Here is a 72,089-nt window from a genome sequence, read left to right on the forward strand (position 1 = left end):
TCCACTTCAGACAACGAATCAGAAATTCTGGGGTAAGGCACTCTAAGTTTTAATAAACCCTCCAGATGATTCCATGCATAGTAAAGTTTGAGAATCACTGTGTTGGAAGTTAAAGGTTTTAGACTGAAATTGCTCATGCAGCTATGAGGATAGCACAAGCTTACAAAGATGGCTAACTTTGTATCTAACTCTGGGAAGAGGCTGTGAAATCTGGGAAGGCACAGGTATGGTGTTCAAGGTGTAGATAAACTGAATAATGAAACATTTCCCAATCTGCCGGAGATGGTTTCACTCTGACACTGTAGAAGGGCAACAGGATCAGGTGTGCCACATAGGCCTGAGGTACCACAAGTTCTTGACTCAGTCAATGAGTAAAAAATGTTTTATGTGGAGAAAAAAGTGAAAGAAAAAAAAGTCAGCAGGGTATTTAATTTTGTAATTGAATTCATTTCTTTTGTTGATTTTGCTCTAAGTTGATATTATTTCCTCTATATTTTAGAAAATTAAACTATAAAATAAGCATGTTCATAGTAGAAAAATTAGAAATAAAAATTTTAATATTTTTATTAGAATAAGAAGAGTAAATTAAAATTACCTATAGTCATACTTAATGCCAAAATAATGTATGAGTGTTTCTAATTTCCTAAACCCTCACTAACACTGGTTATTACATATTTTGAAAACAAATTTAATAAATGAAAAATGGTATCTAATAATTTTCACTGGCATTATTTTCAACATTGAAATACTGTTTATAAAAGCAATGTGTGCCCATTAAAAAAATGAAATCATTCAGAGGAATATGACATTAAAATGTAAATTAGCTAAAATTTTGCTTTAAAAACCTTGCAATAGTTTTTAATTTTTTAATTATGTATTTTATTTCATTTTCAGTCCCATTCAGGTATAATTGACAAATAAAAATTGTATATATTTGTGGTATACAGTGTAATATTTTGATGTACTATACATTGGAAACAATTACCAAAATCAAGCTAATTAACATATCCATCACCTAACATGGTTGCCTTAGTTGTGAGAACATTTAAGATTTACTGTTAGTAAATTTCAAGTATACAATACAGTATTATTATGTATTGCTATACATTAAGTCTCCAGAATTAATTCATTCTGCATAACTGAAACTTGGAACCCCTTGACCAACATCTTTCTATTTCTTCAACACCCCATTCCTTGCAACCATTTTATTTCCAGCTTCTATAAGTTTGACTTTTTTAGATTTCACACATAAGTGAGATTATACAGTGTTTATCTTTCTGTGCCTGGCTTATTTCACTTAGCAGAAGGTCCTGTTAACTTAAATAACAAAGAGAGAGAGGCTCTCTAGAGAAAAGATGTTTATTTGGGAAGGAAGCATTGCAATGGGAACTTGCCATAGTTAGTCAATGTATTAGTCCATTTTCACACTGCTACAAAGAACTACCAGAGACTGGGTAATTTATGAAGAAAAGAGGTTTAATTGACTCATAATTCTGCAGGCTGTACAGAAAGCATGACTGGGAGGCCTCAGGAAACTTACAATCATGGTGGGAGGCAAAGGGGAAGCAAACACCTTCTTCACATGGTGGCAGGAGAGAGAGACCTAAGGGGGAAGTGCCACACACTTTTAAACCATCAGATCCTATGAGAACTCACTATCACAAGAACAGCAAAGGGGAAATCTGCCCCCCATGACCCAATTACCTCCCACCAGGCCCCTCCTCCAATCCAACATGAGATTTCTGCAGGGACACAAATCCAAACCGTATCAGTAAACTGTCTGCATATTCAGAGAGATAAAGGAATAAAAAGGTTTTTAATGGAAAAAATGAAGAGAATTACATTATTGTTTTGAAATACTTATCCTTGGCTACAAAGATCAATAATAAGGATGACGCCAATTTGAGGTTGGACAGGCAGTTGCTTGGCAGATGTACTTGCAGAAGTATTTTTGTGTGTGAGGTTTCAATGTCTGTTGTGCAAGGTTGTGGTTTTTGTAATCATTTTTGTTATTAGGCATGTAAGTATAATATCCCTCCCTTCATGGCCTTCCCTGGCTCTATTTGTCAGGGTTTTCTTAATGTTAGTGATTCAATTTTGTTTCTGACAACTTTCACAGTCCTCCAGGTTCACCCATGTTGTCAAAAAATGACAGAATATCCTTCTTTATTAAGGTTTATTAATATTACACTCTTTGTCTTCGTGTGTGTGTGTATTATACACCCCACAGTTTCTTCATTCATCCATTAATGGATATTTAGATTGAGTAAATATTGTGGCTATTGTGAATAATGCTGCAGTTAACATAGGAATGTAGATATCTCTTTGAGATACTGATTTTATTTCCTTTGAATATATATACCCAGAAGTGTGATTGCTGGATCTTACAGTAGTTCTATTTTTAATTTTTGAGGAATCTTCATACTGTTTTCCATAATGACTAATATACTAATTTACATTTCCACCAACAGCATACAATGGTTCCCTTTTCATCATATTCTTACCAACCTTTGCTCCCTTTTGTCTTTCTGTAATAGCCATTATAACCAATGTGAGGTGATATCTCATTGTAGTTTGAATTGCATATCTCTGATGATAAGTAATGTTGAGCTTTTTTTTTTTTTTTTTAAATAGAGATGGGGTTTTACCATGTTGGCCAGGCTGTCTTGAACTCCTGACCTCAAGCGATCCTCCTGCCTCAGCCTGTCAAAGTGCTGGGATTACAGATGTGAACCACCATGCCCGGCTGATGTTGAGAATTTTTTTTTTTTTATTATACTTTAAGTTCTAGGGTACATGTGCAGAATGTGCAGGTTTGTTACATATGTATACGTGTGCCATGTTGGTGTGCTGCACCCATTAACTCGTCATTTACATTAGGTCTATCTCCTAATGCTATCCCTCCCCATCTCCTCCCTCCCCCCACCCCCCACCCCCCACCCAACGACAGGCCCCCGTGTGTGATGTTCCCCTTCCTGTGTCCAAGTGTTCTCATTGTTCAGTTCCCACCTATGAGTGAGAACATGCGATGTTTGGTTTTCTGTCCTTGTGATAGTTTGCTGAGAATGATGGTTTCCAGCTTCATCCATGTCCCTACAAAGGACATGAACTCATCCTTTTTTATGGCTGCATAGTATTCCAGGAAACAACAGGCGCTGGAGATGACGTGGAGAAATAGGATCACTTTTACACTGTTGGTGGGACTGTAAACTAGTTCAACCATTGTGGAAGACAGTGTGGCAATTCCTCAAGGATCTAGAACTAGAAATACCATTTGTCCCAGCCATCCCATTACTGGGTATATACCCAAAGGATGTTGAGCATTTTTAAATAAACCTGTTGGCTATTTGCATTTCTTCTTTGAGAAATGTCAGTTCAGGTCCTTTACCCATTTTTAAATTGGGTTATTTGGGTTTTTTTTTTTGCCAATGAATTCAGTTCCTTATATACTTTAGATATTAACCACTTATCAGATGTATGGTTTGCAGATATTTTCTTCCATTCCATAAGTTGTCTTTTCACTCTGTTGATTGTTTTCATTGTTGTACAAAAGCTTTTTCGTTTGATGCAATCACATTTTTCTATTTTTGCTTTGTTGCTAGTGCTATTGGATGTAGCCAAAAAGTGATTGCTCAGACCAATGCCAAGAAGCTTTTTTCCTGTTTTCTTCTTATAGTTTTTCTGTTTTAGGTCTTAGGTTTAAGTTCTTAATTCATTTTGACTTAGTTTTGTATATGGTTTAAGATAAAAGTCCATTTCATTCTTCTACATGTGGATATCTAGTTTTGCCAACAACATTTATTGAAGAGGCTGTTCTTTCACCATTATGTATTCTATCAATTTGGTGTATATAGACTATTGAATGCATGGATGCTTCTTTAGATAAGTAGACTAATTATTTTGTAGTGTGCTTTATTTTAGCCAATAACTTTTTGATCAGACAGACCTGAATTTGAGTAGTGGTGCCATTCATTGGCTGGCTACATTTGGAAAAGTTATGTAAATCATCTAATCCTCTGTAAAATGCACCATAAAGTGTTTAGCACTGTGTATGGTTTGTAATAAGAATTTGACAAATATTATCCACTGAACACTTACAATTACCTATTATTGCCCAGAGAACATCTTTGAACAATAGCTCAGTTTTTTTTAGTATATATTCCAAGCAGTAGAACATCTATATATATTTGCTGAATGTTGTTTCTATTATACACTCAAAGATATAGCACAGCATTTTAACATTTTGATACTTGTTGATAGATTTTTTTTGTTAAGAGATTAACATTAATTTATATCCTAATAATGTATACATATTTTGCCACCTTGGTACCAATATTGGATGTTTTTCCATGTTTTACATCTTTGGCAATCAAGTAGTTAAAAATGATTTATCATTGTTATTTTAATTTGCATTCTTAAAATGTTTGTATTTCTTCTTTTCTAAATGTCTGTTTAGATCTCTATTCATTTGATAATCCTTTATTAGTGTGAGAGCTGTTTAAATGGACAATGTTAAAAAACATATATGCATACATTATATACATATATATATATCCCAAGTTTTATATATATCCATTTCATATATATATATATATGAGACATGGGATAGTCCCATATGTATATATATACACACACATATAGATAGTCACATAATAACATAAAAGTTAGAAAGAATGCATGTCAAAAAATACAAAGGCAAAAGACAAACTGGTGACATAGGAGATATATATATATATAAATGTGTGTGCCAAATAAATTGAACTATTTTTAAGTGTTTTCTTTAGGGTTTGGTATTCTGTTTTCTGTAACTTTTTACTATAGAGATACATTTATGGTAATGTTTTGATAAATAATGTTTTTATTTATGAGAAGAGTCTAATTTTCTAGAATTTTAAGTTTAGCCTGAGGAAGAAACTTGGTTTTTATTTATTTACTACCAGAAGGACATACAAAGCAGTGAAGCTGATGCTTTCAAATTATGAGGTCCTCAAATTCCTACTGGAGCTCTGAGGTGGGTTGCATGACAGATTTAACTTGGCAAATCTCACAGAAGCTTATAAGCAACCAGTATGTCTTTCAGAATTCAGGACCTACCATTTCCTGATTTCAAGAACAAATCTAAGAGTATTTAGAAAACTCTTTACTGTAAGGAAACATGGATTTGTTTCCTTACAGGATCTGGCTGCCTCCAGGTGAAATACTATAGTTATATTAAATGGGGCTGTGATGCTGAAATAGTGCAGTCAAAGAAAGATGCCTTGATCTTCACCACCAATTGCAGGGCAAGAGATTAAAAGTGAAATACACCGCTGCATGTCTGATTAAGAGTGAGATGACATTTATCTACGCCACAGGTTTTATCTGTCATCTTTCATTGACCAAGTGATGATGCTGCAAATGAAAATTTTGGGGGCTCTTTTGTAGAAACATTCTTTGAACAGTATGATTGTACTTGCTTTAACTTTGGTGGTTTCTTACTATTACTTTGTTCGTAAAGGTATTTGACAGGATGGTCTTAGTTATTTACAGTTACCTTAGCACCATCTCGTTAAACTTTTTCTTTCACTGCTGTTCAAACCTTTTTTCAGGAATGTCTTTTGATATAGAATTCTGGAGGACAATCTTATCTATTTACTAAATGATTCAATAAAAAATAATATATAATTTCCTGAATTCCTACTAAAATTTGAACACCTGCTGCTTACCATTTGACATTTTCTCCAACATGAGCATTATTAAGTTTCTGTTAAGTGTTTTCATGTGATCCACAGATAGCCTTGAATGCTGATAAATTGCTTGTATGTGCACTGAAAACTTGCAAGAAAAGCAAATCAAAGTAAACAGTATTTCTCTTGTCAATTGAGATGCACGAAAATCCTTGACAATAGTTTCAGTGTACAAGGAAACAAAAATAACCAAAATCATGGCTAAGCAAAATCTACTAATAAGAACACTGAATTTAGTACTGATAAAAATTATCACTTGTAATACTCATAGCTTACAAGTTATTAAAGCCAAACCATTATCTTTTATTATCTACTCAAAACTTTTGTTATCTATTCAATATACTGCATTAGAGTTTGTGGTAAGAGTGGATATATTTTATAGTTTCATAAATTCTTCTGGTTCTATTTGTCAATATTTACTTTTTTGACATATAATATTTTTATTAACCTAATGCAATTAGCTTTCAATAGGGTTCCTAAATTATAATCTGTGCTGCAATAAAAAGTAAGAGTTTATTGTTCTTTTCTATGCTCTCTATTAAGCTTATTCAACATTTTGGTATATGGCATCTACATATTCCTTGAAAAAAACAACTTCATGCACACCATTGCTAGTGAATATAATCTTGTGATTTATAACAACCTTTTTGTGCTTGATATATAATTTGCCATTGTAGGTTATTTATTTACATTTGTGAAACAGCCAACATTATCTCTCATAATTTACTAAGTGGAAATTATAAACTTGTACAGAAGGAAAAACTTACCTCTTTAACAATGACTACAATGAATTAGATCTGTGAGTCAGCCAACTATGGTCAACAGCCAAATCTAGCCCAATGCCTGTTTTTGTAAAGTTGTATGGGAACACAGCTGCACTCATTTATTTATGTATTGTCTATGGTTGTTCTTACACTGCTTTGGAAGAACTGGGTAGCTGTGATAAAGTAAAAACATATTTACTCTCTGGACCTGCAGGGAAAAGTTTACCAAGTCCCTGAGTTGGATGACTTTTTAGAGTAAAAAAAATTAACAATCATATTTTTATCATGGAACTATTTCTTCAAACAAAAATATTAGGAATTTACCCAAATATATAAAACAAAATTATTTTAAAAATGGATATCAGAAGCAACCACTTAAGATCTTATCAAGTTGAACACCATAAACTCCTTATCACCTCTAAAAAGCTCAAATGGATTCTCATGGGAGTGTTAGAGTTCAGTGGCCAGAGTCAGCAGGGAGGAGATTTTCACCATAACTACCCAAGGCAAGTCTGGTGTCTTCCTTGAACCTCCAGATTGACTTCGACATCTGGAAAGACCATTTATCTCACCTTAATTATCAATAAAAAATACACAAACTTTTTAGACCTCAGGCAACTTACTGACTGTAAGCAGGTTATGCTGATTAATTTTGGCCAAAAATTGTGGGTGCAGATCAACCACCATAAATCTAAAATAATAATTTGTGGTATTATCTATATGTTAGGTCTCATTATTCAATCATGTAACTGAATAATTTGCAATTAATTCATATTCAGAGATTTTCCATGGATGTTCTTTGGTTAAAATTTGATAGAGCATTTAGAGCTGAGTCTAATGGACCTGGTTGGGTCTTTAACTGGGATAGGTTTGTCACCAGGGTCATGAGCTTCAAGATAAATATGACACTTCTTTTTTGGAGCATCAAATTTTCTTGAAAAAAAGTAAATAATTAAATGTATTATAAAATCGTATACTTAGTAAATGTAATTAATTAATATAAAAGTATGTGTATGTGCATATATGTATATGTATGTGTGCATATAAATATATAATAGAGAGAGAGAAAAAGAGAAAATAACTGTGGAAAAATATTAACAAGTGCTATATCTAGGTCATGGATTCTCATCTGGGATAATATCACCTTTAAGAGGGTGAAAATTTGTTCTTAGGAAGCCAAAAACTTACTCTTTTATGTATTAAATGTAAGTACACATAGAGTGCACAGATATATAGTATATCTGCAGTACTAAAACTTGTGTGGGGGTTTGCAGTTAGGAAAAAGCATCTAAAAAGGCTTCTTAGGAGGGTGTTATTTTCAAGTAAAGGCTGAGAAACACTGATCTGAGTGAAGGGTATGGTCATTTTTATTGTACTATTCTGGCAGGTTTTCTGAAGGTTTAAAAGGAGTCTCTGATAATGATGAAACTATATTTTCATTCTCTTTCTTCACTGGATAGTACTGAATAGTACCAAATAATCTAGGTATTACCAACTATATGTAAACATTTAGAAGTGGTTTTATTATAAGCAAAAAGAGTGAAACTTATTTTTGGCCAAACTGGTTGCTAGTTGCTTTGATAGCCCAGAGAGAAGGAAAATGACATGAGAGCAAGAACAAGCAACTGGGGATGGAGCCTGATGCAGGGATCCTAGTGCAGTCTGAGCCTCACACACTGGCTGTGGAGTAAAGGAGTGGAAAGAGATGGCCTCTACTATTTTTTTCTGAAATCAAAGTTTCCATCTTTCAAATCAGATGTTTTGAACTTTTGATTACACACTACAAAATGGATTCCTTCAGATTAGCTCAATTCATGCTGCAATTGTACCCAAACATTTTGCCTGCATATATACTACTGTGTTGAAGGTTCTTTTCTTCTTATGGTGATTCCTGGCTGATATGATTGTATTTTAAATTCTATATTTATGAATGCGTGTGTTGTGATTTTAAAGTCATTCATCATTCACCTTAAAGTATATTGCTTAAAATTAAATTTTCAATTGGTAATAATATTTGGTGATGAAAAAATACTTTGAAGTATAAGCTTAAAGAAAAACAACAACTCGTAATGGGAGGAAGTTCACAGCAACTGGAACTCAGCAAGAGTGAAACAGACCTAGCATTTTTCCTAAAGTCCTCATAATGAGCTTAAGAATGGTACATATGTTAGCATTGAGGCAACCATAACTACAGAATAAAAATGTTAGATAAAGAAAAGTGTAATATATTTAAAAATTTAGATATGGGATTATCATCTTAGAAAGACAGGTGAGCCTAAGTCTTAGATTTCTCATTCATAAAAATGATAAAAACAAAATCAAAAGCTGCTTTGGAGGCAAATGTGTGGGTCTGTTACTTTTGCAGTGACATTTACAAATCATGAAAATTTTGAAGGAAAATCTAAAAAGAGAAACATCTTGGCTAGAAAGAAAATCATTAAAAATGCAAATAGTAAAATAAAAGTATTTTAACAATTCTTATGGTCAGTTTCAGCTTCACCTTGTAAAGTGACACTCCTGTAATAAAAAATTACTGTGTGATAGAAATGGCTGGATCTATTCTGGATCAAAATCAGAAAGCCGAAGTAAAAAATATTCCACTATGAAGCACCACCTTTTCTAATGTGTTCAAAAGGCATGCTTTCAGCACTGATTGAGAGACTGAGGCTCACTTGGTTGAATAAAAGAATGGATAATAATAGTTTGACTTATTTTTTAAATGTAGCTTTGCTTGCTATATTTATAACAATGTTTCTGAAGAGAGGTTACTTTGCAAAGTATTTTATGGATAAATAAATTTTCAGTAAAAGAATTTTGATAAAAGCTGTCCAGACATGTGCACAGATAGACCATGTTTAGAAAAGGAAAAAACACAGTAGAAACTTTGAATACACTGATAGCCACCTCATTGTTTATCAAGTATGCCCCACCTCAAACACTCTGCCTCCTGGTCTTTTCATTTTGAACCAGGGTTGGGAGTGGGTGGGAAGGACAAAAATTATATATTTTGAAAAAAATTGTTATTTGAATACTTAACTTTGTGGCAACTTTATACAGAAGGAAGTGGAGGGCTTGCTTTCCATATTGTGGAAGGAACTTGTCAAAATTTAAGTTTTATTTTTTCTCAGTGAAAAAGAAATATTAAGACAAAGTCTAAAGAAGGAGTGGCTAAAATAAATGAATCTACCCCGGTGTTTATTTAATTTAATGTGGCTGAAAACAACCAACAATTGTGAAGAAAGGCTGTTTTTCTGCAATAATGAAAGAGACTAGAGAGTTAGATGCAGACAGTTAATTATGGAAGCTATGAATTATTTGAGATCACAGAGCTGCAGTGAGAATTAATAGAGTTAATGAACATAAAATTAGATGGCCAGCACAAAGTAGCCATTCAAAAAAGGTAGTTTGTTTTATATGATTATTCATCTTCAGCAAAAATATCATTGCATGAGTGTTTTTATTTTTTTATTTTTTATTTTTTTGCTGAGGTAAAGAACATCCAGTGGACCTGAGTGACCCAGCTCCTTAGTAGATACAGATGTCAAAATTTCCACTGCTGGTAGCAAAAAGTTGTGTACTGTGCAGCCAGTGGTGTGCTGGTGATAGCTTCTTCTGGCTTGCAGGAATCAATTGTAAAGTTTTCCAGAAATTTTGCAAGCTAGCTGACGTGACCTTAAACGCCTAAAGTAGGCTATGTTTGGAGTATTTATACCATAGAAATTGGCAAACGTCATGTCAGGACATTTTTCTTTTAGAGACCTGGTTGTTATACATTTACGAGTTCTCCACTACCTAAAATATCTTTGGTAAATTCTGGACTTTTCTTCTTTGTGATTGACTTGACGTTTAGCAGTGAAAAAAAAAACTGTTATTACTTCTAGTCTCATATTTGTAAATGTATTTTTAAAATATAGTCACATCAAGTTGGAGAAAAATTGGATGCTAAAGCCGACATGCGGTGCCTTGTTCAACAATTTAGCCTGCTTTCTGAAATTGATACACATGACTTTGTAGAACTATTGGGAAAGCATGCTTGTTCTCTTTGTACACTAGACTTTCTTTGAACAAAATGCTTTAGAAGAACAGGTATACATTGAATAAGGAAAGCACCTAAAATTCAAATTTGTAAGAATTGTGCATGAAATCAGTCTTGTTTTCACATACGCACACACAAATAAGCCTTCTTTTGGGGGTCAATGTTAGTTTCATATTGCTGCTATAACAAACTATTATTAACTCAGTGGCTTAAAACAATAAATGTATTATCCTATAGTATGAAGTTAAAAAGTGCAATATCAGTCTCATTGGGCTAAATTCAGATGTTGGTAGGTCTACATTCCCTCTGGGGGCTCTTGAGGACAATTCATTTTCTTGCCTTTTTCAGCTTTTAGAGGTCACATACATTCCTTGGCTTGTGGACCCTTCCTCCATATTGAAAGCCAGTTGTGTAGTGCTTTCAAATATCTGTCTCTGACCTTTGCTTCTATCCTCCTCATATATCCTTCTCTGACCAACTCTCCTGCCTTGCTCTTTCCCTTTAAAAGGGCATTTGGAATTACACTGTGCCCACCCCGATAATCCAGGATAACCTCCCCATCTCAAGAACCTTAATTTAATTCCAGCAATAAAGTTTCTTTCACCATGTAAGGTGACAGGTTCACAGGTTCTGGATAATGGATGTTGATATAGCTAGTGAGTCAATTAAACCTCTTTCCTTTATAAATTACCTAGTCTCAGGCATTTCTTTATAGCAGTGTGAGAATGGACTAACACACTAATACAGTAAATTGGTACGAAGGTAGTGTAGTACTACTATAAAGTTACTTGAAAATATGAAATTGACTTTGGAACTGGGTAAGAGGTAGTGGTTGGAACAGTTTGGAGGGCTCAGAAGACAGAAAGATGTGGGAAAGTTTGGAACTTCCCAGAGACTTGCTGAATGGTTTTGACTAAAATGCAAATAATGATGTGGACAACGAAGTCCAGGCCGAGGTGGTCTCAGATGGAAATAGGGAACTGGAGCAAAGGTCACTCTTACTATACTTTAGCAAAGAGACTGGCGACATTTTGCCCCTGCCCTAGAGATCTGTGGAAATTTGAATTTGAGAGAGCTGATTTAGGCTATCTGGGGGAAAAAATTTCTAAGCAGCAAAGCATTTAAGATGTGACTTGGGTGCTCTTAAAAGCATTCAGCTTTATATATTCACAAAGAGATGGCTTGGAATTTGAACTTATGTTTAAAAGAGAAGCAGAGCATAAAAGTTTGGAAAATTTGCAGCCTAAAAATTCGGTAGGAAAGAAAAACCCATTTTCTGAAGAGAAATTCAAACTGGCTGCAGAAATTTGCATAAGTAATGAGGAGCCAAATGTTAATCAGAAAGACAATGGGAAAATGTCTACAAGGCACGTCGAAGGGCTTCAGAGCAGCCCTTCGCATCATAGGAATCGAGGCCTAGGAAGAAAAAGTGGTTTGAGGGCCAGGCCCAGGGCCCTGCTGCTGCTCTGTGCCACCTCCAGACTTGGTGTCTGGTGTCCCAGCTGTGGCTAAAAGGGGCCAATGTACAGCTCAGGTCATTGCTTCAGAGGATACAAGCTCCAAGCCTTGGTGGCTTACACATGATGTTGTTGGGCCTGTGAGTGCACAGAAGTCAAGAATTGAGGTTTGAGAACTTTTGCCCAGATTTCAGAGGATGATGTATGGAAAGGCCTGCATGTCCAGGCAGAAGTTTGCTGCAGGGGCAGAGCCCTCATGGAGAACTTCTGCTAGGGCAGTGCAGAAGGGAAATGTGGGGTTGGAGCCTACACACAGAGTCCTAACTGGGGCACTGCCTAGTGGAGATATGAGAAGAGGGCCACATCCTCCAGACCCCAGAATGGTAGATCTACCAACAGCTTGCACCTTGTGCCTGGAAAAGCTGCAGACCCTCAATGCCAGCCCGTGAAAGCAGCCAGGAGGTAGGCTGTATCCTGTAAAACCACAGGGGCAGAGCTCTCTAAAACCATGGGAACATACCTCTTGCATCAGTGTGACTGCATTACTTATAATGCAGTCAAAGGAGATCATTTTGGAGCTTTAAGATTTAATGATTGCCCTGTTGAATTTTGGAGTTGCATGGGGCCTGTAGTCCCTTTATTTTGGCCAATTTCTCCCATTTGGAATAGTATTATTTATCCAATGTCTGTACTCCCATTGTATCTTGGAAGTACCTACCTTGCTTTTGATTTTACAGGCTCATAGGCAAAAGAGAATTGCCTTGCCTCAGATAAGACTTTGCACTTGGACTTTTGAGTGACTGATGGAATAAGTTAAGACTTTGGGGGACTCTTGGGATTGTGCTTTGAAATGTGAAGATATTAGATTTGGGAGGGGCCGGGGTGGAATAATATGGTTAGGCTTTGTGTCTCTACCCAAATCTCATCTTGAATTGTAATTCCCATAATTCCCACATTTCTAGGGAGAGACCTGGTGGGAGATCATTGGATCATGGGGAAGTTTTCCTATGCTGTTCTTGTGATAGTGAGTGAGTTCTCATGAGATCTGATGGCTTTATAAGGGGCTCTTCCCCCTTAGCTACTCACTCTTCTCCTTTCTGCCACCTTGTGAAGAAGGCGCTTTGCTTCCCTTCTACCTTCCACCAAGATTGTAAGTTGAGGCCTCTCAAGCCATGCACAACTGTGAGTCAATTAAACCTCTTTCCTTTATAAATTACCCAGTCTCAGGTATTTCTTTATAGCAGTGTGATGACATCTGTATTAGTCCATTCTCACACTTGTATAAAGAAAGAATTGAGACTGGGTAATTTATAAGAAAAGTGGTTTAATTTGCTCACGATTCTGTAGGCTGTACAGGAAGCATAGTGGCACCTGCTTCTGGGAGGCTTCAGGAAATTTCCAACCATAGTGGAAGGCACATGAGGGACAGGCATGTCATGTAGTGAAACCAGGAGCAAGAGAGAGTGAGGGGGGAGAGGTGCTACACACTTTTAAATGACCAGATTTCATGAGAAAACAAACTCACATTGTGAAGACAGTACGAAGGGGGGTGGTGCTAAACCACTTATGAGAAATCCATCTCCATGAGCCAATCACTTTCCACCAGGCCCCACATCAAACATTGGGGATTACATTTCAATATGAGATTTGGACGGGGACATATGTCCAAAGTATATTAACTTCTTTGGGCAGACATTATTCTCCCTAACACAGTCCACCTCCTGGCCCCCAAAGATTCATGTCTGTCCCATATACAGAGTACATTTATGCCAACCAAGTACCTAAAAGTTTAAACTCATTTGCAGTTCAAGTCCAAGATTTTATTTAAACTTCATCAGCTCAAAAGTTTAAAATCTCTTTTACCATCATCATCTCCACTGGGTATGGGTTAGGCTTTGGATATAATCCCTCCTAGGTCAAAATAGATCTCCCTTATGAATGTGTGAGACTAGAAAATATGTTATCTGCTCTCAGAATACATTAGTGGAACAATTATAGCTTACCAGTTATGCACATTCCTATTCAAAAAAGAAGAAAGTAGAGAAAAAAAAGAAATTACCCGTCCTGAGGAATTTTGAGTTATTGGTCCTGAGGAAGCTTTAAAAATTTCATTAGATTTCAAAGCCAGGGAATATTTCTCATAACTTAGAACTCTTTCCTTAGTGTCATCTTTCCTTTTTCATGACAGGTAGCACATATTTGCAGCTGAGTAGTTTTATTACCCTGACTATAGCATTAAGGAATCAGAGTCCCCTTTCATATCATACTTTTCAATCCCTCTGGGGCCAAGCTGGCAGTGTTTCTGCTAGTATAAGGTTCTCAAGAACCTTGTGTGTCTCCTGCATATGTCACAGGAGAACTCACTTCATTAGAAAAGAGGCTCCTTCAGAGATCTTTCCTGTCTAATTCCATCTATATTCCTAGCTTCTTCTGATGTGACTGAAAAGATCCGAGAGTCACATGCCTAATTTCTTCAAAGAGTCCTCTGTGTGACTGAATACTCTGACCTTTTGATGTTTCTGAAGTACCAGAAAAAGCTTGACTTTCTCTCCAATGCATGCTTTTCTGACAGTGAATCTCCTAATTTTAACATATGTTGCTAATAAATGTTAAAGATAGGTTAACAATTTCTCAAATAATCAAGTCCTGGTTTTCACTCAACAATTTTTCCCAACAGTTATTCCTTCAATTTGTCTCTTTCCTCTCACCTGTTACTATACACAGCAAGAAAACAAAACAAAACAAAACAAACAAACAAAAAAAACCAGCCTCACTTTGCTTGAGAAGATCCTCAGCTAAATATCCAAGTTCACCATTTAAAAGCTTTGCTTCCCACATAACTACAGGAGACAGTTCAGCTAAGTTTTCTCCTATTACAGCAAGAATACCCTTTCCTCCAATGGCCAAGAACATTTTCTTCAGAGACCTCACTGGCAGCATTTTTGCCACCCATATTTCTACTGACAGCTTAAGACAATTTAGTACTCTCTTAAGACCATACATATTTTCCCTGTGGTGCTCCTCACTTCTGAGTCCTCATTAGCAGGGCTGTTAATCTTTGTTTCCATGAATGGTCTGTTAAAGGCAATCAAGATTTTTTAAACTATGCTTCTCAAATTCTTCCAGCTTCGATCCTATTCTACAGTTTCAAGACCACTTCATTGTTTTTAGATATTTGTTACATCAGCATCCCCACCTCCAGGCCCAAAATCTATATCAATCAGGGTTCAGACAGAGAAATAGAACCAACAGAAGACTAATATTAGAAAATGTATGTCAAAGATTTGGCTCATGTGGTTGTGGAGGCTGGCTAGACACATCTTAAATCTGCAGGACAGGCAGTCAAGAAGAGCATGCTAGCAAGCTTGGACATTAGTTGAAGATACTATCCATAAGCAGAATTTTTTCTTCTTCAGGGGAAGCCTCATTTCTGTTCACCAGGCCTTTCGATGATTTAATCAGGCCCTCCAGGATTATCTAGGATAATCTTCCTTACTTAAATCCAACTGAATATGAGTTTTCATACATCTACAAAATACCCTCAAAGCAAAATCTAAATTAGTACTTAAAGGAATATTTGTGGACTGTAGCCTGGTCAAGTTGACACATAAAGTTGACCATCATGGAGCGTCAGAAGAAATATCTCTCTGGTGAGTATTGAAAAAAGTCCAGTTTCTCTTGAATAACTAAGTGGATTTTATCTCATACCTGATTAATTTTTTTCTATCCTTTTTATTAGTAATTTTAGATCTAAATCTTTGACCCAATCTAATAACTACTCTGTACACCAAAGACTGTTACTTTACTATTTTCTCTTTGATCTAATTTTTGAATTCATTTTTAGTTTTATATTATATGTACTTGTCTTCTAATTTTTATGGAAATCATGCCAGAGTAATAAACATAATAGTAGTGACCATGTGTTGTCTCTTTGATCCCCTGGCTTTGACATTCTGTTTCTAATAAAACTGTGGATCGTTGCTTCTTTTATAACTCTAACAAACTTTTTTTTTTTTTTTTTTTTTTTGAGATGGAGTCTTACTCTGCTGCCCAGGCAGGAGTGCAGTGGTATGATCTCGGCTGATTGCAACCTCTGCCTCTCAGTTTCAAATGATTCTTCTGCCTCAGCCTCAGAGTAGCTGGGATTACAGGCACGTGCCACCATGCCAGGCTAATTTTTGTAGTAGAGACAGGGTTTCACCATGTTGGCCAGGCTGGTCTTGAACTTCTGACCTCAAGTGATCTGCCTTCCTTGGCTTCCCAAAGTGATGGGATTAGAGGCATGAACTGCCAGCCTAACAACTTTTAAAATAGATTTTTGCTACAAATGTAACAATATATGTTACAGGTGTGTTTTTGTGTGCCTTTTATGTTATCTCAATTTATCAGCACCTTATGAGAAGGTAGTGGCTAAACATTTGGAGGATTTAGTTTTCTCCTTTAGGATTGGTCCGTGTAGTAAATAAATGTTTCCTAAACCTAAAAATATGCTTAAAGCTTTCAAAACCTTTGAGGAGGTTTTAAAAATAACTAAGGTGTATGTTGAGTTTTAATGGTTTCCCTATAAGAGTATTACTATAAGCTACAACTTAACCTCAAAACTTTTATAAATGACACTTGACGTTAACTCAACTCCCTGAGTTAGCCTAGGATGGCAATGAGAGCACAAGGACAGGGCTGCTCTCCTTTGGGCTCTGTCACCCCACACCTCACACCATATGTCTAAGTTCTGTCTGTATATTTTAAGCTTCTTGTGGGAAGAATATAAGCTCTTTGCTTCTCTCCCTATCTAGGAGAAGTTTTTCACCAAATTCTTTTAAATCTTTTTCCTAGACAGGGAATTTTTCACTCTTATTAGTGGGCATAAAAGACTATTAAAATGGTATAGCAATATCTTTTGTTCCGTTTTTATTTCTATGTAGCTAGATTGAGAAAGCAGATCATGGACTTTTTCTTGAATGAGAAAACTCTATCCATCTATCCATACATCTATTCCTTAAAATTTAGTAAGAATGTATCCTGTGCTAGGCTCCGTTTCAGTTTCTGAGTATATATTGGTGAACAGATTAGGTTGTATTAGGTTTGGTCCTGGCTTGCATGGAAGTTTCATTTTAATGAGGAGACACAATAAAACATAAGCAAATGATTGATTATAACAATATTGATCATGGTAACTCTTATGTAGAAACTAAAACATAGTGTCTTAGGGTTCTTCAGAGAAACAGAACCAATGAAGTAAACACACACACACACACACACACACGAGGAGGTTTATTATAGGTATTGGTTCACATGGTTATGAAGGCGAGTGATCCTGGTCAAAGTCCAAAGGCCTGAGAAGTAAGAGCATCCAAAGACAAAAGAAGATGCATGACTCAGCCCAAACAGTGTGAGCAAATTCTGCCTTTCCTCTGCCTTTTGTTTCATATGGGCACTCAATGGATTGGATGGTGCCCACCCACATTGGCAAGGGAGGTCTTCTTTCCTCAGTCTATCTATTCAAATGCCAATCTGTTTCAGGCACCCCCTCACAGACAAACCGAGCAATAATAGTTTACAAAGTATCTGGATATCACTTAGGCTAGTCAAGTTGACACATAAAATTAACCACTACACAAAATAATGTGCCAGTGAGCTAGAATGGAGAAACAGTTTACGTAGAGTGGTCAGGAGAGACCTCTATGAGGATGTGACATTCAAGCTAAGTTTTGAATGACATGAAGGAGCCATATCTGAGGGCGGAGTTGCAGGCAGAGACCAGTGTAAAGGTCCGTAGGTAGGGATGAGATGGCTGTTATACCAGTATGGTTGAAGACAGAGGAGATAGAGAGATAGTCAGAGCTGAAACACATAACCCTTGGTAGGGACTTTGTCAGTAAGGAGACAAAGTCCTTCCTGACCTTGTCTTGTTTTTATGAAGGTGATATAAGTCACTGGAGGGTATTAAGTAGGAGAATGACATGTTTGTGTTTGAATTTTGAAATTTTGTCTCTGCTTGCTATACAGAGAATAGATTGTGTGTGTGTAGGATGTGAGAGCTGGGGGTGGTAAAAAATGGAAGCTGGAAATTCATTTTTGGTGTCATTGTAGACATCCTGGGAAGAGTAGAGGGAGCCTTGGACCAGCATGGCATCAATGGAATGGAAAAAAGCAAGTGGATCTGGGTTATTGCTATTTTTTTTTGAGCTAGAACTGCAAATCTTGTGGGAGAGTCACAAACTAAGGGGGAGAACCAGGGTGAGACTGAAATCTAGGACTCTTACTAAGTGTTTGGCTTGATTAATTGGGTAGAGCCACATACTGAAATTTTTAAAAACTAGGAAAAGATTAGATGTGGTATGTGGTGTGTGTGTGTGTGTGTGTGTGTTTTTGTGTATGTGTGTCTGTGTGTGTATCAATACTTTCCTTTTGAGCATGATATGCTTGAGAAATGTATAAAGCATTTAACAAGAAATATCAAGTAGGCATATATATAAATATATGAGTCAAGAGCTCAGTGGCAAGGCTAGGGCTGCAGATGTCAGATACGTAGTTAGAAATAAATGGCATAGAGGTGGTATACAAAGCCATGGGATTAGATGGAATCACTTTTGGAGAAAGCATGAGTAGAACATGCTCACAGATTCTAACCATTTTCTGACCAGAGAGTGGCGAGATTTGAATTTAGGGTTTAAGCTGAGACAATGATGAAAATTCCCTTAGGTGCTAAAAAGAAGTTCCTTAAGCTACATATTCTACAACATTTTAGAAGAGTTTTAATGACACAATTATTGTATCATTAAAAGACATGTAGCCATGAATTCCATTCTCTCTGTGCATACATGTTTCCTCTATGCACAGAGAGAATGAAATTCCTGGCTAGTTGTGTTGCAGGGCAACAGTTCTCAACAAAGCCATGACCACTGCCAATGTCAAAGGATCCTACGGTCCCCAACCTTATAAACTACTACTTTCTAGTGGATGATAACTTTGTGAAAACAAATCACTGCAGAGAATAAAGAAAAAAAGGTAGTAAACCTTTGCCAGCAACATAGATGAAACACTTACTAACTTTAACAGTATTTTATTTTATAGACCAATTCTCTATACACTTAAAAACAAAACAAACTAATGTTTTGATTTAATTTAGTGAGTTGAAAGCCAAAAAATCTAGGCAACAGTTAAATTCACTTTATAAAGTTCTAGAAGTTTACTAGTAAGTAGCTGAAACACTTTTTATGTAAAATTATAAATGTGCCTGTCATTCATTTATAAGTATCTGAAAAAATATCTATGATTTTTGCTTAGGGAATCACTGGTCTAGGGCGGGACACTGGGTGCCCGGCTGTACATTATCTATGCTCACACAGATGATGCTTCTTTATCATTATGAAGAAGATATTTCTATGTTTTTTTGTAATGTCCACCCTCTGGCGAAGTGTTACCTTGTAATGAGAATTTATTCTTTTGGCTTCATAAATTTTTTGCAAGATAGCAGAAGTTTATAGGTTCTATGTTATACACATGATGATGCAAATTTGTTTTAATGCTGTGTTCAAATGAAAAGACTTTGGTTGGTTTTGGTGTAGTACTTGAGAGTTTTGTAGATTACACTTACATAGCCCATGAATCCCATGTCTCTGAAAACTTCATTTTTGGCTGGGTAGCCTGTTGTCAAAGACCTTCATTCCTCCTGTTGATGTGGGACCCACAGAAGGATTTACTGTTCTGTGAAGGAACTTGGATGGTGGCTTCACTTCCTATCTGAGCTCTGCCTAGGCCACTCTGAAATTGGACCCACTTTTACCCTTCCCTGTGGAAAGGTTTTAAGGGATTAAGTATGTTAAGGTTTAGGGCAGGTAGCATTGCAACTTGCTTTTTACAAAAATATCTGGTGAGTATGTCTTCTTTATAGAGTTTCTATTTTATACGAAAGAAAAATAAATTGTTGTTAGTTTCATTTTTGTAACTAGGAAATTAGGCTTCAAATAGATTAAACCTTTTACCAACCACAGGCTGAAGTTCTTAAACAAAATCCTACAAGAGAAAAAATGCAAGATTAGGTAAGGGAAAATACAGAGACCAAGGTCACAAACACATGAACGTTCTTATGTTTTCAATAATCATTAAAATTAATCAGACAGTGCAGTAAACAAAATAAGCATTGTATCCACTATAAACATACTAAGTCAGAAATTGAAACTATCTAATTTTCAGTTCCCAGAAATTTACAGGATTTCCTTCCTATGTGATTTTAGTAAGATCCTTATATGTGAGTTTTTGAATGTTGCAGAAAATATGTATAGCAAGAGGCATTTATGTGTGTGTGTGTGTATTGCCCCATTCAATTCTTCTATCCATTTCTGAATTTATAATTCAGTTAATTTCAGCCTCTTGAGTTCTTTCATGATCCCAGAGACCAATTATTTAGATGCTGAAGATGGAAACAAGAAGAGTTAACTTTATTTGGCATAGCTAGTTGGGGATATTCTAAATCCTCTAATGAAAACATGGTCTTAATTCTGTTTGTGGTCATTTGGGGCTAAACTATCTAATCTTCCACCTCTTTTCTGCACAGGACTCAGATCACTCACTCCAGAGAGTGGATGCCTCAAAACTTTGCAGGCATCCAGGGACAAAACTCTTTAGCTCTTTCTTCCCCTTTACCCAACTTTTTTCCTTCCAGTTCCCAGCTCAAAATGTTTCCAATTATCTCCAAAAGAAGATTGCAATTTTGGGTCCTAGAATAAAAATTCATAAGCTTGAGGAAAATTTATATATGGAAATAATTCCATCCAGATCAACAACTCACAGTTGAAGAGAGAGATAAAAGGCTTTGGAGTTGGAAAGACCTGAGTCAGAGGAATGACTATGCCGCTCACTGTGTGGCCTGGGGAAATTATTGAATTTTCAGTCCTCCAATTTCTTTGAATAATAATACCTTTTCCATATAGGAGGTACTAAATGAGTTAACACATAAAGAATACTTAACACACTCCCTGACATATTAGTGCTTGAAGTCTTGAAGACTTCTCTGCTAGTAAAATTTAAGTACTATCACCTTTAGTTAATCCAGTTATTAATATAAACTGATCACCGTGGAAAGTGGCCAGTTATCATAACAAGGGTCTGTGAGTGAGTGTTCAGCTGAAGAATTAAAAAAAATTAATTAATTAATATTAATAAAGATTCATATACAGGGGTAGATGCAATTTAAGAAAAAGAAAACTGAAATGGCAAACCAAGGGGGGCAAAATAGCATCTCTTCTAAGTTGTCAAGATTGTCACATTTTGGGGGACTCATACAGGCACCTGGTTAAAACAAATATTTAAGGACCAGTGAATAAATGGATTTAGAAGTGGTCATTGTTGGGGTTTAATGATGTAAAATAACTACGCCCTTTTTCCTCTCTGAGTCCTCAAACTATAGAAAGAGATCAATACTACTAGTAAAGCTGAATTTCCTAACACTACACGCACCCAAAGCCAAATTGGGTTTCCAGTTTCTTCTCCGTGGTGGAATACTTTACCCAGTCCCAGACCTGGTTGCAGACCACCCACAGGTCTTACTGGCACTGGGGATATTCTACAACTCTGCTAACCATAGGAGTGGTGGAAATGAATGGGAGAACAAATGCTTCTTACAGGCCTGCAGAGGGACTTAGGCATGGAGACAGACAGAGAGCGAGAAAGGCTGGGAGAGAATAAATTCCAGAAGGCAGAGCCCTGTATAGGTAGTAACCAGGGAGCTCCAGGTTTCATGGCTGGGAAGCGCAAGGGAGCAGCAATGGCAGACAGAGAGGGATGATTCTGTCATGGACAAAGCTAACTGGGAAGAATTGTTTGTAGTCGCTATGTCTTATTTTATTGACTGCTTCCAAGATTGTCTTTGAGTTGCTTGACATAATTAATTTATGAGAATGCTTTTCAGGGGATAATTCTCTAAGATCTGGGGATGAAGAGAACATACTTCATTCCATTTTGATTGGGGTGGAATTTGAGATGGTCAGAATATGGGGTAGTACATGGGAAATGCATTTTATTTAAGTGAATGGAGAAGTGCCAGAGAGATACGTACCTAGAAAGGGCTTCTATGACAAGCCATTCCTTTTTGCTGACTGCAACTACCAGTGGGGCTTTTATATTTTCTATAATTTTCCTTTTGGGGATTATCAAATTATAACTGGAGGAATAAAACTTTCCTACTCTCCCCAACACAAGGTGGGGTGGAGAGTGCCATGTTGTGTAAGAATTTAATGAAGAGTTGGCAAGTGGTAATTTTCAAACTTTGTCCAAATCTTTGCTCAGCAGAGAAAGGCCCAGAGCTGAGCTGGTTGTTTGGACTAGAAAAAATGAGCTAAACTTCCTTGCATAAGAAAGTGGAAATTATTATTTTCGCCTAAGAGGAAGTTGGCAGAAAACAGAATGGAGACAAGTGGAGCCAAGAGATAGGTGCATGACTGAAGAGTGCAGCAGAATGATCAAAGGATTTAAGAGCAGGGAAATCCAATCAGTTGTTTGTTTTGGTTGGGAAGGGAATAGAAATGATTAGAATTTGTGGCCCTGTAAGGGAAATGCAGTTGTCCTTAAGAAGTTTGCACCCCTCTGTGAACACCTCGTCTCCCTAAATCTTTCATAAAAACCTTTACACAATCACAACATTGCACTTAGTATCTGAGTCTTGTGCTCCTGGAAAGCAGCAAGAGTTAAATTTCAGCTGGGCATGGATGGTGACATATGTCTGTAATCCCAGCACATTGGGAGGCCAAGGCAGGAGGATCGCTTGAGTCTAGGAGTTTGAGACTAGCCTGAGCAACATGGTGAAAACTGGTGTCTACCAAAAAATAAAATAAAATAAAATAAAATAAAAAAGTAAAAAAATTAGCTGGGTGTAGTGGCAAGTGCCTGTAGTCTGAGCTACTCAGGGACTCGGGTGGGAGGATCACCTGAGCCCAGGGAGGTCAAGGATGCAGTCATCTGTGATTGAGCCACTGCACTCCAGTCTGGATGACAGAGTAAGATGCAGTCTTAAAAAAAAAAAAAAAAAGAAATAAAAAGAAATTTCCCCACTCTTTTATGTCCTGGGAAATAGCTAATCACAGAAGAAAACTGCTCTTGAACATTCTGAGATAAGCCCCTCTGCATCCTTCCTTGTGATTCCCATATGACGATGATTCCCTTGTTTTTTTGCTCCCATAAAACCCCAGGCTCTCTTCCTTTTCTTTGAGATGCTTCTCATTAATGAATATTCTCATCCATATTATATTAATATTCTCATTAATATTCAAGAAATGGCAATAGCTTGAGTAAAATCATCTCCTTAATTGTTCAGTCCAGTGAATTTTTGTCTTTCACAGTTTTGATGTCATGACTTGTATAGAATTGGCCCTCAGATGGATTCTCATTTACTGCACCCAGATGATGAGTCTTTTCACAGCTCCTGTGCTTTGTTACTGACTAGCTATCCAGGGACCCAGTGGTGAGTCCAACTGCTGGTCCTGTGCTCCGGACTCTTGTATACCTCTTGAACAATGAGGATTTGATTTTGATTTTTCTTGAGTTCTTGCTTTATTTCTGGTGCCAGCTTCATTTGGTTTAATGTTCTGACCATTTGGTGATCTCTGTAAGTGGATTAATGGTTTATAGAGATCTTATTTCTGTTAGGGGAAAGACAAAAGAAAATCTGGTTGGTTAGCCTTTTCTATGTGTCTATTTGCCTATTTTGAGGTCAAATCAATTAAGAATTTGGACCAGCTAAGAAAAGAACAGCCTTTCTGTTTTGTGGGCTTTGTATTTCTGTGTTTATTGCTTGACCTACTGCTGAAATTTTAGAATGGAAATTGTAAGTGTTCTCTCTTTCTGCAGCTATATGTTTATATGTATGTGATTTAGAAAGGCCCTTTACATTCCATTGTGTTAATGTGTAAGATTTTTCTATCTCTGCATGGTATTATCAAATTAGACTATAAAATTTATTAAGGGAGCTTTATTCTGATTGACTTAGAGTACTTATATAAATTGAATATTCCTAAAATTCCCAGAAATTAAGACTAATAAAATATTTTCAATGTGAAAAAAAGACTTAAAAAATAGGAACTAACTTAGAAATGTTTTAATAATTCAAGTTTAAGTAATTTTGGTAAATCTTTGTCAAACAAGACTAATGATGTTAGCTTAATTGAAAAGAGATATATCTTCTCTGAGTTATCAGAATTAAATATAATACAATCGTGCATTTTTATTTGACGTTGGAATGTTTCCCTGAACTAATAAAAATTCACTGATAGAATAAGCTAACATTATTTTGACTTCATGTTTAAGATTATTAAAAATGTAAATCTGTGTTCAACCAAATTTAATTATTATTTTGACTACCTTTATTTCAGCAGTAATTGTAATACGTCAGTTTCAATATAATTTCCTAGATCTTTAGGTAACTTAAACTCTTGAATTTATTCAAGTTGAGTTAATTAATGTATATTCATTAGATGCCCACATCCTAAGTAAGATAGAACACTGAAGGATTAATTACAAAACATAATTTTAAGTGTAAATGCTTTTTTGCCTCTTATTTTATGTGCTATAGAGAGGCTACATATCTGTGAGTCTGCCAACAATGTGTTCATTTTTGCCGTGTTGAGAAGTTGTACTGTAAGGGATGTGAGTGGCTATAGAGAGTTGTGAAGTGTTTATTAATGAGCTCGGTTACTCTGCTGCAAAATGCTGGTGTGTGAGAGACAGTTTATATTATCTACCTCACAATTTTCTCTGTGAAATAGCCATGACTGTGGTTAAAAGTTATAATCACTATAGGTGAATGAGACTCTACTAACAGCAATAGTGGTAAAGAGGAACAACTTTGTATGCAAGGTAATCAGGATGTATTAAGGAAAAAAGAGAAGTTTTGTCCTAAAATAACATAACTGATGTTCAGAATCAGGAAGAGGAAAGTGTAGGAAAAAACCTGAATATATAAGTTGAAGAAGGTTCACAGAAAGGGAATTTTGTTTTGGGTCAAAGCTGGTTATGATTTGATTTTTTAAAAATAAGATTGTCAAAAAAAACTATAGCTGAAATTATTGATTCAAAACTGTAATTTTTGCATTACCAAGCTATCGTTTTGAAAAACAAAGTTGTAATTTGGTTTTCTCTTTGTTAAAATGACAGTATTTCCTTGGATTCCTTGAATTGTTGGTCTGCTCTTAATAAGAAGTTGTAGATGGTTATTCTTTACCTTCTGAATAGTCTTCCTGGGTAACAGAGATTCTCTCTGCTTTACCAGAATAACCTGCTGTGGTTTATGTTGACTTTATTTTGTCCTTGATTATTTAAGAAAATGAAGACTTCTCATGTCACACTTCTTTACAATCATGTCACCTTTTATGTTCACTTTAAAATATTTCATTTTTACTTTGAAATGAGTTACAAAGTATTGTCTCTCAGGTATTCATGATCTTCTTTCTAAGTCTTTAAATCTCATGACAACTTTCGATTTTTGCCTTCTCAAAATTGAATGCTATCTTTTGCAATTAAAACTGCTCTTAAAATTTCTCAGAGGGATCATGGAAAGTAAGAAAAGATTTATTCTTTCATCTTGAAAAAAGAGAGGTGATAAAAATAATTTGGATTTTTTTTGGTGTGTTACTATAGATGAGTTGCATGGGAAGCATTGTCAAATCAGAAGAGATGTTTAGCTTTCTCTAGGTTAAGTATACAGGCATTAAATGTTATTAATACAGATATTTCAGAAATCATATGCTGTATTGCAGGGTCTTAGAGATTAGTTGATTTCCTTGTAGTTCATGATATGTTTGATTAATCAGAATCCAAATACTGTTTTGCCCAATATCAGACAACAGCAGTATAGAATATGATATTTTCATACCATAATTTTCGTTATTTGGAAAGTATTAACTTGGTCTAAATTTACTTTTTAATTTGAATTCAGTATCTCCTATGCCGCTGATTTTTAACTGGGCATTTACCTTAATTCACTTACCTATGGAGTTTTATTAATATATAGATATTTAAGGCCTACTCCAGATTTAGAGAATCTCCTTTCTTCATATTCTTAATATATTCTAACTATGTGCTTGGTATATTCATAGTAAATTATGTCTCAGGGTTAATATATGTTATATTATAGTGCTTTTCTTTGTAAATATTAACCTATTTTTGTAAATTAGATGCAATGTCCACTGTTTGAAAATGAGGATAATTATTATGTGTGTAGATGTATTGTCTAAAACGTTTTGGATTGACTTTATCTAGTTTTGCATGCCATAGAAATAACCAAATTTCCTTGTTAGTTATATTATTTTTATAATGAACTTTTATCAGATCTTTCTCTTTGAAAATTACCAGTAATATATTAACCATAGCTATTTTAAATTTTTTGTCATTTACGCATATATTTTTTGTTGGTTTTACTCTAATGTTTCCCTGAAAGCATTTGCTATCAGCTACAGGCCAGAGCTTTTTATTTTCAACACGGAAAGACTGTTTCAGAGGCCCATGGAAAAGGTCTATGCCAGGTACTTTGGGGCATGGGCTTCTGATGACATTGTTTAAATGACTTTGATATCATAAAAGTGGAATTAATCAGGATTTTCAGAATTCTAGTAAAGAATCTGATGGGTTTATGGGGCTACTAGCCAGAGATTAAGCAGAAAAACAATCAATTACATATGACTAGATGAACTGATGAGGGATGTTTGTTGGTTTTGCTTGGAATACTGTTAATGTTTTAATGTTCTACTTTCAGGCTTTATAAATAATCTTTCTCTTTTCTTCAAGTTATCTATAACTTATAACTATTTAGTAGACTGTTCTAGTCTGTTCTCATGCTGCTAATAAAGACATACCAGAGACTAGGTATTACAAAGAAAAGGAGTTTTAATGGACTCATAGTTGCAGGTGACTGGGGAGGCCTCACAATCATGGCAGAAGGTGAAGGAGGAGCAAAGGCATGTCTTACCTGGCAACAGGCAAGAGAGCATGTGCAGAAGAACTCCCCTGTAAAATACTATCAGATCTCATGAGACTTAGTCACTATCACAAGAACAGCGTGGCCCTATGATTCAATTACCTCCTACTGGGTCCCTCCCATAACAGGTGGGGATTTGGGGAGCTACAATTCAAGATGAGATTTCAGTGGGGACACAGCCAAACCATATCATAGACCATGCTTTTGTAAATAGAAATAAAACATTTGTAAATGATATCCTTTTATCTCTGCCAGATGAATGTTCTTATTTTCAGAGAGACATAAGCATTTGCGTAGGCTCAGTAAGAATCTGTAATTTCTATTATGAGAACATAATTTAAATAATTAGTTATGCAACCAAGGCCTTGCCTAGAGTGTCAGATTTGATAATGATGCTTATTTAATTAGATATGACCCGATTCTTTAAAATAAGTCAGCTTGACTCAATGGCACCAATTTTCACAGATCGCCCTTGGAAAAATTGTACTGGTAGCTGCTTATGAGGCTCCCAGTGGTACAGGTGAGCAAGAAAATCACTTCCTGTTTGGCACAATGAGCAGTAAAAAATGAATTCAGCAAGTCCAGGTTGTCCATATGCTGAAGACTCTATAGAAAGATGTGACCCTTTTCCTAGCTCCTGAGAGATAACCCTTGTGCCATGGAGTGAATGTTTGCATCTCACAAAATTCATATGTTGAAACCCTGATCTCGTTATGGTGGTATTTGAAGAGATGGCCTTTGGGAGATAATTAGGTCATGAGGGTGGAGCCCTTATGATGAGATTAGTGCCTTTATAAGAAGAAACATTGTTGAGAGATTCCTTCCTTTCTCTTTGCTCTCTGCAATGTGATGAAACACAAAGAAGACAGCTGTCTGCTCACCAAGAAGAGGACCCTCATCAGACACTGGATCTACTGGCATCTTGATCTTGGATTTTCTAGCCTCTTTAACTGTGAGAAATAAAATGTTTCAGCCATCCAGTCTATATTAATTTTGTTATAGCAGCCCAATTGACTAAGACACCTTGGAATATCCTGGCTGATAATAATGTCTTTGTTTACTTGAGGGTCTTGGGCCATGCCAGATAGTCCCTACCATCAATGTAACTTACGGTGGGGGGCATGTGGTATTAGCTTTACCCTGGAGGGGCCAGAGCTAAGGTTAGTCATTGAGACAGTCAGTCATGCCTATGTGACCGACTCTTGATAGCAACCCTGGACACCAAGGCTGAAGTGAACTTCCTTGGTTGGGAATACTCCTGCCTGTGGTCCATAACACACATCATTTCTGGGAGAGATAAGCACTGTACATACGATGCCACTGGGAGGGGACAACGGGAAGCTTGCACCTGTTGTCTCCTGGAGTCTGCCCTGTGTGCCTCTTCTCTTCGTGGTTTTTAGTCTGCATCTTTTCAGGGTAATACACCATAACTGTGAGAATAATGGCATTTGTGAGTTCTATGAATCCTTTTAGTGAATATAATTCTCTTATGGGTGTAAGTATTACAGGTGAAATCTAGTGGTAACTTGACTTAGCTTCCTAGCTTTCTAGCTTCAAGAGGCTTTTTAAAGTCCAATCTGAGATTCTGTGTAAAAATATCTGGTGAAACAAATTTAGAAAGGCCCATGTAGTAAATTACCATTCTTGATGCACCTATGTAAATAGTTATGCCAAATGTAAAGAAACAGTTCTTATTTTATGATTAAGAATATTTTTATTTGAGGTTATTTTACATCGGAAGAGAAATGGTTATAGAGAGAAAAGTTATATTTCAACGGAAAACTATGCATTCCCTATAGTTTGCACTTCTGAGTTATCAAATTGTAGTCCTGTTTTTTTTGTCTTTGAGCTCTTTTGAACCTCTTTTAAAATTGTGGGTAAATGATGGGTATGTAAACTCTGTCTTTTTCTGGTAGAGTTTTAATTGACTTCTTCCCTATCTGTGGCAAAACCAGTTTTGGCACCTACCTGTAAATTGAACTGGACATTGTTAGCTTGCCCAAATTGTCAATCATTCTTATATTTTTAATTCTTCCAGTTTCCTTCAAATATGGCTATAATTCATCAAACTTTTCAAATTTTTCTTCTTTCTATATGGCTTGGCATCAAGAACTAAAACATATGTTTTAAGAGTTGTAAACATATGTTTTAAGATACTCTAGGTTGCCTGGTAGCTGACCCTTTCCCCCAGGATCTGAAAAATCTCCATAAGCTGAACTCTGGCAATTTAATATACACCTGAGTACCTCAGCAGACCATGCATGGGCCATAATTCTCACTTGACAAGCTACTGTCTGGATAACTTTGGATGTCTGGAAAAATGCTCTGGTCATACATGCATGTGGGAGGTTGTTAATACTATGCATAACACCAGACAACTCCTATTCCTATGACTAGAGCTTCATGAAACTCTTTTCCATGTTTTAAGCATTCCTTTTTTAAAGATGACTGATCCCCAGACTCTAAAACAACTGACCTTTGTCGTCACCTCTTAACAAATTGTTCAATCTACTTTAGAGGAAAAAAAATCAACAAGAGTTCTCCAGAGACTATTTCTTAGATCTTGTTCTGTCCCACTAAGGAGGTTTATGATCACTGTTAGGTTGTTCACCAACAAATAACACTTGTCTTTATGAAAGGAAGAATTGACAATGCTAAACTTTATCTGAGTCCCGTGCTCCTGGGAAGAAGTGATGATTAAGAAGCCCACCATCATTTTGTGTTTCTGAAATGTCTAATCACAGAGGACCACCTAATGCTTGCATGTTCCAAGATAAGATCAACCACTATCTTTTCTCATGAGTCCCATAAGAGTTGTGGATGACTTCCTTGTTTTTGACCTCTGTAAACCCTCAGGTCTCCTGCCTTTCACTTGAGATGTTCCTCTATAATGAATGTTTTCCCAATTGCAATAGCCTAAATAAAATAATCTCCACAATTGCCAATTGCATTTTGTTTATCACAACAATTACAGACCTTGGAAGTGTGTGTGTGTGTGTGTGTGTGTGTATGTATGTTGTGTAAATCAAAGAAAAGAACTAATTTTCACTTTTTAAGAAAAATTAATGAGATAAGAGAAGAGTTGCAAAATGCAGAGTGCATATTAATCAATGTAAAGGAGTCAGTGCAAAGTGACTATGAGCATTAAGCCCCTCGGAAATTCTCTTTGAATATCTGGGAGGGCCTCATAGTAGTGCTTCTTAAACTTTAATGTATGAACAACTCTTATAGGAGCTTCTTAAAATGAGATTCAGATTCAGTAGAGCTAGTGTAAGTTCCGTATTTTTGCTTTTCTCGCAGACCATGTTGATGCTGCTGTCCATGGTGCTCACTTTGAGTAGCAAATCTTAGCAGGACATGGAATGGAAGTTTGAGCTAATCTTTTCTGGAGCTCAGGGATGACCCTGGCTGACATTGAGTTATACAATCCACGCAGTGATGTCAGTGTATGTTTTATCACTCTGCATATTTCAGAGAAACTTGAATCTATACCATATAGTCCACTCTCATGACAGTGTTAGGAGGAATAGCTGACTTGCAACTTTGTTCCCAGGAGGTAAAATTAATAACCACAACAAAAGGTGGTGACTCCTTTCAAGGCTATCTCACAATAGGTAAAATCAGTCAATAAGAGAACTGAGATTTTTCAAGCAATCCGTTTGATACAATATATCATAAATTTATATCTCATAAGTCATAATATGTTGTAAATGCAGTTTTAACAGCTGCAGCCTTTACAGACTTTTAAAAGCATAGTGATTAACACTGCATTTCTTTTTAACAAAACAAAAGCAAATGTTTACTTTAGTTCTCCTATTGCTTTAAAAACAGGTATGAGGAATTGATGTTCATAGTATGGTACCAAAAGCAATATTAATATTTAAACAGTTTTCTGCACATGCAGAATTATATTGTCTCTAAAAATATGATATCTTGGCTTCTTATATGTATGTGGCTATCTAAATGCAGATTTTTTTTTGCAGCTAGACCTTGCTCCATCCAATTACACAGCCAGGCAGCAGACACTATACTCATCTCCAGGATAAATTCCCATTAGACAGCATGAGATTGAATTTACAGTACAGCTTGAGCCTTTCTAGCACAGATTATATTTTTGAATTTACAGTGGACTGTTTCACATGAGATGACTGATTCATTACAGATGCATTACAGTGCGGCTGTTTTTTCTTGTGTCCCCACTGTGTTTTTGGACCTAGGAAATTAATACCAACTGTACATTGGTATTCACTTTGATGTAAAACAAAGTTCCTGATGTCTAAATTTCAAGGAGTTCTGGAAGAGTTATATACACAAATATGGTTAACAGAAATGAGAATTTTGAGCACATAAATCCTCCATCATAATTTTGAAATTATTTCCCTAGTGAATTCACCCATATGCCCACAACCTTCAAATATAATAGAAAGTAATGGCTACTATTGTCACACTTTTCACAAGAGAGGATTGAATTGCAATGCATTGCAAGGAGAGAGAAATAGACTAGAGGTGCTTAAACAATTTTGGTGACCTAATGAGATAAGGAAAGTGAGCATATTTAATAGTGCAGTGAGCAGCAACATATTACCTTTTATTTGTAGAGATAAGAGAGAGTGTGTGTGTGTATGTGTGTGTGCACTCACACTTGGGTATGTAGCTAAGGTCAGTCAAACTGTATCTAGGCTAATAAGAGATAGTTTAAAAAAACCTATCCTTAATCCTTACAATTAAGGATTCTATTTATACATTTCTATTTGTGCATTTAAAAGAGAAATGCTTTGTTTGATTTAAAAATATATATTCATTTACTTAGGGTAATATTTCTAGAATTCAAAGAATGTAGGTTTACCCTTTGTGTCCCCAGCGTAAGAGTCACATTGCACGTGCTCAGCAGTTACAGAATATTATTATTCTAAGTGAGTTTTCAATAGCTCACCTACATAGCAGATTAGGCAAAGATAAAAGAAGAAAAAAAAGTAACTGCAGGACACTTTACTTTTTCGTGATAATCTGGCAAAGTTATATGTTTTGATACTGACAAAGCAAATCAATGACTTTGGTACTTGTTATCATTCTCTATCAATTCCACTTTCTTTCACCCCTTATTTCAAAATTTCTCTTGTCCAAAAGTCAACAAATTGTGCCCTACCAATTTCTAGGCTCACTATAAAAAATCCAGTAACACAAACAACCCTATGGAGTTTGATGCCTCTAGCATTGAATTTATGATACATAAGTTCATCTGTATTTCTGATATTTGGTCAGCAAGTATTGCCTCCATGGTTACTCCAGATTTTCGTAAACTCTGAAGTCTTCCACTCAACTTCTAGCTTCTTCTCTCTTTATAGATACTCGTTTAATTCACAGAAGTCATGGGGACCAATGTCTCCATATTCAAAGCTGTCTTGTATTTATAGTAAGACAAATACACCACCTCTAAGTAATAACAATTTTTCTTTTCTTTTTAATTATTCATGTCTTATTTTTCTTTCATACTATATTCCAATGATTTCAATTTCCAGGAATAATGTTAAATAATGTTGTTTCTAAATTTAATGCAGCCTTCAAAAATATTTCACCATTAAATATGATGTTTCTCTAAGTTAATTTTCTTGTATTTTATTTATACTTATTTGATATTTATTTTATCTGGCTTCTCTAATTGGATTCTGCTTAGTCCATTAATTTCTAAAGATATTCCTTCCTTTCTAAATATATTTTAGTCCATTTATTTGTTTTGGGGGGGTATTATTTAAGCTACATCCTATAAATTTTGATACAAAGTGCTTTCATTGTCATTCATTTTTAAAATTTCATACATAATTTTATTTAGAATGAGGTTTTATAATTTTTAATATATTTTTATGAGAGAAAAGGGGAATCTTACATGTTGATTAGAATATATGACCTGCCTGGTTTTAAATTTTGGAATTTAAAATTTTGTTTGTGAACAAATACATAACCAATTTTGTATGTGTTTAATAGATATTTTAAAAACCTGTTATAGTTGAAGATCTATTACTTATTGGATTCTTTCACTGAGATCATAATAATGTATAGGGGAGAAAAAGATAATTCTTACTCTACATTTATAAGTTTGTGGTTGGAACTCCCTGCAACAAAAGATAGATTAACAAGAGAAAAACAAACAAGTTTATTAACATCTATACTTCAGGTAAACATGAGGGATACCCAGGGAAAAATAAATAACTCGGAATTCAGGTATATGTAGCATCTTCACCTAAAAGCAAAAAATAAGAAGGCTGTGGCGGAGGTCAGTTAGGAAAGGTGACCAGGAGAAGCATGGCAAACAAAAGTAAGGTTTGTTACGCAGATTTCAGTTACCACCTTCCACATTGATAAGAGTCTTTTGTTATTTAGCCATCCTTGTCTTCCTGATACAAAGAGAGAGAAACCCCCATAAATGGAGATTTCCTTTATAGATATAAATTTCTCTTACAAAAGGGTAATTTCTACTGTGTTTTCAGAGCTTATGTTACCTCTCAGAATAATCAGTTCAAAACAATTCTTATGGCAAAGAGGCATTTTTGGTTTTCTACAGTCTTATTTTGTGGTAGCATATTATAGCCTCCTACAAATGCCTACCTTTTTGTTCTTAAACTCTTCCAGGACTTTGGGATCCTCTTCTAGGTAGGTAGCTCCTCCTCCTTTTTCCTTGTAAGTCTTTGAAAAAGTGAACACTTGTTGAATCTACTTCCACACTTTCTGTTCACTCTTCAATATTTTGTAGTCTGCCGTTCATTTCCAAAAGGCAACCCCAGTTACCAATCTAATTTCTTAATTGCTACATCCAATGGCCCCTTCACAGTCCTTATCTACCTTACTTGTCTCAATTTGTAGCCACAGTTTGGAGAATAAAACTTTACAATTAATTTTCCACTCTAAGAATATATGTCTTCTTTTATAAGTCTCATTTTAGAAAGAGACTATTTAATTTTCTTAAGGTTTAAACGAGTAGTGAGGTGATAGGGAATGAAGAAAAAATAGTTAATATGTTTCTATTGGAGAAATAAAGAGTGGAATATTAAAATTTATCTGCAGTTCAAGATTTAAACTAAGTCACTGCAAAATTCTTGCTGCATGTGTCGAAAGATGAAATTGCAACAAATTTAGTTTAGAGATCTAAATTGCCTGTATTGTAATTCTAGAATCGGGTAACACTTCATTCCATAAACTATAATAAGTGTTCCAATGAGTTGAGTGGAGGAGGTTGGGTTTATAAACAGAAAAAGGGCTGAAGAAAGCAGAAATAAAGAACAAAAAGCAGACCGATCATTTCAAAGTCATTTTCCTTGTAAGGCAGGTGCAGGAAGGCAGAACAATAGAATGATAACTGATTGGTTAACTCTTGGTGGTAGAGATTAAAAGAGAGGGAACTTAATTTTCATGAAGTTTGAAGAATGAAACAGGCCTGTTTGGGAAATTAGGCTGTTATCTCTCCCTCTTGATTACTAGGAAGGACAGATAACAACTCAGTTTTGCTTTGGTGAGCACAGGTGATTTGATTTTGATTTTGAGTATGGTCTCTTGAGGTCTAATGTAGGAATTTATTCCAAAGCTACCACCTCCTATGATTTTTGTTTAACACATGGTTTCAGCATTCTGGCTTCCCTGCTGTCACACATATCTTTGCTCTGTGCACCTCTACAGGTCAATTTGGAAGCAAGGGGAAGAGGCAAGTTTGGAACATTGGGTCAGCCTGACAGATTCTCATTCATGTCTTGTTCTTTAGCACAGGGGCTTTCTCTGTCCAAAATACCTTTGTTTCCACAGCTTCCATGATAATTTCACTTGCAGAGCTGCTGGAACTCTAGCTCTGGAAAACATACCATGTGGTGTTCTTCTGACATCAACTTTCTTGGTGCCAGGACAGAGGATGGGGGAATAGATGCAGAATGTGTATGACACTGCAGGGTCCAGCCTCTAGGTCTGATTGATGCATGGGGATTAAGTAGAGGAAGACTAAAGGACACAGATCAGGGTACTGAAGTCCAGGCGTAAATCTGGAGAAATCATTCAACTAAAATAGCTAGTAAAAGCAGAGTAATAGGGAACAGTAAAGAAAAAATACTTGATTCCTCAGCACATTTCTGATCCAGTCAGGAGCTTTTTATATGATTCCTGCTTAGGTAGAAGGAGACGGTTGCAGAAAATGTACAGGGTGTGGAAGTTACGAGAGCGACGGGGGAGCAACTAAAGGCAGATTTGGCATTTCACATAGTGAGCTCTGAGTTTGTTTTGAGAGAATCATTTCTTACTTCTTTCTCTTCCTTCATGATCCTTGAAGCAGCAGAAGTCATTTTTACATAAATTTCTTTCCCCTTGATTATAGAAATGTTGATGGAACTTTTGAAGATGTTTATTTTAAGTGTTTTACATCCCCAAATAACATAAACAACAAATGAACTGGATTACCATATGAAAAATGACAGGTTTTTCCTTTTTCTTGCATTGAAGTTAACAGGATGCAGAAAACCTATTGTTGCTTGTTACTCCTGTTTGCACATTAAAAATAATACAGATAAGCGAAGTTTGGGTCAAACTGGGCTTCTATTCTTCAGTCCTTGTCTTGTTCAAGGTTGTCGTGTTACTCTTTCAGGATACACTTGAGAAGTATCTGCTGACATTTAGAAAAAAATGAGATTCTTTGTTATAAATCATGTAAGCACAGTGTTCCTTTCTTTTTTTCATACAAAGTGAGAAAATAGAAATTTACCAGGTTAGAATGAAATTTAACACACTCTGTGATAATTAACAGCTCAGTGTTTAGATCATAATTCCTTGCTTCTTTTATTTCAGCAGAAATAACCATCAACCTTGAAGCTGGAACATGTCATAAAAGGGGAGATTGAATTCATGGACTGGGAGTTGGAGGCCCTTTAGGAGGCTACTGCAGAAACGTGTGTTTTGCTATGACCTTTGGTGTTATAAAAAATTATAGGTTCCTCCCATCCGTTTCTAATCTTCTTATCCCAAACTTTCTCAACACGAGATGGTTTCAAGTGGTCACTATACTTGAGCTCAGAATAATTATAATAGGGCATGTGGTGGCCAGGACAGAAAAGTGACTGAGTGACTGTGGGAACTGACAAATATTTATTTTAGTTTGTGATATTGTGACTCGATGTATTACGGGTTCAAAATCTTCTCAAAGACTAATTCTTGTTCTGATCTTTCAGGATTTTTTTTTAATGCTCTATTTTACTAAACAGTATAATATTCAAAAGGCATTTAGAATTTACTGATTGTCTACTATATGCCTGGCATTTATGTGAGAGTTAAGATTATAAAAAAGACAGTCAACTAAACTTTTATCAGAGTTTAGTTGTCAGTCTCCTATGACAGAACCATATGGAGTTATCCTGTCTAAAATGGTAGCCAGTTGCTACATGTGGCTAATGAGCACTTGAAATGTGGCTAATCTGAATTGAGGTATATTGTAAATATAAATTACACACTGAAATTTGAAGGATTAGTATGGGAAAATTTAACATTTCTATTAATAATTTTTATGCTGATTACTTGCTGAAATATTATTTCAGCAAGTAATCAGCATAAAAATTATTAATAGAAATGTTAATAAACATTAACAGTAGTTGGGTTAAATTTAATAGTAAAGTTGATTTCACAGGTTTTTTAATGTGGCTGCTAGAAATTTTAAGATTATATAAGGTACTTGTATTTGCGGCTCACATATATTTTGATTGGACATCACTAGTCTAGGATGTTTGTTAAAATAGCAAGTCATCATGTTCCATTTACAGACATTGTGACCACCCAAAGTGTTCACCTTGCCTACTGCCTAAACAGAGCCAATTTAACTAGATTGGCTCCCCTAGACAGGGGAATTGCAATGGAGAAAGAGTAATTCATGCAGAGCCAGCTGTGTGGGAGACCAGAGTTTTGTTATTACTCAAATCAGTCTCCTTGAGCATTCAGGCATCAGAGTTTTTAAAGATAATTTGGCAGGTAGGGGGCTTGGAAAGTGGGGAGTGATGATTGGTCAGGTTGGAGATGGAATCATAGTGGGGGTTGAAGTGAGATTTTCTTGCTGTTTTCTGTTCCAGGGTGAGATCACAGAACTGGTTGAGCCAGATTACTGGTCTGGGTGTTGTTAGTTGATCCACCGAGGCAGGGTCTGCAAAATATCTCAAGCACTGATCTTAGGTTTTACAATAGTGATGTTCTCCCCAGGAGCAATTTGAGGAGGTTCAGACTCTTGCAGCCAGAGACTGCATAACCCCTAAACAGTAATGTCTAATCTTGTAGCTAATTTGTTAGTCCTACAAAGGCAGACTGGTCCCAGGTAAGACGGGGTTCTTTTTGGGAAAGGGATATTATTAATTTTGTTTCAGAGTCAGACTATAAATTAAATCCCTTTCCAAGGTTAGTTCAGCCTATGCCCAGAAATGAATAAGGACAGCTTAAATGTTAGAAGGAAGATGGAGTCAGTTAGTTCTCATCACTGTCACTGTCATAATTTCCTCAGCTATAATTTTTTTTTAAAGGCAGTTTCAACATTCTGAGTCAGGTCTGTGGCTGGGAACCAGAAATCTATATTTTCAAACAAGCACCTCAGATGTGATCTAAGGACCATACTTTGAAAACAAAAAACCTTGAGTGCAGGGTAGTCATAGAGACAGACAACTGAGTAATAAAGAAAAGTGATTAAAGAATAATAAAGGCTATGGCAAAAGAAAGTTCAGTGTACTATAAAATGCTACATTGAGAATTTTGAGTAAGAGAAGGTGAGTCAAAGTAAGTTTTCCAGAGAAATAAACTGAGTCCTAAATACTGAGAAGGAGTTAGCCAGGTGAAGATGAGGTCTTTATTCCAAGTAGAGACCAGTGCAAAGGTCAGAGGTGAAAGCAAGGCAGCTTGGTGCATTGCAGGAACCAAAATTTATTATGTGGCTGGAGAGAGATGATGGAAGTTGGGAAAAATAGAGATGATTCAAGAAAAATCAGTCATGAGGAACTTGTAAACCATGTTATGAGATCTGGATTTTATCTTAAGGTAACAGAACATTATTGAAAAGATTTTAAGGAATGCAGTGGCGCTATAAAATGAGTAGTAGGAACACCTTGTAGTCAGGGATGCGTCAATTACAATGTTGTCATGGAATTGAAGTGTGAGAATATTCACTTGAAGTTACTTTGTTTTTAATATAGACTATGAATCTTATGATTTTGTCTCCTCTTTGTTGTGATGACTTAGAAATGTAAATGCAAATTTGTGACTCTGTTTAGCCTTATACAAGACAGAATGGTTTAAATTTCTGTGTTACAGTTTTATGAATGAAATTACCATTTTTCTCCCCTTAAATTCCTTTGACTCCCATATTCTCAATTAGTTTGTGTTTTGTGCAATTTTAAACAACCTCACTTTGTGTGTGTTGTGAATAAAGCAAGATATAAATAAATATGGAATAATCTTTTATTTTATTTAATTTTTTATTTTTATTTTACTTTAAGTTCTGGGATACATGTGCTGAATGTGCAGGTTTGTTACATAGGTATACATGTGCCATGGTGGTTTGCTGCACCTATTAACCCGTCATCTAGGCTTTAAAGCCCCGCATGCGTTAGCTATTTATCCTAATGCTCTCTCTTCTCTTGCTCCCCAGCCCCCGACAGGTCCCATGTGTGATGTTCCTCCCTCTGTGTCCATGTGTTCTCATTGTTCAACTTCCACTTATGAGTGAAAACATGTGGTGTTTGGTTTTCTGTTCCTGTGTTAGTTTGCTGAGGATGATGGTTTCCAGCTTCATCTATGTCCGTGCAAAATCTGACTGCAAAAACATGCTGTACAAACTAAAGATGTGATTATTATAAGTCTGTTAAAAAAACTGTAAAAATTAAGAAGAAGAATACATTTCCTTGTAAGCTAAAGATTTTGCCTTGCTTAATCTATAGTATTTATCACTAACCTAACAAGAATTGCTACCCCTGTTGCATGCAGAATGTTCTGCTAGGCTACAAGTAATGGCTATTTATTGTCGATTTTTTCAAAGGGATTTAATAATCTGTTTGTGGGTTTTTTTGGTATATTACTTATCAGGTATGAGCTCATCAATTTAATTTATTTACATTTTCTATAATATAAATTCCCCAAACTTGTTTTCCATTACCTAACAATCATGTGGGACCTAGCTTTCGATAAAAATGCTATCAATCTCTTATATTGATCTTTCCAAACTGGATGATAAAGTTATACTTTTTTTTATATCTTTATAGTCACATGGGGAATTTATTTCATATATAGTAACAGAAGCTGGCATTTGTATGATAATTTCCATTTATTGCATCCATTATCTTCTAACCCAGTGAATTACAGAATTCTGGAGATATTGTTCTGAGGATTTCTTCCTGAGCTAGGAAAGAGTATATATCCCAGACCAAATTACAAGTTGTTTCCTCAGCTTTTTCATGGCAAGGTTTTAAAATTGGTGTGGAGCATTGTTACAGAGAAGTTGAAATTGTTTCTGTGCTTTTAACTTTTATTTTATTAGAAAAGTATAACTGTTCATTATAAAGTAATGCATGTCAGTTAAAACTTTAGGAGCCTGCCCTGGTTTCCACAACAGTGTACACTCCTTGTTTACTTCCACCTCCCTGACAATTCCTCCCAGTTTATTTTGCTGGCTCCCTTTTCCTTCCTCAGCTGCAAATTTGGCATTCTTAAGGCCTCAGCCCTTAACCTTTTATCCCCCTTTCTCTATCTACATGAACTCTTTATGTGGTCTGTGTTAATCCTCTGGATTTAAATACATCTGTATACTGATGACTCAGAAATATAAATCTCTAGTACTAACCTTTTCCTTAAGTTCCAGACTTCTATATCTATTTAGGTTTTTCATAGGCATCTCAAATTAACAAGTCCAAAAGAGAACTTTAAATTTCTTCCCAAACTTGCATCTTCCTACTCTTTTTTTTTATCTCAGAAGCAATATTTTCCACCCATTGTTCAGATTAGACCTACAGGCCATTTAAAATTCCTCTCTTCGTCCATTTTAAATGATGAAGATAAGGATAACTCACATTTATTGAGAATTTTAATGCCCATCAGGCCCTCTTCTAAGGACTTCAATTCTAAAAACTAGGGACAATTATTATCTCCATCTTATAGATGGGAAAACTGAGGTACAAAGAGATGATTAAACTTGTCCACTAAGTGGCTGAGTTGAGATTCAATTAGGAGAAAGGCCTGTTGATTCTACCTGCAAGGTTTATCCAGAATTTGTCCATGTATCTGCATTTTTGCTGCTAATAAACGTAGTTGACGTCATAATCCCTCTCATCTGGACCACCTCAACATCTCCAACCAACTTCTGTTCTTTTTCTAATTCAAACCACTTTGTAATGGTCTTTTCATATGCATGTCAAGTTGAAGTAGTCCATTGACTTCCCATGGAACTCAGAAAAAAAAGTAAGTTTTTCATAGGGTGTTGTACAAGGTCCTACACAATTAGGTCTCCAACCTCCCCAACTTCACTTGACCCATTCTTCTTTCCCTCGTTCTCTAGACAAGAGCCATACAGGCCTTTTAAGTTTTTGAGACAACAAAACTTGTTCATACCGCAAAGCCTTTATAGTTGCTATTCCCTCTTCCTGGCATGATCTTTTCTCAGCTTGTTGAATTTCTAGCTCCTTCTCATCATTGAGGTTTCACCTCATTTGTTATCTCCTTAGAGTCAATGCTTCAGTCACAGCCCACTCCCACACTCACATGCTATCCCATTATCCTGTTTTACCTTCTTCAGAGTACTTACTTGTGCTAATATTACCTTATGGTTTGTGTAATTATTTACCATCCTGACCTAGACCCTAACTAGACTGTAAACACGGTGTTAGCAGAAACTCAGAGCTGTATTACCAGAGTTCCTGCCAACATAGCATTTACAGTTTAGTTAGAGTCAAGAGCAAGATGTGTGCAGGCTCACAACTCTATCATCAGTTCTAGACAATTGCCTGGAAAAAGAGTAGGCACTTAATAAATATTTATTACTAAATATGTTTTACTTTCCTGAGTTGTCCAAAGATGAGTAACTACTACTGCTGCTGCTGTTGTGACTTTGTGGCCTGGCTGAACCAATACATTTGACACAATATCCCCAAGGAACTTTTAACCACAAAAAGACAATTTATAATTTGTTTGTCAACTTTTTAAAGATACAGCTCAAGAGGACTAGGACTAGGGTAAGGTGAAAGAGGCACTTACATCAGGCACAAAATTTAAAGAGGAGTCAAAAAACTTAGTGATCAAGATAATAGTTTAATGCAACATTAAAGAAGAATCAAATCAGCAAAAAATGACCTAAATTAAAGACTGCCTGCTATTGTAAATAAAGTTTTAAGCTTGCACTAGATTCTGTCATCCATGAGGATCCGTGAGAGCAGAGCTTTGTTTACCAGTTTTCCTATTGCTTGCCTAGAAGAATTCTGGTCACATAGTAGACATTTAATAAATGTTGATGAATTTATTGAGGATTTATTTGATGAATTACTACTAAGTAATTTTTGATTCTAGAAAAAAATATGAATACCCACTATGGGTAAATCACTGAACTTTTTATTATATACTAAAACAAACCTTGAGATGTAGCCCATGCCCTCAAGAGAGGGTTCTGAATATCACAAAAGGGAGTTTATAATTATGAAACGCCAGTCAAGAGTCAAGAAAAACACTTTCTTCAGCTTTCCTGTGTTTTTTAATCGAATTAAATTAATTAATTAATTAATTTATTTATTTATTTTGAGATGGATCTTTGCTCTTGTTGCCCAGGCTGGAGTGCAGTGGCACGATCTCAGCTCATTGCAACCTCCACCTCCCAGGTTCAAGCGATTCTCCTGCCTCAGCCTCCCAGGTAGCTGGAATTACAGGCATGTGCCACCACACTCGGCTAATTTTGTATTTCTTAGTAGAGACAGGGTTTTTCCATGTTGGTCAGACTGGCTGGTCTAGAACTCCCGACCTCAGGTGATCCACCCGTCTTGGCCTCCCAAAGTGCTGGGATTACAGGCGTGAGCCACCACGCCCAGGTTCTTCAGCTTTCTGTGTTACTTTGATGGCTTTTTCTCTCTCCCAATCTCCTACATTGATTTTGTTGTTGTTATCCTAAAGACCATCTTTTTTCTTTCTATCTTGCTTTTCTTTTCCTGGTCTCTTTCCCATTTCTATTTCCCAGGGCAAGTATAATATAGTTAAATGTGTGAAATGGGGAAAAAAGAACATAGTCAAAACAATTTGTCTTCCTGGAATTAAGGCTAAGTGTGTTGGAGCAAAAGAAGCTTGCTCTCTGCGTTCTGAATGATAACTGAGTCCGCTGAGATAAACTGACAATAGATCAACTAACAAGAGAAAAGGCACACAAATTCATTAATGTGCAAGCACACAGGAGCCAAACAAAGTGTGAAACTCAAAGAAGTACCAGATGGTTGAAGTTTAAATACCGTCTTCATAGGGGAGAGGGAAGTGGGGGAATGTAGACAATTTCAGAGGAAGAGTAAATGATTTTTAAGGGAGATGAATGGGTGTAAAGAACAGACAATAGCCCAGGACAGGGAACTGGTATAGTGTCAACTTAGTCTTCCTTCCTGAGTTAGGCATCAGTTTCCCCTAATTGATGAAATATCTGGAGAAGGGATTCACAACAGTTGAATATCTTCTGGGGGATCTGGCCTTTAGGTAGATAGGAAACTTCAGAGAAAACCCTTCTCTGCATTTGCTGCTGCCTAGGTTCTCTCAGTTTGAAGTCTGAAGCAGCATATTTTGAAATATTGTTTTCTGAGCCTCAGTAGGTGAAAACACTCAACCTCAGGCTGTCACAGACTGCTTATTCCTCTCACATGATCATTTCCTAGTTCTCAACACCCATTCTGGTGCTCATCAACACAACTGAACTGTGCACACTAATCACATTTAAGTTCAGATCCTTTCACTACTGCAGGAAACATAATACCAGTCATGATTTTTTTGTCTTTTTTCTTCACATACATGAAAATTGATTTTGAAAAAATATTGTATTTGATTATATATATGTGAATGTACTTGGAGACCTTTTAAAAAATTGTATAAAGCCTAAACTTTTCTTATGCAAAAAGCCAAGACTGTTATATTTTCAGATCAGTATTTTCTAGGCTGTTTGAATTCTGTGTTTCCTATCTTGATATTTGAGAGCAAAACATAATGTATTATTATCAACTGAAGGCTAAATTATCCCTAAAACACTTATTTGCTGGGATCCCTTCTCTTGTCACCTCCTTCTGAGAGGGATAATATGAAATAGATTAATTTTAGCATACCTAATAGGGCCAGTAGATTTAAAAATCTGCTGAGTTGCTAGTGAGATGAGGGGTGATATACTGCTTTGGGGAAGGTATCAAATTGCATCAATTTACCTTCCCCAGAGCAGTGTGTCGCCCGTCATCTCACTATCAACCCAGATTTTTAACTCTACTGGCCCTATTAGGTATGCTAAAATTAATTTATTTCATATAAAGAGTCTTAAACAGTTCAAATTATAATCCTGGAATTCCCCTTATAGATTATATACTTAAAAATAATACAAAATGTGGAGACATGTATCTGCACACAGATAGTGGCTATTGTGTTATCTGGAATAGTGGAAAATAAGAAGCAATCTGGATGTCCAAAATGAAATAAACAATTGGTTTAAAAATATTATGGTAAAATCTGGTAACTGACTACTAAATTACACATCAAAGAAATAATCCTAGCTAGTTGGGAGACCAAGTGGGAGGATCACTTTAGCCCAGGAGTTCAAGATCAGCTGGGGCTACACAGTGAGAGACCCCTTTTCAAAAACAAAAACAAAAACAAAAAAACACAAACAAAAAACAAACCAACAAAACAAAACAAAACAAAATATTTAATACTTCAAAGCTTTTATCAACCACATGGGGAAATGTTCTGTGAAAGAGCCAGGGTACAAAATTGTGTATAAACCTAGACTTTAAGTAAGTTTAAAAAAAACAAAAACAAAACAACAACAACAACAACAACTACTATCTATCTATCTATCTATCTATCTATCTATCTATCTATCTAGGCAAATTTTACCTAAAAGGAAATCTGCCAAAGGTAATAATGATGGCTTCTGGATGATGAATTCATAGGTAGTATTTTTATTTAGAGTTTTCTATATTTTTATATTTTCTACAGTAAATATAGGCCACTTTGATCATTGGGAGAAATAGACTGTTTTTATAAGTGCAGTGGCTTCTCCTTTGATTCAGGATTATTCCCTGGAGTTCTGCTCTAGTTGTGATCACATCCGGAACCTTAAGATTCCTCTGCTGCCTAATAAACCAGAGAACAGAATGATCTGGACGATTCATCCAGGATTTGGCTTGAGCTGCTGTATTCATCACAGGGTCCTTCTGTTCCTGAGCAACTATTGTGGGGTTTATGAGCCCTGGAAGGAATAGCAAGTTAGAGCTGGAATTAGCTGCATTCTGGTCACGGTTACACATATGTGGCTTTCACTGATTTTTATGGGAGATTTGTGCACATAATGGAGAGAGGAATGTCACTGATTTGTTTTAATTTAGCTTGAGCAGTAACCCTTTACTAATGTGACTCCTTCTATAAGAGGCAAATCTGCTCTCAATTTTGTTTTTGTTTTTTTTAGTCGTGAAAAGCATTGGTTTAGATTTCTATAACCAAGGAAGTCCCAGTGGTGACTTCAGATCAACTTAGGCACTTGCATGTGAGTCATACTGTTATTTGCTTTTCATTGGCTCAAACATGTAATCATCTCAGTTGTAAGGTAATAAAACCAAGATTTGTGTAGTGTTCCTCCCACACTTCTCCCTCCAATTCAGATTATACATTAGACAAGCGTTTCTCAATGTTAGCACTATTGACATTTGGGGATGCATAATCCTTTGTTGTAGGGGACTGTTCTCTGTAGGATGTTTAGTAACATCCCTGACCTCTATGCTCTGGATGCTAACAGCAGTCCTTTTTTAGACTCCTAGGGGTCTAAATCGCCCCCAGTTGAGAACTATTGGATTAGACAAAGTATAAAGAAAACGCTAAATAGAATAAAATAATTAAAAATTATAGACATGTTATTAAAATCATTAACACTCTTCTTGTTTAGGAAATAATTTAATATAGCTAAAGAAATCTGCACACTTTTTAGCAAAATATAATAAAAATACATAAAGTAATAACAAGAAAGAAAAAAATTGATAAATTTGACTTCATCAAAATTAAAAACTTCTGCTTATCAAATGGCTGTTAAGAAAATGAGTAGACAAGTCACAGATTTGGGGAAAACATCTGCAAAACATGCATCTGACAAAGAACTTATGTCCAGAATATATAAAGATCTTCTATAACTCAACAGTAAAAAAAATCCAATGCCAAAAATGAGCAAAAGTTCTGAACAGACACTTCACAATGGAAGTTATACAAATAGCCAATAAGCATATTAAAAAGTGCTCAACATCATCAGGCATAAGGGAAACAGGTTAAAATGTAAATGATGTGCTGGAGTGTCTAAAATTTAAATGGCTGACAAAAATGTTGGCAAGGATATAAACAGATGAAACAGCTAGAAAGTGGGGGTATAAATTTTATACTCCAAAAGGAACGTTTAGAACAAGGTTTAGTGGTTTCTTATCAGGGTAAACATGCTCGTGTTCTATGAAATGGCAATTAAACTTCTAGATATGTACCCAAAATATATAAAAATATTGATAAAAATACTTGTATAAGAATGTTCATAGCATTCTGGTTCATTATATTCCAATACCAGAAACAACCCACATGAAGATATCATGTGACTTCTATATAAGGCAATCTTGGGATATAAGGGACACATCACTTCTGTAGTATCCCTGCCCAAAATGCAAATGTTAATTCAATCATAAGGAAGCCTCAAATAAACACTGATCTGTATGGTTCAGAAATGTCAAGTCACAAATGACAGAGATAGGCCAAGAAAGAAATTCCACAATAAAGGAACCTGAAGTGACATGACGTGACCTTAAAGTGCGTCCTGGACTGGGAGATAAAAAAATACTAGCTACAAATTACTTTATTTAGCCAGGTAGGACGGCTCACACCTGTAATCCCAGCACTTTGGGAGGGCGAGCCAAGTGGATCCCATGAGCTCAGGAGTTCGAGACCCAGCCTGGTCAGCATGGGAAAGCCATGTCTCTGCAAAAAACACAAATTAGCTGGGCATGGTGGCTCAAGCCTGAAGTCCCAGCTACTTGGGAGGCTGAGGTGGGAGGATCACTTGAGTCCAGGAGGTCAAGGCTGTAGTGAGCTGAGATTGCACCACTTCACTCTAGCCTGGATGATAGAGTGAGAGCCTGTCTCAAAAAAAAAGCACTTCATTCATATAATTTATGATATTTGAATATGAACTACAGATTAGAAAATTAAGCATATCATTTCTTTTAAAAATAATGATACTGTGTCAATCGAGATAAATGATGAGACAAGTCTCAATCATTTTAGGAGGTTTATTTGCCAAAGTTAAGGATGTGGTCCTGGAAAACAGGTCTATACCTTTCTTCAAAGATGGTTTTGAGGGCTTCAAATTTAAACAGGAAGGGGCAGAATATTGAAAAGTACACAATTTTCATTTAAGAGGCGGGTGGGGAAAAATAAGTCATTCATGCCTTTGTCTGGCTCAGTGAATCTGCATTTTACATAAGATGACAAAGGAGAAAAGGGGCAGGGGAACAATCGGATATGCATTTGTGTCTGGTAGGCAGGGAGAATGACTGCGCTTGTAAGGATAAGCTATCAATTTACATTGCCAGGGTGAAATTTTAACAGAAATACCTTAGAGTAAAGATCTTGCATCTCACTGGGAATTTTTTTGTGGGCGAAATATGGAGGACTTATGTAGCTTTTCATCTTGTAGCCACCATATTTATGAACCAAAGAGGGGAAGGTAGGTTTGTGTAACCCAGTTCCCAGCTTGACTTTTCCCTTTGGCTTAAATGAGTTTGGGGTCCTAAGATTTAATTTCCTTTCACAACTGTCATGTAAGAAAATTCCACTTTTTGTTGTGGGGAGGAAATATGCGCTGATATATTTAGGGATAAAGAGACATTTCTCCAATTTATTCTCAAATGGTTCAGAAAAAAAGTTATACACAAGCACAAATACACATGTATGCAAGAGAGGGGATGATAAATGGGCAAAATAGAAACAACTGGTGAACTTGGGTAAACGGTATATTGGATTTTTTTTGCAGTATTCCTGCAACTATTCTGTAAGTTTAATAATATCAAGAAAAAGTTTCAAATTAAAGTGAGGAAAATGATGCAAAAGATAAATAAGGATAGTGAAGTTGAATTGCCATAAACAGCTGTATTGTGGTAATAACAAATTACCTCACATTTTGCAGTTTAAAACAAAACACACATTTATTATTTTAGTTTTCATAGGGCAAGATTCCAGGCATAGCTTACTTCAGTGACTCATAAAGTTGCAATTAAGATATTGGCTGCATTTTCATTTGGAGGCATGACTGGAGAAGAATACACTTTCAAGCTCATTAAGATTGTTGGGGGATTTTATTCCCTTGTGGTTGTATGATTGACAGTCTCAGCTGAAGGCTGTTCCCAGACCCCAGAAGGCACCTACAATTCCCCGCCATGTGACCTCTCTATAGGAAGTTTATAATGTGGCTGTTTGTTTCTCCAAAGCTTGCACAAGAGTGTCTCACCTGTATGCTTAGAGAGTTTTACATAAGAGAACATAATCAAGGGAGTGATATTTCATGTCTTTTGACATATTCTATAGTTAGAAGCAAGTTATAGATGTCTCCCATGCTCCAGGTAAGAGGATTACACATAGGTGTGTAGACCAGAAAATAAGGATTATTGGTGGACATCCTAGGGTTATCTACCACAGCATAAAGTTACTACATCAAATATGATTCATCAAATGATATATGGTTTTTATCTTCAATTTAGACTAAGCTAGAAATGAAAAAATATTTTCTAAGAACTATTAGTGGTACATATTTGAGAGTAACAATGTTAGATACTGAAGAAAATATTTGTCATCATTTTTGTAACCAGAGTATTTTGAAACTATTTCCTACATTTCAGAAATATGTTATTAATCCTACCTTCTAAAGCTGTTTAGTCATAAATGTCTTACATCAAATATGTCTGATTATCTTGCTAGGAAATGGTAGAATTGCACTTTCTTACCTTTTTTTTGAGTTGTGTATTATCATTTGACTTATAGGTATCATTATTTGACTTGCTTTGGTCAATGAAATGTAGGTGGAAGCTTTAGTAACCCATATGATTTGCCATATTCATCTTTACCTTACTCATAATCTTTGAAAAAAATCTGTGGCAATTGGGCTTCTGTCAGCCTGGATCCTTGAGTGATTACAACAGGCAGAGCCTCTAGGCTGACCCAAACTGAACATGTAGTAACAATGAGAGATGAACTTTTGTTATTTTTATTGACTGTTATTTTTGGCTTTTCTTTTGTTATTGCAGCCTGACCTAGTCTCTCTTGACTGGTATAGACGTTTATAACCAGAATTGTGGAGCTATTTATAAAGCAAACCTAAATTACACAGGATTGGTTTAATGATTAATTGAGTGGTGGTAAAAAAAGTAAAAGCTGAAAGAACAGTAATGTCATCTTGATCTTGGGAATTGAAATATTTGGTAAAACTCACACCTAGGAAATAGTTTATGTGCTTAATGATTATGGGACCAGGGACAGAAGTTAGAAAGCATTGTGTGAGCTCCGTATATTGGTTGCTGTTGGTTGTATTGGCAAGGAATAGCAAAAAAGAGGTGATAGTTTTGATGTACAAGTTCAGGGACCAGTGCCATTCAGTGTCAGTAGTGCATGCCACTGTGTGTGTGCCCAGAAGCAGTGGCAGAGGATTCTTCCTTGGAATAGTTCCACTCTGTGTTTTGGGAGTCATTTCTGGGTGAGGAACCTTGGAGCCTGAATGTCCAGTTCTCAGAGTAATCTAATATCATCTAATTTCAATGAATAAAAAAAACCTGGGCTTTTAAATAATTAAAGTTAGTTTTATTCAGTCTTACTGAAGATTGCAACCTGGGAAAGTTTTGGAGAATTTCTGTTAGACTGCTCCAAAGCAGTGTTTCATGCCACAGCTTATTTAGCAGGAGGTGGATGTTCTGCATGTGCTCAGAAGTTCCATTAAAGCAAAAACGCATCCAAGTTTGGGTGTGAGAGTGTATCTGCTTATAGATTAAAGAGGTATAGTTGTTAACCCTGTCAGATATTATTTTATATACAGGAAAAGGCAGGGGCTAGGATCATTGAACTTATATTTTCTAAAAATATGGTGACTCAGGTAAGCATTACGGGGACCTACACTCTATCCTGTTTATTGTCTTCAAGGCATTCCTCTGGAAGGATGTGCTTAGTCACTGAGTTTGGGGTTTGTGAAGCTATGCTGACAAGCCATATGAGCAAACAGGATTTCTTTAAGGCAAGGGCCAACTATGTGGCTGGCCAGAAGCAGACATTTGCTACTTGTCTCACATAATAAACCTTATTTCTGTTTATACTTGCCTCTCTATATTTTGTTGCTAGCTCTGGAGGATCCTGACTAATACGGAAAGTATTCATATTTTCACATTCATTGAGACATTTTTATTAAGCACTTCCTGTGAGTCGTGCGTGGGGCTAGATCCTGAACTATAACCATGTTTCTAACAGGCATAAATTTTGACTTCAAGAGGTTTAAATTTAAAAAATTTTTCAGTTCATTGTTGTACAGATTTATGAGTTTATATTAAGGTATATCAATAATATATGCCATCAAAGCCAGTCAGCCTCATACTTTCAATTTGAAATACCATTTTCAGAAATAAATGCATATTTTATTACATGACACTATATAATGGTCATATAAATGAAACTATCTTCCCATTGAATAAAAAACAAAACTGGAAACAAAAGTAACCAAGGAAACATTTCTATCAGGGAGGTTTTTGGTTGTTTGTTTATTTGCTTTTTTACAGTTTTTAATGCTAACTTTCGTTTACTTTTGTGATACTTATCAGACAATTTTATTCTTTTTCTGGAGTACTGTTTCACCACTCAGTAGTGAAACAATGCCTCTTTAAAGTTAGTGCTAATTCTTAAATTTGACACAAGATGCTTCATTTTGAGGAAAGTGTTATAAAAACAAAATAGAAAATTGCATCTTTGAAGTATATCTCCTTTTAGCTGTTTTCTTCATACGCTATGAATTTTACTTAAGGAAATGAAAAATTAAGATTGGAGTGCAATCCATCCCTGACTATTTCTATAGCAATTGGAAAGTTTATACACAGATGCAAATTATATTTGACAAAATAGGAAGTAACATTTCATTGGAAGCTATGTTCTGCAAACAGCACATGCTTTCTTGGAGTTTTGACAGAAAACCATTTTTTTTCCTATAAACATACAGATGTATTTAAGGGATAATTAGCAGAAAATTATTTACCTAAGTTTCTTGTTTAAGTATAATTTCAAATTCTTGGAAGCTGGATTTGATAATTAAGATTAATTAATTTCTTAGTAAGGGATGCTTTACCCTAAGAAACACTAACTAACGAATATAACTTGTAGACTTGAGAGGTAAACCTTCAATGTGAAGCTCCGTTAGCACATTCCAAATTATTTAGACGGAGGTTTCTAGTCAGAATAGTCTTTGAAAACTGCATTTCAAATGGTAGTTGACAATACAGTTTAAGATATCCCGCTTAGGAACATACATAGCAGGGAGGAGGTGCAATAAAGGGACAAGAACACCATGTGTGGGATCAGGAGACCTGGTCCTGCTATTAAATGCCTTTCTTTTTCTCACCTGTAAAAATGAATGAATTGATCTCTAAGATTCCCTGGAGCTCTAAGTTCTATGACTACACAGCAGATAGTATAGAAATAATAAGAATAGTTGATACTTCTTTTGGCTGTAAGTTGAAGAGGAAACTAAAAAAGGGTTGTAAATTTTAAAACTTTGATTTTACCATGGGTGCTTCTTATTATAATTATTAGGTTCTTGCATTACTGGAGTTGATTACATAAAACTGATTACTTGGGTTTAATTAATTAATTCCACAGCAAGAGATAATAAGAATTATCCCCACTCAGATAAATGAAAGTGGGTAAAGAAAATAGGGCCAAAGATAAAAAATAAATTATCAATTGTAAGAGAGATTTTTTGATGAACCAACTTCATAAATAAAGCTGCTATTCTTTGACTTGATTTGAACCTGGGGAAGCTAATGGTAGAAAGGATCTGCGTCATTGTCTGGTGTGAAAAGTGGACAAATTTGGATTTGTTTTTTAATGTGCTTGTTTAAGAGTCTGGTCATGATTTGTTTTGGGTGGAATTTTGTGACTTGAATAGAGTTGATGGTTATTGTACTTGGTGTAATTATAAATTGAACAATTCCTTCTTATAGGGAATACAAGAAAGTGTTTAGAGTATTTGTTTTGATGTGTACAACTTGTTCCTCTCTTTCCAGAATTAAAGACCTTACTCTCCCTGCAAAAACTTTTAATACTCTGTACTAATCTCTACTATTGTCTTTCTTCCTCTCTTATTATATTGCTCCAGCTGCGATGTCTCTCATCCTGTCACTTCTTTGGCACTGAGATACAATCTTTCTCTTAGAATAATTTGTTAGCCTTCTTATAAATTGTGTACCTGAACTCATATATGATTGGAGCCTCTTAATATGTAAAGCATTTGAAATGGAATGACCCTGGGTAAGAGTTCCCATCATGTCCCCTTACTGCATGTGGAGGTCTTATTTTTAAGCTCTTATTAGGTTCCCTGGGTATAGTGAATGCTTAATAAATAATGATGAAGGTTTTAAAATGTCACTTTACAAATGAGAAGTCGGAAGGGTTTTGGCCTATGTGGATTAACAAGTCATCCAGTGAAGCAACCTTTATCCTCAGGATTCCCACAGAGTCTATCTAGTTAAACCTGAGATTTAACATCAGGTGAGTAGATAAGATGAGTGTATCTATCCAGCACAGGATGGGAGAAATAGATCTTTTCAAAAACAGTACAAGTGTTCATAAATGAAGGCATTGTAATTGTTAGTGGCAGGAAATAGAAATATGGGCATTATGATACCACTATGGAATGTTCATAATAAGTGTTAGTAATTATTTGATTTACAAAACAAAAGGGGGAGTGGATATTGTGATGTTATTTAAGGATAACTCTGTCATGTGAGAAGTGGAAGCAGGGGAAAATAAACTGCAGGGCATTTTGCATTAAGTATAAAATTAAAATTAAAAAAAATATGGGCCAGGCGCGATGGCTCATGCCTGTAATCCCAGCACTTTGGGAGGCCGAGGCGGGCAGATCACGAGGTCAGGAGATCGAGACCATCCTGACGAACACGGGGAAACCCCGTTTCTACTAAAAAATACAAAAAATTAGCTGGGAGTGGTGGCGGGCGCCTGTAGTCCCAGCTACTCGGGAGGCTAAGGCAGGAGAATGGCATGAACCCGGGAGGCGGAGCTTGCAGTGAGCCGAGATGGCGCCACCACACTGTAGCCTTGGTGACAGAGCGAGACTCCGTCTCAAAAAAAAAAAAAAAAAAAAAAATGAATTCCCTATCTGTAAGGAAATCTGCTCTATACCATAATATAAGAGACAAGGGGCAGAAATATGTGCATGATCTTCAAAAAGAGCTTATAGCATATGGGGTCAGTTACGGATGGAGTGCTGTTGGGAAAAGAATAAAATAAACAGATGTCTTTATTTCAAGTTTGATTAAGATAATTACCACCAAGATAATGGAGTGCAATGGGGATTCTAAGGAGGAAGAGATTATATGTAGAGAGGGGGATTAGAAAAAAACTTTGCAGAGGATTTACAAGATGAATACATTTTAACAGATGAAAATAGAGGTAGAGATGGCAGTATTTTCAATAAAGGAACCAGCTCTCTTTCATTCATTTGAAAACAAATTGTTAAGCATCTACCCTGCCTGAGGTAAAAAGTGGCTAAAATAAATAAACATGCTTTCTGAATTCCAGAAACTTTCTTTTCCTTTTCTTTTTTTTAAAAAAATTTTACTTTAAGTTCCAGGATGCAGTGCAGAATGTGCAGGTTTGTTACATAGGTATACCTGTGCCATGGTGGTTTGCTTTATCTATCAATCCATCATCTAGATTTTAAGCCCTGCATGCATTATCTATTTGTCCTAATGCTCTCCCTTCCCTTGCCCCCAGCCTGCCGACTGGCCCCAGTGTGTGTTGTTCCCCTCCCTGTGTCTATGTGTTCTCATTGTTCAACTCCCACTTACAGCGATAGTTGGTTTTCTGTTCCTCTGTTAGTTTGCTGAGGATGATGGCTTCTAGCTTCATCCATGTCCCTGCAAAGGACATGATCTCATTCCGTTTTATGGCTGCATAATATTCCATGTTGTATATGTACCACATTTCTTTATGCAGTCTATCATTGACAGGCATTTGAGTTGGTTCCAAACAAATGGAAAAAAATTCCATTTCCATTTGTTTGTGTCCTCTCTTATTCCCTTGAGCAGTGGTTTGTGGTTCTCCTTGAAAGGTCCTTCACATCCCTTGTTAACTGTATTCCTAGGTATTTTATTCTCTTTGTAGCAATTGTGAATGGGAGTTCATTCATGATTTGGCTCTCTGTTTGTCTGTTATTGGTGTATAGGAATGCTTGTAATTTTCACACACTGATTTTGTATCCTGAAACTTTGCTGAAGTTGCTCATCAGCTTAAGGAGTTTTTGGATTGAGACGATGGGGTTTTCTAAATATAGAATCCTGTTGTCTGCAAACAGAGACAATTTGACTTCCTCTCTTCCTATTTGAAACTCTTTCTTTCTTTCTCTTGCCTGATTGCCCTGGCCAGAACTTCCAATACTATGTTGAATAGGAGTGGTGAGAGAGGGCATCCTTGTCTTGTGCTGGTTTTCAAAGGGAATGCTTCCAGTTTTTGCCCATTCAGTATAATATTGGTTGTTGGTTTGTCATAAATAGCTCTTATTATTTTAAGATATGTTCCATCAATACCTAGTTTATTGAGAGTTTTTAACATGAAGGGCTGTTGAATTTTATTGAAGGCCTTTTCTGCATCTGTTGAGATGATCATGGGGTTTTTGTCATTGGTTCTGTTTATGTGATGGATTACATTTACTGATTTGCATATGTTGAACCAGCCTTCCATCCCAGGGATGAAGCTGACTTGAGCCTGGTGGATAAACTTTTTGATGTGCTGATGGATTCGGTTTGCCAGTATTTTATTGAGGATTTTCCCATCAATGTTCATCAGGGATATTGGCCTGAATTTTTCTTTTTTTTGTTGTGTCTCTGCCTGGTTTTGGTATTGGGAAGTTTCTGGCCTCATAAAAGGAGTTAGGGAGGAGTCCCTCCTTTTCCATTGTTTGGAAGTTTCAGAAGAAATTGTACCAGCTCTTCTTTGTATCTCTGGTAGAATTCAGCTGTGACTCCGTCTGGTCCTGGGCTTTTTTGATTGGTAGTCTATTAATTACTGCCTCCATTTCAGAACTTGTTATTGGTCTATTCAGGGATTCGACTTCTTCCTGGTTTAGTCTTGGAAGGGTATATATGTCCAGGAATGTATTCATTTTTTCTAGATTTCCTAATTTATTTACATAGGGGTGTTTATAGTATTCTCTGATGGTAGTCTGTATTTCTGTGGGGTCAGTGGTGATATCCCCTTTATCATCTTTTATTGTGTCTATTTGGTTCTTCTCTCTCTTCTTTTTTATTAGTCTGGCTAGTGGTCTATTTTGTTAATCTTTTCAAAAAACCAACTCCTCTATTCATTGATTTTTTCAAGGGTTTTTCTTGTCTCTATCTCCTTCAGTTCTGATCTTAGTTATTTGTCTTCTAGCTTTCAGATTTGTTTGCTCTTCCTTCTCTAGCTCTTTTAATTGTGATGTTAGGGTATTGATTTGAGATCTTTCTAGCTTTCTGATGTGGGCATTTAGTGCTATAAATTTGCCTTAACACTGCTTTACCTGGTCCCAGGGATTCTGGTACATTGTCTCTTCATTTTTACTGGTTTTAAAAATTCTTGATTTCTCCTTTAATTTCATTATTTATCCAGGAGTTATTCAGGAGAAGATTGCCAAATTTCTATGTGGTTGTGTGGTTTTGAGTGAGTTTTTTAATCCTGAATTCTAATCTGGTTGCACTGTGGTCTGAGAGACTCTTATGATTTCTATCCTTTTGCATTTGCTGAGGACTGTTTTACTTCCAAGTATGTGGTCAATTTTAGAATAAGTGCTATGTGGCACTGAGAAATTTGGTTGATTTGGTGTGGAGAATTCTGTAGATGTCTGTTAGGTCCACTTGATCCAGAGCTGAGTTCAAGTCCTGAATATCCTTGTTAATTTTCTCTCTTGATCTGTCTAATATTGACAGTAGGGTGTTAAGGTCTCCCACTATTATTGTGTGGAAGTCTAAGTCTGTTTGTAGGTCTCTAAGAACTTATTTATGAATCTGGGTGCTCCTGTATTGGGGGGTGCATAAATATTTAGGATAGTTAGCTCTTCTTGTTGAATTGATCCCTTTATCAATATGTAATGCCCTTCTTTGTCTTTTTTGATCTTTGTTGGTTTAAAGTCTGTTTTGTGAGAGCCTAGGATTTCAACCCCTGCCTTTTTTTGCTTTCCATTTACTTGGTAAATATTCCTCCATCCCTTTATTTTGAGCTTATGTGTGTCTTTGCACGGAGATCGGTCTCCTAAATACAGCACACCAATGGGTCTTAACTCTTGATCCATTTTGCCAGTCTATGTCTTTTAACTGGGGCATTTAGCCCACTTACATTTAAGATTAATATTGTTACGTGTGAATTTGATCCTGCCATCATGATGATAAATGAGGACTAGCCACTGCAAAAACACCAAAATATAAAGACCAATGACACTGTGAAGAAACTGCATCAACTAGTGTGCAAAATAACCAGATAGCATGATGATGACAGAAACTTTCAATCTAGGCAGATACACCCGATTGTCTTTCATGTTCCAAGAAATGTCCTGTCTGCTACTAGAGAGCTATGGTGTTATGGTGGTGTCACTTAGTAATCCCAGTGACAAAAATCCTTCCAATTCTCACCAACAAATTCTTCATAAGATGATTGGGAAATTCTCAGTATTTTGTTTTTCTAATACGCTCTGACACACTAGTTTTCCTCACAACCAATTACATTGCATTGGAATAGAGGTAATGGGAAGGAGGCCTTTTAAGTGTAGACCATTTACAAAAGTGTGAGCCATATGGATGTTCATTCTCTTCTGACTTCTCTGTCTTCTCAGTTCTCCTTTTTTTTTTCCGTGGAGACCTTGTTTTCAGACCCATGGGGTCTGGTATCCTGCCATCTCTCAAGAAGTTTTAGTTTTTCTCACAAAAGAAGGTTTTAGCTGAACATTCTAGTGGTTTACAAATGCAAGACTCTGATATTCCTTCTATAATCAGGATGTGATGACTCCAAAGACAGGATGGAGGGGTGTTAGAAGGCTTCAGTCCTGTGTGTGAAGGTGTGACCTTTAATTACATTCACTTTTCCTCCCAGCTTCCTAGGAAGATAACATACTTTTTCAATCTCATCATCCTTTTTCTTCCCTTGAGAAAAACTAGTCTATTTTAATATATAAAAAGTATATTTCCCTTGTTGGTATGATTTTAGCCCTGCCCTTTGTGAAATAAGAGTCCTGTAAATATTGTGATGAGAGCATTGGACTCTTGGGTCTTTTTTATATTACGAAGAATCTCACCACTCTAGCTCTAATTGGTTCTTTCTTAGCCATCTGGGATAGGTGGTACCAGCTCTATTTAAGTGCTTTCTGATTCCAAATCTCTCTTAATAGAAGGGTATTTGTACTTGTGTGTATAAGTGCGTGTGATTATGGGGAGGTCAGCTTCTTTATGAAAACCGTAATATTGGGGAAGTATTAAAAGAAAGCTGGTGTGTCTTGGATTAGAAATGAACTTAATTATTAAAAGCCAAACTAGACATCTACTAAGAGGTTGTACAACATAAAATTATACAGTGTATGCATAGATTGCATAATATGGTTTCAGGGTAAAACCCAAGGGGTTAGTTAGCCATCACTTGTGAAAAGAAGTTCAGCTGCTGCCCAGGTTATAAATACATTTAATGCAAAAGAGTGTGGAGAGGAATTTTCCTGAAAAAGGAATTTTAAATGGTGTATCCTATATATAGTTCCACACCATTTTACTCCCCCGGGGAAGATGACATTTGTTTTAGGGAGGTAGATTTGAATAAATTTGCCTCTTTGGGCTGCTAATCAGTATGCAGAGTTTCAGCCAAGAAAAGCCAATTTCTCTCCTACAATTTTAACTCTCTTGGAAAGTGATGGGGTTTTTACTTCAATTGCTCAGGTAGCCCCCTTTCCCCTTTTGCCTGATGGTGAATAAATGCAAGCAATTCCTTATTAAAGGCACAGTCCTGTTATTTTTACCAGTGAGTTCCACAGCTAAGGGTGCTGGCTTTCTACCTGAGGTAAGGATGATGAGGTCTGATGCCCCCCTGTGAATCTCTTGGCTCTCAGGTCTATCCACAGAGGTGCTTCTACTCTGCTCTGTCTCCATGACTTTTGTCAAGGGCTCCCCTTATTCTGCTATTGCTTTTCTGTCTCCAAGTGGCCTCTAAGACCACCTGCACATTTGGTGATTTGCTAGAAGGATTCACAGACTTCAATGTCTTACTTATAGTTAAGATTTACTATTGCAGTAGAGTAAGAATACATAGCAAGATCACTAAGGGAAAAAAGCAAAAACACATTTCTTAGGAAGCATCTGGGGAAATTCCTTTGCAGGCTTCCTGTGTTCCTTTCCTCCCATGAGGGGTCACACACAGCATATACCCTTCCTGTAGTAGTAAAAATGCAGACACACGTGTGCAATATGTCTGCCGAAGGAAGACTTTGTGACTCAACAAAGGTTTTCATGGGGGGCTGATCACAGAGGCACCTGTGCCCACCAAAATTCCAGGTTCTAATACGGGAAGCAGGTGTTCATCATAAAATATATTTGTACAAATAGTCTAAGCAAGCTGGCACAGCAGTCGAATCTTAGCACTTAGTAAATATTTCAGAAACCAGGCTCCCAGACACCAGCCAAGGGCCAACCTTGAAAGAAAGACCTTCTAAAGATAGTAGCCTCAGGGCAGCTATATTAGCTTTTTTTCCTGCAAATTTTCCCATTTCCTTTATGGTTGCTTTGGAGCAAAGTATCTAGATTTGAGTCCTGAAGACATATGTGATGTTTTCCCATTAACTTCCCTGGTTCTCAATTTCCTTTTCTGGACAATGGGTATAAAACCCAGCTGCCAGTGATTTGGCACAAACAATTTGGTTTAAAGCAATTTGGTAGGTTGGTTAGCATGACAATTTTATCTAAAAGGAATACCTTTCTAAAATTTTGTTGGAAAAGTTTATGCCAAAGTGCTTTGTAAACTACAAATTAAAATGCTCTACAAAATATTATTTATTGTTCCTAATCTGTTGGCTCCAAGCGTTGTAGACCATGGCCTCCTTTACGCACTTCCCAGCTCTTGTATGTGCTCCGGGCACTAGGATACTCTGGGTGGGACAGAGGTACTTCTGCAGAAATAATGTGATGTGATCTTTGTAGGGACATCAATGCCAGTTGTGCCTCACCTGTCTCACTTTAGAAATTACAAAGGAAGCATCTGATCTCAGTAATATACAGAGAAGTTAGATGCACAGATTCTAAATCCAGATAGACTCAGCTTGAATCCCAGTTTTTCCACTTACTGGCTTTATCTTGGGCAAATGACTTACTCTCTGGGTCTCAGCTTCTTTATCTGTAAGAGGAGACAAAAGCAGCAATATCATGTGTTGTTCAGGATATTAAATGACTGGCACCTGGGAAATGCCACATACATTTTTTCTATTTTTATGATTAACTTTATTGATATATTTGAAACATTGTGTTGTATAATAGAAAGAAAATGGACCTTTGAATCAGGTAGATGTGGATTTCAACACTGGCTCATTGCCTTATTATCTGTATAACTTTGGGAAAATTATTCAACCTCTTTGAACTCTTTTTTCCCTGGATAAGAAAATGGGGATAATATTTATCTGGCAGTGTTTGTATCACGAGTAAAGGCCTTGAGACTGGAAGTATCTTGGCATATTTGAAGAACAGTAAAAAGCTCAGGGTGGCAGGAAAGTGGTCAATGAAGGGAGAAGGATGGGGATCAGAGAGACAGGCAGGGACAGGTCAGTTGGGGCCTTGTTACTTAGGGAGAAACGTTGAATGTTCTTCTGAGTTGAGAGAAGTCTTTGCAGAATAAGCAGGAAAGATATATTCGGATTTACACTTAAAAATTAAATCCAGTAGCAGGGCATAGAGTAAGCAGGAAAGATATATTCTGATTTACACTTAAAAATTCAATCCAAAGCAGGGCATATCAGGGAGAGCAGGTATGCATCTCTTATATTTTATAATGTAGCTACTCAAAAATATAAAATCTTATAAGGTACTTGTATTTGTGGCTCACATTATGTTTTGATTGGACATTACTAGTCTAGGATGTTTGTTAAAACAGAAAGTCATAATATTCCATTCACAGACTTTGTAACCACCCAAAGGGTTCACCTTGCCTGCTGCCTAAACAGAGCCAATTTATTTAGATTGCGTCTCTTTCAGAAGGTGAGACAAATGGTGATGGTGGCTAGCAGTGGGTGGTAGAAATTAAGATGCTAAAACTGTATGATTACAAATATATTAGTTTGACCGGTATTATTTACTTTAGCTGGTAATTATTACTAATACTGTTAGCATAAAATAACTTTCATTTCACTGAGGGCAACACAAATGCAAGTTAACTTTTGCCAAACTAATATTTTTGAAGAAATCCTTTGGTATTTTTGAAAGGGAAATAATCATAAAGGAGAAATTTTATGAAGTGGCCTTATTTATTCTCCTCACAGCTATATGGGAGTGAAGCTTATTACTTTTGTGATTTCTCATATTTCCTCATTATAAAATCCCCAAACGACTTAGAAGAGGAATGAGTGTAAACATTTTGGGCATCATGTGTGCGGTGATGATTCTGAAAATGTTTCATCAACTTGTCTTGGCTGGTTATAGAGTTTTCCTTCAGGACGTCTGCATCCTGGCCCTCTAATGGGGTGTTGAATTTCCCCAGAGTAGGTGTGAAAGCTCAGCTGTCAGGGCGGTTATGGTGTTTTATGCAGGTTGTTCCTTACCCTCCTGTTTAGATGTTTTTCTTTTGTCAGCATTTGATTGGATTCTTTCATCTGTGATTCAATGTCTGTATTAAACTCTATTTGCTTCTCTGCTCCTCCTCAAGACTTTATTATGTGGAAAAAAAAGCCTATGTCCTTTAGTGCTGATTTTCTGGTCTTTTAGGGAGGCAGTCTCTAGCAATCCTGCAAATAAAGAATATTTAGGGTTGATTAACATGTGCTGGATCACTGAAGAAAGAGTTGGCCAGAAAAATGGTTCATCATGTTTGCCATATAAGAATAAAGTTCAAGAGAACCTTCAAGCACCCAAACAGGTCACTTGGGTAATAATAGAAAATTACTCTTTAATGTCACATATTTACCTGAAGGCAGGAAACTGTGGAAGCACACAGGAAACTGTGGAAATACACATGCATGAACTTCACTTCAGAAAAGGCTTAGGGTGTGGTGGACTGAAATCATCTTTCTTTGTGAGACAACGAATTCCTTTCTAGTCAAAGGGAGAAGATGCAGAGCTTTTTCTTTTCTTTTTTTCTTTTCTTTGAGGGGGACTGCTGCAAACTAAAGCCTGGTTCTTGCTCTGCCAACTCCTTGAAATACATTTGGCAAGTCAGTTCTATGGGTCTCACTTGTAAAATAAAAATTTGGATCAAAAGATTTTTAAGTTCTCTCCCATCATAAATGACCCTTGAGATGGGCTGATGGTTTTTCTTTTACTATTTATATAAATATCTCCAGATTATCCTGAATTTAATTATTATTTTTTAAATAACTCACTCAAAGGATAATTTTTATCCATTGTTGACTTAAAATCTGTTAGAAGGCTTAAATGTTTTCTGTGTAGAAACTAATTTTAATGAACACTATAAAAGTGCTAGTTTGATATAATAAGACCATTTCCACATCTCCAGAGTGGTCCAGAGTAATAATATTTTACTGAGTTATATTAAAATTTTCAAAGTAATCTTTAATATGAATGTTTTCACCAGATTATTTTGTTGTAAGAGTCAACATTTTGGAAATGTTTCTTTAAAACTACAACAGTGGCATCTGATAGGGCCTGTTTGCTGTTCACCAGTATTTTATAAACATCTAATTTTATCTACCCCCAAATTTGTAAGTATTGCTAATTTGTTTTTCAGAAGAGGCAACTGAAGCAGACAGTTGAAGCATTTTTCTTAAAATGTTGTTTTCAACTATTGAACTAAGTTCAACCCAATACAAATTTACTGTATATGGTGCCAAACATGGTGCTAGATGAAAGGCAGAAAAGAAGAACAAGATGGTCTTAGGACACAAGGGACTTCCAATGTGGAAGAAGTAGTTGAATATACAGAATTCATCCTCCTGCTTCTGCTGTGTATAATTCATAACACCTATTTTATTACATATTTATTTTTTATTCTACATCTCTCTTTCCAATAGATTATGAACTTGATGAAAGCATAAAGCATGTGTTTTGTTGTTGTTGTTATTCACTCCTTTATATCTAAATCCTTGAACAATGCTGGTTACATAGTAGGCACTCAAAATATGTAAATTGAGTGAATAAATGAATTAATGAACCATGTATAGTATGGGGCATATTGAAAATTGATACAAAGACTTTCAAGGAAGACACTGTGGGACACAGTACAAAGAGAGATTAATTTTGACACATCTTGTAGACTTCCTGAAGGTGGAGACATTTGAATTGGATTAAAAGAATGGGCAGGGTTTCATTTGGGTTTTTGAGAGCGTTCTTCCAGGAGGAGCAAATGAGAAAAGGAAAAGGCAGGTGTGAGAACGTGCAGGGCATATTGAGAGTAATTGTAATAGCAGTTAACCAGAAGTGAGCATTTTTTTTCTTCACTAGATGTTGTTCTTAGACTGTGTTATTTGCATTGTATCATTTGATCTTCAGAACCACATGGAGGAGTTGCTGGTTCATCATGTTCCTGATTGGGGAATGATAAGCTTGTATAAGGTGGAAAGTAGGTAGAAATAAAAATGTCAGTAGTAGTTTATATTTTGGAACATCTTTCATGCCAGAGTAAGGAAGGTGTACTTCTTCCTGAAGAACATGAAGAACCATTTGTATTAAGACTGACTTCTTCAAATCTATGGCTGAGGAAAATGAGTTTGATGTTGGGGGTGATGGATAACCTAGAAGTTGAAGAAACTGCTAGCAGGTAGATCTGTTTCACTAATTCAGGAAAGATAATGAAGATGTGACTACTCCAAAAAAGATGGAAAGGAGAGAGGCGGTATTTGAGGCACATCGCGGCCTTAGAATTAACAGAAGGATAAGAAAACAACCATAACTCTGAGATTTTAACACTGAGTGATCCCTGGATGCTATCAGAATTGGAAATACCTGAGAATAATCAGATTTTTTAACAAATTTAACTTTATATTTGGCCATTTTGGATATGACATGCCTTTCAGATTGTTGAGATGATGCTAGAATCACCAGGTATTGAAACTACTGAAGTTATACAGGATTACAAAAGTTATTTCATCATTTAGTGCCTTCATTTTACATCTGAAGAAACTAAAGCCCAGAAGGTAAGTGTTCTCATCTATAATTACATGTTTAGTCAGTGTCGGAGGCAGACATTTGAAAGTATAGATTTGGAACTTAAGAAAGGATTTAGAAATATGAATGTTGATATACAATATAAATGAGTCTTGAATCCTGACAAGTGTTACAGAGACTGGCATGTTATTTCTCAGATATTACAGAGTACATAACAATATTTGATTAAAAAGACTTCCTGCCGTGCTTATAGGGGCAGAGTTGAAGAGATGGGGCTGGGAAAGTGTTTGCCCAATATAATTTTAGCAAGAATAAAAAAGGAAAACCAACAATTCAAACTTCATAACAGCATCCCGTTTTGTATACTAGCAGTTGTAATTTTGTGCTTAAGTGAAATTCTAATGTAATGAAGCAATTTCGATGTTCTGTGTGGTTCATTAAAGCATAATTCTACTACTTCTACGAATCCTTGTGCTGTTGCCCAAAGCAAGTTAATTTCTGTGGAAACACAATCCTCACTGATGTTTCTTAGAGGTACTTTGTATTACATAAGGCAAGACATTTAACAAGTCAAATAAACTGTTAAATACAATACAATTTCAGTTCAACACAGTTGTTTAAGATGTTTCTGTTAGAACTCTGTCCGATTCCATGCTCTGCCCTGCATACAAAGAAATGTTCTGTTTAGCTCCCCTTGCCTTTATTAAGCAGAATCTCCCTTTGGAAGTGCGGGGTCATCTAGAAAAGTGGTTGCTGGGTGGTAATAGCCAATCAGCAACCCTGAAAATACGTAGGTAATAGTTGTCAGAGCAGGGCAAAAAGGCATTTTACTTCCCAACACTTGAACACTGATGGTAGGCCCATGAATCATGACTGAACATTAAAACTTATACCTTCTATTGAATTACATGTTTTTATCCATTGATCAACCTCTCTTCATAACCTGCTCCCACCCATACACCCGTCTCAGCCTCTAGTAGTGTTATCCTAATCTCTACATCCAAGAGATCAACTTTTTAGCTCCCACATATTAGTAAGAACATTCAATATTAGTCTTTCTGTGCCTGACTTATTTCTCTTAACATAGTGACCTCCCAGTTTCATCCATGTTGCTGCAAATAACATGATTTGATTCTTTTTATGACTGAATCCATTGTGTATACATACACCACATTTTCTTTATCCATTTATCAGTTGATGGACACTTAGGTTGATTCCATCTTTGCTATTGTGAATAGTGCTACAAGAAACATGTTAGTTGTAAATACCCAGTAGTGGGATTGCTGAATCATATGTTAGTTCTAATTTTTTTTTCTTTTTTTTTTTGGTGACAGGATTCCTGTCACCCAGGCTGGACTGCAGTGGCACAGTTAGGGCTAACTGCAGCCTTGACCTCCTGGGCTCAAGCGATCCTTGCCCCTCAGCCTCCCAAGCAGCCAAGACTATAAGTGCATGACACCATGCCTGGCTAATATTTGTAGAGACAGGGTTCAATTCTGTTGCCCAGGCTGGTCTCAAACTCCTGGGCTCAGGTAATCATCATGCCTTGGCCTCCCAAAATGCTGAGATTACAGGCATGAGCCACTGTGCCTGGCCTATGTTTAGTTTTTTGAGAAATCTCTATACTGTTTTCCATAGTGGCTGTATTAATTTACATTTCCATCAAAAGTATATAGGTGTTCCCTTTTCTCTGCATCTCACCAGGATCTATTACTTTTGTTTGTTTGTTTGTTTGTTGTTTTGAGACCGAGTCTCGCTGTGTCACCAAGCTGGAGTGCAGTGGCGTGAACTCGGCTCTGTGCAACCTCCACCTCCCAGGTTCAAGCTCTCCTGCCTCAGCCTCCTGAGTAGGCTGGGACTACAGGCACACACCACCATGCCTGGCTAATTTTTCTATTTTTAGTAGAGATGGGATTTCACCATGTTGGCCAGGATGGTCTTGATCTCTTGACCCCATGATCCGCCTGCCTCAAGTGCTGGGATTACAGGCAGGGTAAGAGGATATCTCATTGTGGTTTTGATTTGCATTTCCCTGATGAGTAGTGATGTTGAGCATTTTTAAATATACCTTTACCCATTTGCATGTCATGTTTTGAGAAATATCTATTCAGTAGTCCTTTGCCTACCTTTTTTTTCTTTTTTATTATGCTTTAAGTTCTAGGGTACATGTGCAGAATGTGCAGTTTTGTTACATAGGTATACTTTGCCTACTTTTTAATGGGATTATTTGTTTTTTCTCAATGAGTTGAGTTCTTTGTATATTCTGTATATCAGTCCCTTGTAGATTAATAGTTTACAAATATTTTCTTCCATTCAGCAGGTTTTCTCTTCACTCTGTTCATTGTTTCCTTTGCTGTGCAGAAACTTAGTCTCTTTCTGTTTTTGTTTTCTGTGCTTTTGAGGTCTTGACCATAAAATCTTTGCCTATAGCAATGTCCTGAAGTGTTTTTCCTGTTTTCTTCTAGTAGTATTGTAGTTTCTGATCTTAAGTTTAAGTCTTTACTCTATCTTGAGTTGATTTTTGTATATTGTGAGAGATCAGAGTTCAGTTTTTTTCTTCTGCAAATTAATATCCATTTTTCCCACACCATTTATTGATGAAGGTGTCTTTCATCAATGTCTATTTTTGGTGCCTTTGTCAAAAATCAGTCGGCTGTAAATTCGTGAATTTATTTCTGGTTCTCTATTTTGTTTCATTGACCTATGTGTCTGCTTTTATACCAATACCATGTTGTTTCAGTTACTATAGCCTTATAGTATATTTTGAAGTCAGCTAGTGTGATTCCTCCAGCTATTTTTTTTTTTTTTTTTTACTTAGTGTTGCTTTGGTTATTCTCGCTCTTTTTTGGTTTTATACAAATTTTAGAATTTGTTTTTACTTCTGTGAAAAGTGACATTGATATTTTAATAGGTATTGTATTCAATCTTAGGTTGCTCTGGGTAATATGGTCACTTTAATGATTCTAATTCTTCAAATCTATGAGTATAGGCTGTGTTTTATACTTCTTGAGTCCTCTTCAATTTCTTTCATGAGAATTTTGCAGTTTTTCTTGTAGAGATCTTTCACTTCCTTGTTTAAATTTGTTTGTAGATGTAAATATTTATTTTTTGTAGCTACTTTAAATGGGATTGTTTTCTTGATTTCTTTCTCAGCTAGTTCATTATTGGTGTACTTATTTTGGTACATTGATTTTTGTATCTTGCAACTATATTGAATTTGTCAGATGTAAGAGTTTTTTAGTGGAATCTTTAGGTTTTCCTACTATAAGATCATATCATCAGCAAAGAGTGACAATATGACTTGCTCTTTTCCAATCTGGATGTTTTTTATTTTTCTCTTGCTTGATTGCTCTGACTAGGACTTCCAGTAGCATGTCGAATAGAAGTGGTGAAAGTGAGTATTCTTGTCTTGTTCCAGTTCTTAGAGGACAGGCTTTCAGCTTTTCCCCATTCAGCAGGATGTCAGCTATAGATTTGCCATATATTGTATTTATTATGCTGAGGTATGTTCCTTCTATGCCTAGTTTGTTGAGAGTTTTAATTATGAAGGAGCGTCCAATTTTAACAAATGCTTTTCTGTATCTATTGAGATAATCATATGGTGTTTCTTCTTCATTCTACTGATGCAGTGTATTACATTTGTTGATTTGCATTTGTTGAATCATCTTTTCATCACTGGGATAGAGTCCACTTGATCATGGTGTATTACTTTCTTGATGTGGTCTTGGAATTGGTTTGCTAGTATTTTGTTGAGAATTTTTGCATCTGTGTCCATCAAGAATATTGGCCTGTAGTTTTCTTTTGTTGTGTCCTTGTCTGGTTTTGCTATTAGGGTAATGCTGGCTTGAGAGAATGAGTTGGGGAGACTTTCTTCCTTTTATTTATTATTATTATTATTATTATTATTATTGGAATAGTTTGAAGGAAATTGATGTTAGTTCTTCTTTGAAAGTTTGGTATAATTCAGCAGCGAAGCCATCTGGGTCTGAACTTTTCTTTGTTGGGACTTTTTATTTGTGATTCAATACCATTATTTGTTATTTGTCTGTTCAGATTTTCTATATTTTTGTGATTCAGTTTTGGTAGGTTGTATGTCTCCAGGAATTTATCAATTTCTTGTAGATTTTCCAGTGTGTTAGTATATATTGGCTTACAATAGTCTCTGATGATCTCTTGCATTTCTGTGGTATCAGTTGTAATGTCGCCTTTTCCTTTCTGATTTTGTTTATTGGGGTTTTATTTTTTTTTCTTGGTTAGTCTAGCAGCAAGTGGTTTATCTATCTACAATTTTGTCTATCTTTCAAAAAAACCAACTTTTTGTTTCATTGAATTTTTGAGTTTTTTTTAAGTCTCTATTTCATTTATTTCTGCTCTGATATTTATTATTATTTCTTCCTCCTTCTACTAATTTTGTGTTTGATTTATTCTTACATTTTTAGTCCCTAAGGTGCATCACTATGTATTTTGAATCTTTTTAATTTTTTGATTTAGGCATTTCTTGCTGTAAATGTCCCTCTTAACACTGCTTTTGCTGTATCCCATACATTTTGTTAGGTTATGTTTTTACTTATTGATTTGTTTCAAGAAATTTTTTGATTTCCTCCTTAATTCTTCCTTGACCCAATGATCATTCAGGAGCATATTGTTTAATTTTTCTGTATTTGTTCAGTTTCTAAAGTTCCTCTCATTATTGGTTGCTACTTTTATTTCATTGTTGTCTGAGAAGATACTTGATATTATTTTGATTTTTTAAAATTCGTTGAGACTTGTTTTGTTTTCTAATATACGATCTATCCTGGAGAGTGTACCATTTGCTGATAAGAGTGTGTATTCTATAGTTGTTTGATAAAATGTTCTGTAAATGTTTGTTAAGTCTATTTGGTCTAATATGCAGTTTAAAACCAATATTTCCAATATTTTTAAGTTAATTTTTCTATCTAGGTGATCTGTCTAATGCTGAGAGTAGGGTGTTGAAGTCCCCAGTGTTATTGTGTTGGGGTCTATCTCTCTCTTTAGAGCTAATAATATTTACTTCATATATTTGGGTGCTCCAGTGTTGGGTGTATATATGTTTAGAATTCTTATAACCTCTTGCTGAATTGATCCATTTATCATTATAAGATGAACTTCCTTGTCTCTTTTTTAAAAGTCTATTTTATCTGATATAAATATAGCTATTCCTGTTCACTTTTGGTTTTGATTTCCATGAACCATATTTTTCCATCCCTTTACTTTCAGCCAATAGGTGTCTTTATAGGTGAGGTGAATTTCTTGCAGAAAACATATAGTTGGATCATTTTTAAAAAAATTCATTCAGCCTGTCTATATCTTTTCAGTAGAAAGTTTAATCAGTTTATTTTTAAGGTTATTATTGATATGCAAGGGCTTTTTCCAATCATTTTATTAATGGTTCCCATTTGTCTTCTATATTGTTTCTTTCTTTCTCTCTTATTATTTATTATTGTGGTTTGGTGATTTTCTGTAGTGGTAACATTGAGTCTTTTTTCTTTCTTTTTTGTGTGTTTGCTCTCCCAGTGCTTTTTATATTTTTGTGTTTTCATGATGGTTGATATCATTCTTTTGCTTTTGGGTATAAGACTTCCGTAAGCATTTTTGTTTTTTTTTTGAGATGTTGTCTAACTTTTCACCCAAGCTTGAGTGCAGTGGTGCAGTCATGGTTCACCACAACCTATGCCTCCAGGTTTCAAGGGATCCTCCTGCCTCAGCCTCCAGAGTAGCTGGGACTACAGGCATGCAACACCATGACCGGCTAATTTTTGTGTTTTTTAGTAGAGATGGGATTTCACCATGTTGGCCAGGCTGGTCTTGAACTCCTAACATCAAGTGATCCTCCATTCCTGGCCTTCCAACGTGCTGGGATAACAGGCGTGAGCCACTGAACCCAGCCTCCCTTAAGCATTTCTTGTAGTCTAATCTAGTGGGTTATTCACTCAGTTTTACTTGTCTGGGAAGAACTTTATTTCTTCTTCCTTTAGGAAGGGTAATTTTGCTGGGTATAGTATCCTTGCATAGCAGATTTTTTCTTTTAGCATTTTGAATATATCAATATATCACCTCATTTTCTCCAAGACTGTAAAGATTCTGCTGATAAATTTACTGTTAGTCTGATGGGAGTTCCTTTATAAATAACTGGATACTTTTCTCTTTCTGATTTTAGAATTCATTCTTCGTCTTTGACTTCTAATAGTCTGACTATAGTATGTCATGCAGCAGGCCTTTTTGAATTCCATCTATTTGAAGATTTTTTGGCCTCCTTTATTTGGATGTCTAAATCTCTTGCTGGAGTTGGGATGTTTTCATTTATTTTTTGTTAAGTAGGTTTTTAACACTTTTATTTTCTTTTTGCTTTCTGGGAGACTGAAAATTTGAATATTTTGTCATTTTATGGTGTTCATATGTCATGTAGGCTTTGCTCATTCTTTTTTATTCTTTTTTTCCTTTATTTTTGTCTAACTGGGTTATTTCAAAGACTTGTCTTCAAGTTTTGACATTCTTTTTTCTGCTTGATCTAGTCTAGTGTTGATGGTTTTGAATGTATTTTGCATTTCAATCAATGAATTATTCAATCCATAATTTCTTTTGGTTCTTTTTTGATGATACCCATGTATTTGATAAATTTCTTATTTATATCTTGAATTGTTTTTCTGATTTCTTTGTGTTGTTTTCCAGTATTTTCTTGTGTCTCACTGAATTTTTAAAAATCAGTATTTTGAATTCTTTTTCTGGGATTTTGTAAATTTGTTTTTGATTTGGATCTGTTGCTGGAGGATTATTGTGTTCCTTTGATGGTATTATATTTTCTTGCTTTTTATTATTTCCCATGTTCTTCCGTTGATAATCTGTGCATCTGGTGTAACAATTGTTTCTGTAAATTTTTTGAATTTGATTTCATAAGGGAAGACGTTTTTCCTGAAGGTATATCTATGATGTTGGTTGGATAAGGCACTTTGGCTTTGATTTTGGGTCTGTGCAGTAGGGTTGGCTCTATATGCTTTCTTTGGTTGTAAACTCCATCAATGCTGCCTATGATTCCCTAGGTGGCTTAGGTGCAGTTGTTTGTGGAGGCTATGGTGAGGTTTTGCTGGGGCCTGAGACACCAGGTAGGCCAGTCTTCAGTTCCCAGTGGTGGCAGCAGGGGGCTGAGCATGCCTGTCCTTGGGCCCCAGAGTGGCATATGTTGGTTATCAGCATTAGTGGGTCTAGACATGCTGATTCTTGGGCCTCTAGGTGGCTTGCTTAGGCCCCAGAAATGGCAGTGGTGGGGCACGTGGGTGGGCTGACTCTTTAGCTCCTGGCCAACAGGTGTGGCATGGGCAATGACATTAGCAGTGGTGAGACAACCTTCTGGGACCCAAGCAGTCTGCACTGGTTTTGGCTGTGGCTGTGACAGGCTGGGTGGGCCAGTCAGTCCCCAGGTGGCACATATAGGTGGGTACCAACTATGATGGCACTAGCAAGTTGAATGGGTCTGACCTCAGATCCCCAGAAGAGTGCTCAGGTGCCAATGATAGTGAATTGGTTGCATGACTCCAAACCCCTAGATAGCATGCTCTGGTACTGGAGACAATGGAGCCAGGCTAGGTGGTCCTGCCCTGAAGCCCTCCTGTGATATATGTAGGTAAAGGGGTTGTAAGCATGGGGAAGAGTAATCCCCAGACTGCTTGTGGAATGCTCCAGTGCCCTGCTTCTGGAGAGGGTAGGGTTGCTTTCAGCAGGAGCAGTTGTAGGTAGGCAACTTGGGCGGCATGTACTTTGCTCATATCTCAGCCCCATAGCAGCCTACAGTGGTGGCTGTTGTGGGTAGTTGAATTTGTCCCCAGGGCATGTGGAAAGTCACAGCTGCTTCTCTGCTAGTGGGGCAGAGTCACTGCTAGTGGGTCCCAACTCTGCCCGGGTAGCAGCTGCTGTGGGCAGGCAATGTTGATGGGGCTCCAGGGATATAGAGATGGAGAGGGTTTGGGGCTCCAAGGTAATATAGTCTGATGGAGGTTGGAGTCTCAAATGGTGCCCTGGTGCAGCTATTTAGGATTCGTGGGTTTGTGGGACTCAGCATGAGCTCCCTCTCTGGAGCAATGTCATTACATGGAGTCCAGGCAGCTCCCTGTTAGTTTTGGGGCCTGTGAGGGTTGAGGGGCTCTCTCATGGCTCAAATTGTAGTGGAAATGTGGACTGCTGGAGGTCTCTTTCTCACTTACCCTTCCTAACATTAGGAAGTCTCTCCAGGCTCTCCACCAATGCTGGTTGAGCAGGCTGCCTTGCTCGCCTCTCCTTTCCTGCTTTGGGTGCTTCCTGTCACTTCGGTGTTGAATTCCAGTGTTCTCTCTTAGATGATCTATTCACAGTGTGCTTATCTACTCACTATTTTGTTTCCCTTCCATGGAAGAGGTGAGTGTCAGATGCATCTAGTCAGCCATCTTGAAGGTCCTCATGAATTCTGAAGAAATTGAAATAATGATTTGGTAATATCTGTAAAAGAAAGAATTGTTGAATTCTGACATAATTATGCAAGTAAATGTAGACTTCCTTCTCAGAAGATTTTGAAGAGAATGGCAGACCAGTGTCTAGAATTGTATACATGTACCCTTGCTTAAGGATGACTTAAAGAGGCAATCATTCTCTAGATTTTTTAAATCCAAAATTAAATAATAGTTTTATAAAATAATTTTGTAGCTAATTTTATTATGTTTTTACTGAAATTCTGAATTGAGGTCTTTCTGGACTTTCCCTACATGAATAAATAAGTTTTAAAATTGTATAAAACTGCACTATAAAAACTTAATATACCCTATATATACTAGGGAATTGTTGCAAATGCTTATCCAGACTTTTAGTATGATAGAGTTTTCATATAACTCTATCAATTATACATTTGAAAGAAGTTTTATATTTTTAAAACAATGTTTCTCACATGATTTTGTTTGAGTTACATAGTAATGCTAGGATTTTCCCCAGGAAGATGGTGACTGTATCAGTTATCTATCACTGTACTATTGTTGGATAAAAAGTAGTCACAGGAGTTTCATGGCAAATAACAATAGCCATTTCTGGCTCATGCATCTAGGGCCAGCAACTAGGCAGCTGTGCTGATTTTAACGGGGCTCCTCTTGCTCAACCCAGCTGGGTGTTGGCTGGCTGTGGCTGAGACTAGGATGAGACAAATTGGGTGACTGGGCTCTGCGCCACATATTTGTCAACCTGTGGCAGGTCAGCCTGGGCATGTTCTCAGAGTGATGACAGGGTTGCTAGAGAGCACGCAGAAGCATGCTAGGTCTGTAGCCACCTGGACTCAGAGTTGGCA

The sequence above is a fragment of the Pan troglodytes genome, chromosome 2 (assembly GCF_028858775.2).
Source record: "Pan troglodytes isolate AG18354 chromosome 2, NHGRI_mPanTro3-v2.0_pri, whole genome shotgun sequence".
Taxonomy (NCBI): Eukaryota; Metazoa; Chordata; class Mammalia; order Primates; family Hominidae; genus Pan; species Pan troglodytes.